The following is a 68,241-nucleotide window of genomic DNA, read 5'->3' as shown; positions in this document are numbered from 1 at the left end:
GAAGAGGGTCTGATTTCTGCTAATCAGTGCCATGCCTTCCTGATGGACAGAAATCAGCAGTGGCTCTGCTGACAGTACTGGGCAGCCAGCTCACATGTGCTGCCCTAAGCTGTGATATGGCTCTCTTGGGCTGTCAGTCACATCAAAGAATACAGAGGGTGCAGGAGGGGTACATGAGGATCTAAAGGCTTTGCCTTAAGGAGTTATCAAAAAACTGAGAAAGGCGGTGCTGATATTACACAAAAGTTTAAGGAAATACAACAGAAGAGCCGGTAGCTGTACAGTGGGGTGGCATAGGGCATATGTGAATCCTGAATTCCCAATTCTGTGTTGCCAGATTTGGTATAACTTCCTGGGAAAGCCCAAGGCATGCAGATCAGCAGCTCTGCCTTTGTACAAACCCAGCCAAACCCTTGTCCTCCCTGTGTGTAGCTCCTACAACAAGGCATGCACAGCCCAGCATTTACTCCTGCTTTTCTGTTACCTTTTTAACCCATCATATTACAAGCTTTCACAGGGTTTCAGGTAGTGATTTGTGTTCTCTGTGTTTGTTATTTGTCATGAGATGTGTGGGATTTGTAGTTGTTCTTCCTATCAGTCAGGCCCAAGGGAAGGTAATGGGTTTGAGCTCATGCATCTCCAAGCAAAAATGCACATTTGTTCTGGCATCTCATGAAATGCCATCATCAAAGAGGATGTCACTTTGTTTCCCGTTCTAAAAATCCCTTTTCTTCTTGCAGATTGCCTAGAATTTGCAAGAAAGATATTTGGGAAAAGTTGTAGCCTTATGATTTTTGTTTGTGGTTTCTAAAGAAATACTATTTCCAGTTGATGGCATGTTGTTTCCCACCACTATTACAGTCAGTTGCTGACTGCTATGGTTTTAAGTATGGTAATGGTAAAAACTGATAGATTATGTTATTCTGCTATTCTGTTTTAAGAATATTCTTTTTAGCAATACCAGAAGAAAGCACTACAATAATCATATTGATAAGGGGTTCTGAGATATAATAATAAAAGCAAGCAGGATGAGCAGTGACATTTTATATTTAGGGTTGGTGGCTTTTTCAGCTTCAAAGGCCAAGTTTCTATTTACCAAACAAACCTTTATCCAGAACCTTCTAATCCAGTGCCTTCCACATTGTAATCTCTGGTGTTAGTAGTTTGGAAAGTGGGTAGAAAAATATCCTGTAATAATCTATTGATTTCTGTATAACAACCTAGAATATTTAATAAAAAAATTTTAAAAGGCCTAATTCTTTGCTTGTTCTGTTATCAACAGCTCACTACTGAGGTCTTACAGAGAGAACATTCCTCTCCCCAGACTTATAAGCTGAAGAATAACTGCAAAATGGGCATGTATCTCTGGCATTGAAAATGTTTGAGTTTTTACAGGGAACTGAACTAATCCACCAAGATTATATTCCTTCCAATAACAGCAGTGTTATCTTGCAAGAACTTCTTTGTGACAGTATATTTACCTTGTAAGATACCAGCAATTTAATTGTGGGATTTTGTTTTCTTTTCTACTACAAAACCAAACTGCTTGTGCTGGGAAGCCGTAAGTTACAGATTCAGAAAAAACTGCTGTCAACAATCGTTGGTGTCTTCCAGTGGCCAGGCCACTCTCACCACAGGAGCCAAAGACTTGGAGCTGCTCTGACAGTGAACAGGGAGATTTCAAAACTCTGGGGTCTTCATCCACGTGGGTATCCATAGGGCCTGGTACAGCCCTCCTGTATGGAAATCTTACAAGCTGGTTACTCGTGTCTGGGGAAAGGACCCGAGTTTGTATATTGTATAACTCGGAGTATAACCCGAGCAAGTGGCTGTGGCAGGATCAATGTTTCAGAGGGAATATATAAAAAATCTGACCAACAGAAGAGCCAGTGAGGTACAAAGTGTCCATGGTGCAGGTAGAAGTTACCAGCGCAGATGTTCTGGGGAGTCCCACCACACCCAGTCCCAGCAGACCCAAGGACACCTTCTGAAGAAGCTTCTGCAGTTCAGGGTCCCTGACAGCCTCTCCCAGACATTGCCTTGTCCAGCACAACCAAGAGCTTTCTGACAGCAGTGTATTCTCTTGCAAGTTCCAAATAAAGTTCACTTAACAAAACCTCCCTGCAGCTGTTCATTTAACAAAATTCAGTGCTAGGATTTCCCTTTATAAATAAAGTACAGTGCGATTGTGGGAGTTTTTGACTCTTGCTCTTCTACTCAATTAAATTGATCAAATATTCTATTACATCAATAAAGCTATTCAAAAAAAAAAAAACAAAACAAAACAAACAACAACCTTCAAGACATAGTACCTCTTAGAAAAGTAATTATGTTTGCAGAATGATAGCCAATAGTAAAGATGGGTCAGCATCTATCTGGAGAACACACAGTTTAGGCACTGCACATTAAAAAATTCCTCCAAATGTGATTCAAGCTAAAGAGCCAGCTGATAATTGGTGTTATATCAATCACAGTAGCTCATAGTTTGGCAATGAAAAGGAGTGGCTTATTGTAAGTGCTCTTTTATTAATCCATTGTCACAGATCTCATTTTAATAGCAACATTATGTGATCACATATTTTATTTATGGATCATTTGAAGAATCTGTTATGCAGATATTCAGGTTAGTGGGCTATCAAACCATTAGCCAAATAAATCTAAAGGTAATAAAACTCACAGGAAGATAGATGGCTTTCTTTTTCTTGTTCTTTTCAGCTAATTCAGGCTAATTTAAGCCTTTCACAGAATGGTGATAATGAAGGATTTGTTCTCAGCAGCGTTATGGCAGGTGATTTGCATTTGAAAGTTTGACACATTTATAGGCCTTTGATCTTTTCTCCTCAGTGCTTGTGCCCCTGGCCAGACACCTACATGCACATTTTACCAGGTGGAAGATCTAGGAGGAAAAGCAGCTCTGAGAGTCACCCTGAAGATGTATAAAAAAATAATTAAACTAATTGTGTCCAGTTTATTAGAGTTTATTTTAAATTAGAGAAAGTCCTCATGAAAAATTTTGAAACATACAGTCTAATGGCCCACTAGCTATAAAGATTGACTGCTTCGATAGGTTTGAATTTATTATTGAAAGGAACTTCTTGCTGCAGGACAGTTGAAGAATTTTGACACCAAGTGAGAAAAGCAGCCATGGAGCCACTATTAAATATTATTTAAATTTTTGCTTTGCTAAAAAAAGAAAACAAAAAATTAACTCTCTGAGCAAGAGAGCTATCTTTGGGCTGCAAGAGGAAGCCTTGAAAAAAGAAATATTAGAACGTTCTTGGCACCATGAGCATGTGTGAGCATAATCAAACACACAACCCTAGGATATATAAAATATGTTCTTAGTGCTTCCTATCTGACCCCAATTTGAAGTAGGAAGTCTAAGGATTCAGTAACAACATAGCTGAGTATTTGAAACAGGAGTCTTGTATCTCATGATTTTTTAAAACTTCACATAACTAGCTGATTCCTCTGCTGGATCTTAATGATGAATTCCAGGTGTTTGAACCAGTGCCTGATTTCATTCTCATCTCAGATTTGATTCCTAAAGTAGTCTGAGTGCACTAATTAAAAATTCCCTGGATGAAATTGCTTCTTGTTCTGTTAGCAAATGTTATTTCTAAAACTGAGCTTTTCCTCTGAAAGAATATAAAGTTTGGTAGGTTTTGGAGGAGGACAGCCAGTCTGATCTCAGGAAAGCGCCAAGGATGGAGGTGTCTGGCCAAATAGCCTCAGGCTCTAAGTTTTATTTGGGAAGATGCGGTCACCACCCCAGAATACTCACTCGGCCTTTTTAAAGCTGTGTAATGAGTACTGATTAGCCATTGTCTGGAGTACACTGAAAGTAGCAGGGACTATGTAAATGTTAGCTTACTTCGGATGCACATCAACAGGGACACCCCAGTCGCCCTTCTGAGTCCCTGGGGCTTTTTTTCCTGCCATTCCTTTAAAAGATGTTCCTTCAATCTCAGAGTTAACTTCACGTTGAATGTACTTGAAAATTCAGTTCCCGGTACATTTTGTTCTTCAAAAGAGAACTCCATCCATCTGTGTTACTGTGCTTTCAACTCATCACGAAATGTCAGATACCAGATAAGAGCGAGACACTGATGAATGCGCATCCCAGCCTGACAGGGCAGGTCAATGTCAGGGAAATCAGCGTTTCCTTTTTTTTTTTTTTCCTTTCTTCTTTGTTTTTATTTTTACTACAACCCATTTGCCAGTATTTACTGTGGAAAATCACTTCTCTGAAAGCTCAACTGGCTTAAAGCGGTGTTAACCGGAGAATTTAGAATTAATGGCTGTTTTCCTGTCCATTTTATACAGTGTTCTAAGCTGACCGCTGTGGTGGGCACTATAGAGATCTCTGCAGGGAGGTGATCCCTCCCCTGGCACAGGCTGTATCCAAGGAAGGGAGAGATTTGGGGGAGCAAGAGCAGGAGACAGGGCCTCTTTGTGATGCTGCCGGTCAGTGGCAGGGCTGAGAACGGGGCACTGGTGCCCTGATTTCCCGTCCTGGTTGTGACCTGGCTGTGCTGCCTCTGCAGACAGTGCTTTGCTCTTTTCCCTGCATTGCAGCAAACTGCATCCTAGGGAGCAGAGCTGCAGCCAGGACCAGCTGCCTCCTGGATTTGCATACCTGCTGTTGTGAGATCTACCTGCTTATTCATGCATGCACGGCTTTTACACATCCCAATTACCATTAACTAAGCAGGAACTCAGGCAGGGTGCAAGCCAGATGTCTGTGTCTCTTCAGAGTGATGGGGACAGCAGCACACAGCTCAATGGGCTCTCAGAATAAAGGCAAGCTAAGGGTTTCATTGGTAATCCTTTTTTTCCCTCCACTTCTACATTTTACCTTCTCTTTGCTTGACCTGATAGATTCATAAGTTTGACTTACTGGCCCATATTTAAATATTCGTGGTAGAAGTTCAGGGTTTGTACTCTTTTTTGTGTTTAAAATAGAAATTTAAAAAATAGTTTCCTAAGCAGCAGTGACCTAAAGTATCGTTCTTTCAACTTTACAACCTTAACTGAGTCCCTATCTGTAAATATATACTATAACAATATAACTATTTGATAGGCTTGCTTAGGACTGCCTAAAAAGCTTGTTTGAAGTGGATAATTAAATGTTTCCTGCTTCTAAGTTAACTTTATCCATGCAACTGGGTAGATAAAGAGATATGTATGATTTATATGAGCAGGAAATTACAAGAAAAGCATAATTTTCTACTGTTAGTACTAAAAAGCAGCAAAAAGAGTGAGACACAAAAAAACAAGTAGATGAAACCTTAAAGAAAGAGAGAGAGATATTAATTAAATGATAAAGAAAAGAGGAAAAGAAATAATATTTAGTGACAAATGGAACAAACTAGAAGTAGAAAAATTGAGAAGGGGTGGAAAATAAAAGTTGATCATGAGGTAATGAAAAGGAGCAGGGTCTTCAGTGGTAGAGAACACAGATCTCTGCACTATGGCCTTGTAACCCAAACACAGCTGTCCAAAAGTATAATCAGGCAGGAAAAATATCTGTGTCTTCTATCACCAGCAGGAAACCTGTAATGCATCACTGGAAGGTCAAGGGGTTTAGGACTCAGAAATTGTGTTAGTTGCCTCTCTCCTGCGGTGTGCCAAGAGCTGGGTTGCTCTTGTTCTCACCTCCCACCAGGAGCTGCAGTGGCAGGCAGTGAGTCCTGTCCTGAGCCCCGGGCAGACCCAGCTCCTGCTCTGTGCTCACACCAGTTCTCTGCTCCCCCGGCCAGCCTGCCGACCTTTCTCTGGACTTGCTCCAGTGCTTCAACCCTCCAGGCTTCCCAGGGTTTTTGAGAAGCTGCCTCCTGCCTTGTCTCCCTGGGCCTGTGCTGCTGCACGGGCTTATCCCAGCCAGCACAGGGATTTGCCTTTGCTTTCTTTGCACATCCCAAGGCTGCTCCCAGATAATTTTCTCCACTGTCTCTGATGGAAGCTCTGCTCTCCAAGATGTTAACCACTACCCACTTCAATACCATTTGAAAACCTCTGCATATGCAGCATTATCTATAACAAATGTGAACAATTTTACTCAAATATATTCATGGGACTCTTGTAGGACTGAGTTTAATTCAGTAGGCGAAATTCATGGAAACACTCTGAGCAAATGCAAATGCAAAAAAACCCTCCCTGAATTAACATCTCATTCAGATTCATCAATAGCCCGAAGGATAGACTAGGGTTTTTTTGGTAGGATTGAATGATTAAAATTAAGATTTAACAACTTGCCAAGAAATTTAAGATTGCTGTTTGAAATCAATGGTCCTCATCCGTGGGCTAACCACATGCCCTGAAAGGTGCTCAAACAGACACAGAGCATTTTGTTTCAGAATGTGAAATATGTAAATGCTAAATAAAATCTGTAATCTAACACTTGTTATGTTGTCTCTCATCCAGACTATTGATCCATTTTATAATTATTAAACTGAGCTGAGACTGTGCTCAGAGCATAACTTCATTTAGCACAGACATGAAATGTGGTTTCTGTTAGCAGCACACAGCAATTCTGCACATCAGTGCTAGGATGTGGGGGAGGAAGAAATGAGCAGATACCGATGAGGAGGTTCAGTGCACAAAAAGGAACAGCCTGAGCTGAAATGTAATCAAAGAAATTGAAAAATAGCTCCCTTCACAAACACCCAGCTTCAGCTCTGCAGCTCGACTATGAACAGTCACAACTGAGCTTTTAATGCAATTTTCCTGGCTATTGGAATTTCTTGTAAGACTTACCTAGTTTTGGAAAATTCATCACGTTGCTAAATGAATGCATGAAAGCCCATTTTAATAGCTGGAAAGCAAGAGTACAGACCCTTAGGTGCTATCCCAGTTTTTTAATAAGGCCTGTGAAACCACTGTTACACATGGCAAAGGCAATCATCCTGCTGTTCATGGGACAGTAGAAGAAACACTTGGGATAAAATATATTGTACTTCACAATTTTTTAAATTTGAATGTATGCTTTTGGGTAGGGAAGGAGGTATTGCTGATCTTGAAATACTTGCAACAGGTAACCCTCCACCTTTCCCACGAAAAACTGAAATATATTCACTCCATTTCAGCAGACAGTTTTTAAAACTAAATGTAAAAGCTGATATAATTAGCTGCACTAAGTGATAATAGAGTTTTCCCACAAAAACAGCTTCTATTATTTTGATAATATCTGTTACTTCTCATTTCTAAGCAAAATGAATCTTATTAGGCTCTCCTTCCCCCAGCTTTGCCCTTTCCTCCTGGCTGAAGTAGCCAGTGGACATTAAAGACCAACCACATAGTCAAACCTCCTTTCAACTTCTGTTAACAGGGGTATTAAAAAGACATTCCTAAATATCAGCTGAAAATCACTAGGTAATAAACTCTCTACTTAAAAGGTGGGTAGGTGTAAATTCCACACGTAGGGCTTTTCATCTGGGAAGCCAGTTGCTTGGAGATCAGATGTTTTAAATGAATTGCGGAGCTGATGTCACTTGTCAGTCGATGGAGACTGACACTATTTGGAGGATCAAATACTTACATTTGAGGATGTAAAGCAGATAGATAAGTCCTGATCCTGCCAGCCCAACACCAGAGAGATGCTTGTTCACTATGCAAAGTCATGGAGAAATCAGTGATACTCACTTGACTGTTTCTTCTCCATGAGCAGGGTCCAGTCTGGATATTTAGGAGCTGCACCCTTGAAAACATGAAAAGTTTTAAATGTTTATGGCAGGATTTTTTAACAGCATTAGAACTAGACTATTTCTGGTCTTACTGCAAATTAATAACATTTTCTCTTGGGCTAGCTACAGGTTTGCTTGACCGAAGATGGTCTAATTGCCTAATAACAATAAGACAACCAATTTACACACTATTTTCATTGATTATGATAAGGGTTGGGCTCCCTGTTATAGGGCTGGACTAAGAATTGGTCCTTGTTCTCTTACTGCATTCTTTATGTCTAGGAATTGTAAGTGGTATGCATCTGTATTCTTTGGCATACTGACCTCAAAAAAAACCCAATATATGGATTTGTTGACCAGCTTGCTTATTTAGAAGTCTTACTTGTTTCAGTTGAGGTTGGACTCAGATTAAACCTTCTTCCACAAGTAGGAAGAAAGCTTCAAGGTCTAAAAATTCTTAAAAAAAAATTCTATCCAAATTAAGGCAAAGCCTTAAAAAGGAGAGAAGCATTGTCTGGTGGCTAATGTGAGTCTGGATAACAAATGTGGTGGATCCTTTCCTTCCTTTATTGCAGGCTCGGGTGTAAACAGAGGTGTTCAGACTGTTTTTCAGAAGTGTTGAACACCTGCTGTGTCTGCTGAAGTCAGTGGGACCTGCAGCTGCTTGCCCCACATTTTATATGTGGTGCTTGGCTCCCCGTGCAGGATGGCCACAGACACCTCCGCAGTGAGAGGGTGGCACTGCAGCCAATACCTGGGGAACCATTTGTAAAAGAGGAGGTAAAGGGACTTTAAAAGCTTTTGGGAGATGTATTTTTTTTTTTTTTTCACTTCAGAAACTGCAAGATGAGACTGTATCATCTAAGTGCTCTACAAGGATCTGCTTCATGTGAAAAGTAACTCTAGACTTCTGTCCTGATGGTAAAGGGGGTTGACTATGTTGATTAGTGTTATTTAAACACATTTATCCTTTTTACTTAGTTTCAGCCTGCATTCTTCCCAGCCACTATAATTTTTTACTCATTCACTCTTTCTCCTACCAAAATAAGAGCATGGTAGAAATACATTCTAATATAGAAAAAAAAAATTACATCAGTTGTAAATTACTGTACACAAAAATGCAATTTTTTTACCATACATAATCATGCCATATGAGCTGGACTTCTCATTTTAAATTTAAAATCTGAAGCTCTAGAAATTTTCTATGCCATGGGTAGTTTGGAAAAATTTTTGCACCTTCCATGCATCTATGTTCCTGTGATGAATTAAAAAATATGAGCAGGGACCATTTCATTTTAAAGGAGATGAAGATTGAGATGTTAACCTTTGTACTGCAGAATAAATTATTAAAATGAAAATCCAAACTACCAGTCAAGAAGAAAATGCCTTATAATTTTTTGTCAGTTCATATTTCATTGGTGTTAGCCTAGTATCTCACTTTCCTTCAATGTTTTGACATTATTAATGGACAAGAAGGAAATTCCTAAAATTTGCAGGAGGCAGAATAAAATAAAGATTGCCAAACTTCTTTCTTTTTTCCTCCTTTTTTTGTGAATTTACTGTCTAGGAAGAGGCCACCTGAAATACTAGACTTTCTTAGCACTTTAATGAGAGCATCCAATTGTCATAGGGTTTAGAAAAAAACCCCAGTATCCAGCCTATAGCCTTGCCTTCCTCTGTATGATACTTTTTAAAGTGTTAACACAGGGAATTGTTCTACCATTCCCATTGATTTTTGTGTGTTTTAATTTTCTGTTCTTTGCAAGATAATTTCCTAAGTAAAACTGCTCATTCTGGTGGGTGCAAATAAATCCAAGAGCAGCTACATGCCCCAAGACTCTGCTGACTTATGCAGGCTGTGGATCACACCAGGATCATGGAGAGGTGTTACACAGCTTCCCAGTTCAGCCAAAACTGAGACAAGCTTTATTGAGTCTGTTTAGGGAACCTGGGGGCTGTGCCCAGAGATGGGTGGCTAATTTTCCAAACAGAACCTCTGTCTGCATCTCCACCAGCAGAGCAAACAAGGCACAGCCCCTTGTTTGCTCTGAAGATGTGTTGTGGCAATGCTTGCTTTAGTCTGGGGAAAACCTCTGCTCACCCCTGTGCCCTTGGTGGCCTCTCCTGGGCCACGATCAGGTGGCATTTGGGACATAAATAGGTGTGTCCAAGCTAAAGCTGTGTCAGGGAGCACAATGGCCATAAAAAGGATGAACAACAACAGCAAGGTATTAGCTCCATATTATCTATTCATACAGAAAAGCCTTAATTTTTCTTACTTGTGTAACAGTTCAAAAGAGCACAAGCTTACAAGATCCAGTGATTTTTCCTGCAATCAGAATAGTTGTCTACATACTCTTATATCCTGCCTTATGCTCTAAACATTTACTCATAAGATGTAAGAAAAGATACAACTATTGCTATAATTTGCATTCCTCTTCCCTGCCTAATCTCATCTGAATCCCAATATATAAGAACACAGACATGAAATCAGAATGTATTACTCTCTCATTCACTGCAAAAATCTGTACAAAATCTTGGACATGCATAAATTCTTTTCCCCCCTTGATGTCTGAGCAACACTTTCTATGATTTACCCATAAATTAACTGGTGAGCTACATTATTTATAGTCAGCAAACAAGTGACTTGTTGAAGTTTTTGCTTCTAAATTTGATTGCATTAAATTACTATTTGGTTCCAGAATGAAAACTGCTGTACAGTATAGTCTATATATGTTCTCACAGTTTATTTTTAATATATTTACATATTCCATGTACATATATTATATATATGTAGACATGTATGCATAAATATATACATACATATGATGGGAAGGTTCCTTTCCTTTTCACACCCAGACAAAAGTGCCTCCTCTTCCACCTCCCTCTCCTTACATTTTTGTGTTTGCAGTCTTTTAATTGCTGTGTTAACAGGAAAAAAAAAAAAAGAAAGACATGAAATAAGAGCAGGGGTCCTATCAAATGGAAAAGACACTATAAACACAAATACAGGGAGGAAAAAGAGTGGGACAGAACAAATTCCCTATTTGTGCACGATTAGCTCTTATGTCCTACTTGTGCCATTGTGACCATTGTCTTGGTACTCAATGAAATCATTCAGATCACTGAACTCACAGAAAATACCTGTTATCTTGTCTTAATTTTAGTTTTTAGCAGTTTTAGCATCTCTGTGCATCTTAGGACTGTTTCATCTCATTTTCCTTAAAGAGGAAGAGCTCAGAATGTGCTGAGGTAACCATGAAACACAAAGCAATCCTGTCTGCAGGAGCTGTGCCCTGAGTTCTTGCGTGGGACAGATGTCATGATAGTCAAACTTTCTCAGCCCTGACTGAAATGCAAAAATCCTTCACTTTTTGGTACTTATTCATCTCAGCATAAAACCAGTAAGTGCCTCCTAACCATAAGATGCCTCCTAACGTTTTGATATTTAACTCATAAAAATTCACAAAAGCCTTCCCAGTGACTATGGATTTTTTTTTCTGTGTGATTGTAGTGAGGATTTCACAGAAAGGAGTGGCATATTCCAGAAAACCTCAGCATGCTTTGGCTGTGTGCCATTCTGAGGCATTCCCTGCCTTTGGGGTAGATTATGGAGCACACAGAGATCATTTCACAGAAGGAAACTCTAAAATAAATCCTACTATTATTTTTCTTCCAGGTTAATACTCTTTCTCCCCTTCTTTTCATTACATATTACATTTTGCTTCCATTATGTGCCAACACAAAGTCATGGCTGGCAGCCAAGCTGCTCAGCAGCTGCAGAACTCAGGAGTTTTGGACAGTTTTCCTGGCCCTCCTCCTGCTTTGCTGTGTGATTTGGGGAAAGTTTCTCCTTGCCTCCACTTATCCATTTCCCCAGAGTAATAGAGAACATTAATCATCACTGTAAGCTGTACTGAAGCCTAGAGATGAAAAGTGCTTGTTATTAATGATATTAATTTATAAGTTATACATTTTCACTTGAACTGTGTAACATATAACCACTGTTGCATTGAGCTGGGGCTGGAAAAGGGCTTTTTTGCCAGCACAACAAATTCCTAGAGGTAGGAAATTTTACAGAAGTAGCTTCTAGTCTTCTCTAACACATATATAACCTGTTTATTACTTTGAATTAAATTTCCATGGAAAACTTTTGTCAGGACCCAAAGTTTATACACTGTATGTTTTGCTTCCTAGAACTTTCTTTTAAATTAAATTTTCCTATTTTTTTAATGGGACTTTGAACTTGTTTACAATTACAGATTGCCTTTTTGATTTCCCAGTCATGTATTAAAATAGCACATAAAGCTACAAACTGCGGGGGAGTGCATTGCAGTTCCTTCCTCCTTTCTCATATTGAAAACCAAAGTGATAGGTTTCTCATGAGCTGGAATCTCATGAGAGGAAAATCCGCAGAGAGCCATAACACACACAAATCCAAACAAACCATCTTTGACTTTCACAATTAACATGTAGATAAGAGACTACCCCAGCAGCAATCAGCACAGATCACATATGCACTGCTGTAGTGCCTCCACCTTTGGTTACTCAGCAGTCAGGGCTCAATGGATTAAATTTAGGGTTTGTGTTAGTCCCCAATAAATTCTAGGTGTGTAAATTGTTTTGTGAAATGGTTAATTTTCTTTTTCCTCTCTAACCACTTTTTCCCCCAGCGCAACGCTCAATGTTAGATGCGCAGCGTTAATCGGTTTAGTTGCAAGAAGATAATCTTTTTTTCTCCCTTTCTGGCTGTTGCCTGTTAGCTTAAAGGCTTTTTAGCTGAAGGTTGATAATTATCACTGAGAAGAAACTAGCACATCAGGAGTTCATTTTCTATCTTAGCACTTCTGGCGCTCCTTTGAACTCCTCGCACCAAACCCGTGTTCCCACTCTGTCACTTTCCTCCCTCCATCATAAAAAGCTCTCGGCGGCCGGCGGCTCCAGCCTTTGCTGGTGGGCAGAGGGCATTGCTTCTCCCGAGCGCTCCTCCAGCATGGACAAACTGCACGAGACACTGATAAACATGGAAGATGCTTTGGCTTCGGAGCACTCCGCCTGCTTGTCCTCCTGGGACTGGAAGAGCTCCGCTGGGTCCTTTGAGCTGCACCCCATCTCGCCCCCTCACAGCCTGTCCCCGACGCCCTCCTTCGAATCCTACTCGTCGTCCCCGTGCCCGGCGGCGGCCGAGACCCCCTACGGCAGCGGGAGCAGCCTGGTGGGCTACGGCCTGGTGGACTTCCCCCCCGCCTACCTGCCCAGCCCGGGGCAGGCCCGGCTGCCCAAGGGCACCAAGGTGCGGATGTCTGCCCAGCGCAGGAGGAAGGCCAGCGAGAGGGAGAAGCTGCGCATGAGGACTTTGGCCGACGCGCTCCACACGCTGCGCACCTACCTGCCCCCCGTCTACAGCCAGCGGGGCCAGCCCCTCACCAAGATACAGACCCTGAAGTACACCATCAAGTACATCAGCGAACTCACCGAGCTCCTCAACAGCGTCAAGCGGGCGTAGGGCCCGCCGGGAGCGCCTGCCCTGGCACGCTCAGGGTCTTTACAAACCAAAAACCATCAAAACTTCTTCCTTCGGTGGGGCCTGCAGTGAGAGGAGCACGGCGTGAGGGGAAGGAACCACTGCTGTGCCTGGGACACAATGCTGGAAGGTGATGTAGGATTACCTGAAAACCTGAGCTGCACGTTGCCGAGACAGAAGTCTTGCTATTTGCCTTTGTTAATTTTATTTTTTGTTTTAATAAGCTTTTGAGAAATATTAAACCTAGTCTGATACAAAACTAAAAAAAAAAAAGCCAGCTGATACTCCTAGGATTTACGTATCACTGTTCTGACTGAGCTTGTTTTATAAGGACAATAGTAAATCCATAGGTGTTAAAATGAATTTTAAAACATGACAACAGCTTCATAAGAATATTAAGTGTATTGATTTATAGGCACTTTAATCATAGGTTGAGGAAGAACATGTATTTAGTTCAAGTGTTGTCTATTTATCCATGTTTCCACTGTACCTAAAAATCAAGAAACTAAGTAATAGTGAGAACATCTTTGCATGTACACAAATAGATATGTCATAGTCTGTATGTTGTATTATAAACCTGACTGATAGATAAGTAAAATCTAGTGAAGACTGCTAAATATTGAAAATGAAATATAAGATAACTGACATTTTATATTGATAAAATGCTGTTAAGTCTTTTCTTCTTTATTAATATATACAGAAGTATATAATTTTTCTATATTTAATGTGTAAAAAACCCTTCTTCAATGCTGATACATGATGGAAGACATTTTTACATCAAATTTCTTAAAAAAATAAGATTAGATTGAGATATCCTACTTTGTGACATGAAATAAATTGATTCAGGATTCACAAAGATGTGAAGTTGTATTCTCAAGATGTACTGAAAGCTCGGAGGGCTCTGGTAATCATGTAATTTTATTAAAAGCCAGCAGATGAGCCATTTCCTACAGCCAGTCACAGTTCTGTAACACACACACACAAAAGATTTAAAAAACAAAACAACACAACAAAACAACTGGGGATGTAGCTTTAATCTTTAATTTGACTTTCAGCCAATGAGCACCACACCACCAAAAGTATGTGCTACTTTGTAAATCTCATTGCCAGACTGATTCATAAGACTTGGTATATGAAACAAGCCAGAGAGGAGCAAACCTCAGTTGTGGGAAGCTAATGAACTAATACTAGCTTTTTCTCCTGGGAGAGATGTGAGACATGGAGAGCACAGCAGCTGGGAGGTAACAGGTTTGTCTCCCCACAGATCAGCTAGTCTGTGTGGCCTGATGGCTTAGATTCGTGGATAAATCCTGTAGCAGAGAATCCCAAAGATAAAACAATTTTTTTTCTTTCCCTCTTTCTATTTGTTTGGAAGTAATTACAAATTATCTGCGTACATTTTTTCTTCCAAGGATCAGCCTAAGATGATCCAGTGCTCTTCTCACATGCTATATGCATATTGGGTCAATCAGAATGAAATCCAGCACTATCACAAAAAAGCAACTACCCTCAAATTTATGCAGGTACTACTATCACTCAAGTGTAACTACATTTAAGCATATTCCATTTGCTTCTGTTTGTAACTAACCCATGCTAGATTTGTTACAGGCTTTAGCGCTTCAGAAAGAATATAAGTAAAATAATTTTTTTAAGCCCTGTAAAATTGTCAAATTAGAGATATGAGGTGGCAACACTGATGTCAGGAGAGCATCCCTCAGTATAAATCTGTGCAGCTGATCCAGATATGAGCAGATTTGCCACATAGGGAAGGTCATTCTGGATCTATTTTGCAAAGGATTGAAACTGTATGATACCCATGGGATTTTGTACAGAACCATATGTTAAAGCCTGATCCCACATTCTTTCTCAAAGACCCAAAAGTCTATGTGTGGGAAGACTTGTAACTTTGTGGTTTAGCTGTTCCACACCTGAAACTACAGGTAGCGCATATGCTCTCCAGCTATGGAAGTCAATAGGGTCACAGTTAAAGCAGAGAAACAAGGAGTTTAAAGGATCTGCTTTATTGTTATTTTATTTATGACCTTAGCTAGTCATCCAACATTGCTGCCTCAGTTTACCCATCTGCAAGCAAAGAGTGATAACTCAGAAGGGCTGCTGCTCACAAAGCGGAGTGATGCTGTATGGAGAAGGCGTCCCAGGAGGAGGTACCCTGCACCTTGGAGAAGTGGCTCAGTCAGCATTCCCCACCACCCCTGTGAAACAGGGAGCTCAACGCCCTGAACGAGCTGAGCTGTAACTTTTTACATGCCAGGGAGTTCCTCTGTCTCCTCGTGAGGCCAAGGTGGAGCAAAAGCTCAGAGGTAAGCCATGAGGCAAGGCTGTGAGGCTCAGAACAACATGGTGCTGCCTTTGTGTCAGTGAACCAGACCTTGGCTTGTCTACCCCAGCCTTTGCTGGGCCACTGCCCCAGGCTCCAGCAGGACAGGGTTGCATCGAAGCTGACCTTGGGGAAAGAGCTGCACTAAATCACTCCCTGTGCCACAGTGGGGCCAAAGCCCACATCCACAAGGCAGACAGCTTATTGGAATAGGTTGTACTCATGCTCCAGCTAATTTGTTTGATCCCCTTTCAGGGGATCTCTCCTTTTACTTGGGGTGGGGGGAGGAATGGGAGCAACCTAGGTGTGGGAATAGGAGGAAGAAGTAAGTTTAGTACCTGCCTGTGACTGAGGTGTCCCAGGATGTGTCAGGTTTGTTCCTCCACTCCAGGAAGAAATGAGTTCTTGCTCTGCCTAAAACAACACATTGCTATAAGCCCCACCTTTTGTAATTCATCCCCTTGACACACGTGTTTCACTGATCCACAGAAAACAATCTGAATTATTGTATTTACAGTACAAGATGGTACAAGGCCTGCTGCTACTAAATGTTGGATTTTATTGCTCACAATAAAATTGAATACGGATAAGGTTCCTCTTCTTTTTCCTTTAGGCCCAGGAGTTTAGGATATCCAAGTGATGTGAAAGAGATCAAGTTCCCCACTTACAGTTATGAGATCTAACTTTCAGGACTGTAAATACATAAAGCTGTATTTAATTCTAACAACAACACCACAATCTGTAGAAAAGAGGCAAAAATTTGAACCTCAGTCTGAAAAGGTTGCACAAGTCAGAAGAAGAGAACGTTTCTCACATATGAGCACCTTCTCTCAACACAATATGTTAAAAGTGTACATGGAAACAAATCTAAAAGAGCTGAAAGGCCATGGATGAAAAATTAAATTATACTGTCTGATAGAGTTGTTCACCATGCTGAAAAGATACAGGAGAGGGAACTGGGGTTAGTCCTACAAAATTGAATTAACTCTTCAGACCCCAAGGGCTCACCCTTTTGCAGATAAGCATGTCACTGAAATTCCTTAACTTGGAGAGCAGAACGTGGATCCTAAAGAAGAAACCATCACCACTAAAATATAGTTTTTGACTGTATTCAATCTTCTCAGGTACATGAAATCATACTTCTTAAGTGACACTAGCCATAAAAATGAAAGTACAGCAGAACAGACATCACATGCTACAGAGAAAAAGGTTAAAGTATATTACAGGATCTTCTACAGAAGTTAATTAATTTAAATGGATTTTAGAACCTCAGGAGAAGCCTTGAGATACAGAAGGCCTGGCAATTTGGCTGAACTACCAGTCTTTCACTCTTGGTTTACTAATGAGGTGATTACCATCAGTTGCTGCACATAAGTACATTTTTTTGCCTTTTAAACAAGTATTTCTGGGCTTTAAAACACACATTTTCACTGAGCCAGGGATAAACAGCCCAGAAGCAGGCTGAGGTCAAGAGGAATGAGCAAGTGGCATCAAATCAGGTGAGACAACTGGACCCCAGCAGCTATTTCCTGAGCTGTTCTTCATGCTGAGAATTGTGCCCCTGCCTCCACTCCGGGTGAATTGCTGAGGGGGGACTAGGTGTAACCATGGACTGCTAAAAGTTTCAGAATACAGGGAAAAGAGGGATTGCAGCCCCACATCCATCCTAACCCCGTTATTAGGGAAGAAGAAGGCAGGGCAGAGCAGGCAGTCACATATAATGGATTTTATACCAGTTAACTCTTTTGGTGCCAGGCAGTTGGTGCTGCTGGAGGGAGCAGTTGCTGGTACCAATGATATGAGAAGAGACTCTGGGTTCTATTTTCTACCTCGGGGACCAGAGGCTGTTCTGGGGCAGCTGGAGGTATATGATACTGCTCTGTTTAGCAGGAGCACAGCAATGCACAGGAGGAGGCCTTGCAGGGAGGACATTAGCCCAGGATTGAGGAGGCTTGCACAGCCTCACTCAGCAGGGCAGGCTTTCCTCCTGAATCCAGGAGCATGGCAACTTCTCTGCCTCATCTACAGAAAGGATGCAGCAGTGTTGTCTGACAGCAGCAGCAGTGCCTAGACATAGACCCTGAAGAGGGCAAGGAGGTGAAATCACCTCTTGAGGGTAAGAATGAGTACCTTGGAGTCAATATTCCCCAGTGGTTAAAGGCTCTCGAGTGGAAGAAGCTCTGGAGGCAAGCCCCAGCTCTGTAATCCACAGAACTCACCCCCCACCCCCCAAAGCAGAGGGGAGCCTGGGGCCGCCCGCACACACACAGTGCTTTGAAATTCTATGCTGAGGAGCACCATGTAGGTGCCAAGAGGTTTTATGGTGACACATTTGGGCTGCACATAGGTGTGCTTGGGACAAAGAAAACCTCCTGCAAATGGGCTTCAGCCAGTTCCTTGGGAGAGCTGCTTATCTGGGAGCTGCCACATCCCCTCAGACCAGGGAAATCAGGAGCTATCCTTCCAGCTCTGCCTAGCAGTAGCTAAAAAATACTCCACAAAAATATAAATACACCCTCAGCTTCTTAAGGGGCCAGTATCTGGCTTTTGCTCCTCAACTTGTCTGCCATACAACCACAAATTCTCTTATTGCCTTTAACAGGCAGGAAACTGGAAAGAGGATTCACAGATCCCAATAAAGCTGTCCGTTTCTAATGAGCTATAGAAGCTGGGTCCTTCTGAACCCCCTTTCCTCATCAAGCCACTGACTTTTTGCTTCTTTACACACCAACATCAGCCCAGGCTTGCACTCTTTCAATACTTGATGTCATGATAAGGAGAAATACTCACCTATTTATGCTTTAAAGCATTTCTTTCCAAGCACATGCCCTTCCAGCATTCTAGCTAACACTGTGTTTAGGTGTTTCTGGACTCACAGGCACAAATAAAAGTAGAAATGATATGGAAGTGGCTAAAGACTCAAACAGACTCATGGCAGAAGCCAAGACTTGAGCTCCCTTAAGCTTTCCAAATCATTAGAACATTGTCAGAACATGTTTTCCTCTGGATAGCATAGCATTTACTGAAGACTTCAGCATTTAAAAGAAAATGCAAAGGAATATGCCAGTGAAAGAAAATTAACAGCGACAAAAAAAATAGATGCCAGTTTTCTTAGTTTTTTCAGTGTTAATAAGTTGTTTACTTATTAATTTACTTACTTTAAGTCACAAAACCAGAAAAGTTTTAAAATACTAGCTGCCATTGAATATAGACTATAGAAAAGAGAGATTTCTGCCTATCAGTAACCAGATATGAGGTTACTTATTAGCAGTGACTTACCAACATTTATTTGATATGGAAATAACTTTCTGCAGTACGTTTCTGTTATTGCTCCCATTTTCCTATAAAAACAAAATTCCAGACTTCTCTTTGCCCTTACACTTTTGTCGTTCACCTGTTGAAATTGCAGAAGACATTAAGCATAAACAAAGAAGATTGATCTACTTTCAACTTGTGTTAACAGGGATATAAAAATAACATCCCAAATACCAGGGGAAAAGCATGTGGTCATAAAATATCCACTTAAAAGGCAAAGAGGTGTTGATAAAACACTTAAAGATTTTTTTTTTCTTTTTTTATATATGTATAACCAGGAAGGCAGTTCCTGAATTTTAGTATAAACAGACACCTCTGAGGTAGAGAGACTACTACTGTCATGTCTTTAAAAGATTTTACTGATATTCAAATGGATTTTGTGTATCTCACAGGCTGTTGGAACATCTGACAAGAAGCTTTATATAAATTCTTGTCCAACCATGGAGGGAAATGTCCTTGAATTTTCCCACATATCAGAAAGGTTAATAGAGAGGATGATTCTTTACATAACTCATCCTTCAAAATGGCACTAAACAAAGCTTTTAGAAGTGCTGAAGAATAGAGGCACCACGTACCTGAGCATCACCTTTCTTTTCTACAACTCTTAAAAGCCCATCAACAGACAAAGCATCTCAAGGCGTTGACTAAGCTTATGAAAAGAAATGAAGGTGTCTTAAACAAGATTGTAAATACCGGATTTCTATGCCTCATGATGTCCTTGAGTCTTGGTTTGAAGAAAAAAACTGAAGACCCAGGAAGCCACAACCAAGACAGAGTTAACAGTACTGAAATAGGCTGCCCAATGGTAGACTTGGTTCTCACAGCAGTCTCGAAATGTTACCCTTTTCCCCCACACAAATGTAAAAAAGAAGGTGCTTCAGGCTCCTCAAGGCAGCCTGTGCTGTGCTGACAGAGCACTGTGAAGGCAGATGAAGATTGTCACTCACTCAGCTGGAGAAAGCTTTGCTTGTCTCATTTCTTGGGGAAACAGCACAATGTAAGACACAGGGAAGTCACCACAGCATTTAGAGCACCCATAGCTGTGTTCTCTTAGGTGCAAAACCCTGGCAGCACATTAGAGGCATCTCCCTTGATTTCCTAATGGGTTTTGCCTGCAGACTGAGCATTACCCAGTCCTCAGACCAGTGGGTCTGACAAGTCACTGACTTGTCAAATCTGCTGTCTGGCTTATGTGTTCTGCATTTTCCTGATATTCCCATGTTGGTATTCCTCAATATCACAACTCCTTGGCTTTAGTCTTCACCTACAACAGCAGCAGCCAAATGAATCCTCCATCACAATAGCCTTCTCTACTGGAAAACAGCCTTGATGTGTTCCTCACAATGAAGCCCACACAGATTTTTCCAGAAATGACAGTAAGAGATCTACTACAGATATGCTTAGCAGGCAACTGAAAGACAAACAAGACTTACATGAGCTTCAATACAGCACAAACTCTTTAGTGGGATGTCTACATAGGCAGCAACAGAGATACAATTTTTTCTACTCCATGTTGTCTCACAAAGTGCTAATAGATTCACAAAATATGTTCTTGCTCAAGTTAGCTTTCACAAAATTTTTGTGTTCTATAATCCTCTTTAATCAAAAGTTAAAAAGCAGACATTCATTTTTGTGTATTTACTCCTAAGGGATCAAGATTCATGCAATGCAGTAGCTTTAAATAGAACAGGAAAATACAATATTTAATCCAAACTCTTTTCACAACACTGTTCAGATGCAAAGAAGAAACCAAGAAATCCAAGAAATTTTTTTACCCATTAGAAACAAAACAAAACACACAGAGGAAAATGTGACAGGAACCCCCTAAGCATCATGTTCTCTAGTAAGGAAAAATCCCAAACACTTTGCAGATAGAGTCCATGTACTGTCATTATTACTACTACAAGTATCACTGAAAATTTTTTCCGTTTAGGCTGACAGGACATTCAGCTAAGCAGTCACTGATGTTACCTGTGAGTGATTTGACCCACCTAGGGAAGGTAACTTGACATTGCAGAGCCATAACGCTCCTGCAAGAATCACAGGATTCCTGTCAACAGCCACTACAGGATCAAGGATGTTCATCCCATTTAACTCCAAAAAACCCCACATTCTTTTACTGACATTAAGCTCCCTGCAGTCCTTTTTTCAGACAGAAGCTTAAAAAAAAACCTTGAAGTGATTTACAAAGACATTCACACCTGTTACCATCTTCCTCCCTTACTCCAACTGCAAAGCAACACAAGTCTCAGACATGTTAGCTGAGCAGACTAGGTCAGATGAACACACAAAAGACCAAGAGTTTAATGCTGTAGAGGAGCAGAGAATAACAATACAATAATTTAACTTAGAGTTACATCCAATATTGGTTAGCTGACCCTTTTCTCTGTGGACACTGACAATCTGTTTTCCCATTAGATACCACACAAACAATTTTACTTGTGAATTTTGGCAGCAGACTGTGCTTGCTTAGGCCACCTAACTGTGACTTCATAAAACAAAGTAGTTCTTGTTTTGTTGTCAGAAGTTGGTGAATTCACCTGCAGGGAGAACAGAGGTACACACAAGTCTGTTATGTTATAGCAGCAGTATACTTGGTGTTCCAGTAGTGTAACTTAAGATTGACACCAACCTCTCCTTATTGTTTTTCTTCCTAATAAGCACTGGTCCAGATGACACTTGCCCATGAGGATGTGCACTGTGGGCTGTAAGACATTTCAGCTTTTAATTCCCTGTACAGCATAATCTAGGCCTAGAAGTCTTTGACCTGACCCTACTCGTGAGAGCACATGCCAAATTGCTGAGAAAAAACAGACGACTTGAGACATGCCTGTTTTCTTACCAAATCTGTGCTTCCCAGGATGGCATCTCCTTGGACAAAAAGTGTCTGAAGGCTGTTGCTTAGTGTTGCAGATCACCACACTGCAGTGGAAATACAGCTACAAGACAAGAAAATTAGATTATCTTTAGGGAAGTCTTACTTAGAATCCAGTGTATACTGATCCCAAAGGATATGAAGGTTGTGTCAAGGTGGGGGTAGCCTCTTCTCCCTGGCAACCAGTGACAGGATAGCACAAAATGGCCTCAAATTGCACTTGGAGCAGTTTAGGTTGGGTATTAGGTAAAAGTTTTTCACCAAAAAAATGACAAAACATTGGAACAGCCTCCCAAGAAAAGTGGTGGAGCATCCCTGAAAATGTTAAAAAAATGAGTAGATGTGGCACTTCACAAAATTATTTAGTGGGTATGATGGTCATCAAAGGCTGGTCTCGAGAATCCTGGGGGTCTGATCCAACCTTTATGAGTCTGTAATTTTGTTCTGTGGACTGAACACAAGTGGCTGTGTTCAGTTCACACCTTCCAGAGTGTTGTGTCTTCAAGGAGGTGTCCAATAGCCCCAGGCAGCACTGGCCAGCTCAGCCCTTACACAGCACAGACTGCATGCACCCCCCTGGGACTGCCAACAGCTCATGACAGGACAGAGACATCTCACCTGCTCTTCTAACAGGGATGTGTCCTGGACAAAGGTGAACACCCTCACTTCAAATCTCTTGAGGTGCTGAGGAAATTTTACTCTGAGGCTGTGATTAACTTTGTGGAAGACAGTTCTATAGGAGCCTTTATTATTTTCACACCTTTTTGGGAAAGTGAGAGAAAATGTATTTAATTTAAACCTAGATCTTCAAACACAGAAAAGAGGTGAAGCACAGTGGAGCTTCCCTCTCCATTTTCCTTGTGCTATAGGGAAATGAATAGCATCTCCCCTGTTCATGATCCCTGCCTTTGGCCACAGTCAGGGTTGCTTCTTGCTCTTTCTTTCCAGCCAGAACTGTTAGCTAAAAGCTCTTCTGGCCACTCACAGGACCTGCTGCCCCCAGAAGGCACAGCCACTGTGCTGACACCAACACATGTAGCACAGATTAGCAGCAATTGCCTGCAGGGTGACCTCTTCCACTGCCACCTCTGCCTCTTGCCCTTCCCTCCCACCTGAGGTACAGCACCTTGTGCTGAGCAGTTGCCAAACAGAGAAGGGAAGCCTTCCTCACCCGTGTATAAGGATGTGCCACTGGGGGAGGCTGTCCTGGCTTTGGGAGCTGGTAGCCCAACAGTCATACAGGTTTAGGTCCAGCCTTGCATCTTTAGGCTGGAGCAGTTCAACTTCAAAATACAGAGCCTCCCTCAGGTATTTTACCACAGGATATTCTGATTCCTGGTAGGGCTCTGAATAAGACTTCTCTGCAAGAGAGTATTGATATTAGGAACTTTCTATTTATGGAGAAAGTATTCACAAACTTTCTGCTTCACTCTTTTTTCCACTACCATTTACCCTGGCACAGTAACACTAAAACCTGGGACAGCATACAAATGCCAAGAAAAGGGGATAGAATGGCAAGAAAGCAAGATCAGCAATGAAAGCAAAAATCTCAACCACATTCCCTGGTTCTGCAGATCCAGAAATGAAGCACTTCTTCTGCAAAAAGCCATTAGAGTAAGATTTTTATTCAAAATTGTCTCAAAGGGGTAAGAAGAGAAAATCAATTAAAAAAAATCATAATAGCCATTCCAGTCATTGTGAGTGTTTGGTTCAGGCTTCAGTCAGCCCTTTCTGCTGGCATCAATACCATTTTAAAGCAGTGTTTCATCTTCGACACGGGGTTACAACTATTGCAGTGAGTTGCTGAATCTGCTCAGCAATGCTTCAGGAGCTGATAGGAGAGAGAAGCTGGCATCACATTCACTACTCAAAACTTACATAAGCCCAGATGAAGCAGGAAAACCATACATGTGCCAGCAATGCTAAGTGTGTTCCACTACAGATATTTGACCATTTTTGTTGCATTTTGGAATACAAATTCCTTAAAAAAATTCTACTTCATTCTCTGATACATTTAAAAGTCATCTAAACATGAAATGCTGGCAACACATTCTACACTGCCCTGCTTGAGCAGAGTGGATGAGTAAGATCAGTCTCAGGTCCCATCCAGCCTCAGCCATTCAGAGATTATTTTATAGAGTCTAATCATGGATGTTACCTTTGAAAAGTTTCAGTGAAAGAGCAAGACAGCCAAACCCTGGCTCAACACTGGGTTGTGGGTTCTTCTTAGATTCATATCGAACATCAGCAGTCTGCTTGACTGCATATGAGCAGAGAAATTTCAGTCTGAGAGAAGAGGTTTAGCATTAGATTTTTTTACAGCCAAAATAACATGCACAACCTTTCATTAGGGAATGACACTTACTGGTATATGGGTGTATCATTGCCAGGTCTGAAATAGAGTACCTCATTTTCATATGTCACAGTTGTGCTGTTGAACTGAAAGATGCACATCATTACAAACAGGACAGTCACTTCAGAGTCTGATTTTGTTTGTCACAATGTCTACATTCCCTCCACTTGACTGCCAGATTGCACTGAGCAGAGTATGCTTAGAAATAGCCAGAAATTACCAGCCAACAGCCCAACACCCACTGGACTAAAGCTGACCATAGCTGACAGCTATGCCATAGCCAAGGAGAAAGTTTATTAGCTCCAGTATGGTAGAACACCCTAGAAAGGGAGTGCATGGGTCCTGAGAAAAACAACAGCTGGGTCTTACTGAATCAGTGACGAGAAGGAAATGCAACAATGCAGAAACAAGCTGCATTTATGATGAGCTGAATTTAGGCATGTTCTGATTATTTGCTATTTTTTATGTTTTCTGTTTGTACCGTATTTGGTCGTAGGAACAGCACCCACACTAGTCTTTGGACATGGAGTCATCAGCAATACCCAAAGAGCTTCTGCAAGGTGTATAAGTATATACCAGCATAAACTCACAGTCAAGCCCACCACAAAACAACTCAGAGGTGTCAAACTGAAGGCTAGTTTCAGAAAGCACTTCTGACCTTGAAAAAAATTTTTACTCAATAAGAAATTCTGCTCAACTGAATTTAGTAAGCTCAGAAAAAGAGTATAGATGTACTACTGTGCTGTTTTCTGCTTTGACTTCCATGCAGCTTCTGCTCACCTGTGAACCTCTGCCAGGTCTAGCAATAACCTTAGCCCAAAGCAAAGTAAACTTCATGTGACTAAGTCCTTACCTTTCTGCTTGTTCCACAAGTGTTCACATTGAACTTGAAGGTTGCAGTCTTCTCTGTCACCAGACTGGGTTTGCACTGTCTGTCCCTCAAGACAAGCAGAGCAGTATCCAGGTCTTCACCACCTTCCAGTTTGATAGCAGTAATAATCACAGTGTCATTGGGCAGGCACTCTGAAAGAGAAACATACATTTTCACACAAATCAAGATTCAAACTCCTTTTGTAGCCTAACAACAAAGATGTTCTGAATGGATTTTCTGGCAAGTTCTTTTTGCAGCTCACAAGGAGCTCCACTCTTTTCAAAAGAATTTTTCTAGCCAAGATGTTCAATACATCTAATACTGATGAGTAGCTTTAGAATGACTAATTTATATGCTGATTCTGCCCACATTCCACCAAAACCCCCACCTCATTCAACTCTCAAAACAACCAGAAAAACCCTTTAAAAAGCTTCACGATTTTGGAGGTGTGCAGGGAAGTAGACTTTTCCACTTCCTTCCCCCATTCCTGCACTAGACAGGATAGTCACTCCAGTATTTAATTTGATTTGCCTTGTGGCAGATTAATTGGTAGAAAATCTGACAAGCACACAGAGTGCCACACACCTCTAAAACCTAGAAACATTTCAGACTGCATGGCTTAGTTTTGCAACTCAAATAGCATTAATAGATAATCCCCAACATGCTATTACGTATTAGCTCTGAAGGTGAAAATATGCAGGAAACTGAGAAATCTCTCCTCTGAGCCAAGGTGATGCCATCCTTCAAGGTTAAGTAGAATGAAGCCTTTATTGCAGAGGTATGAAAGCCCTGGAGATGACAATCACAGGTTAAACAAGAGAATAAAGACACACTGTTCAACTAAAGCATTCAAAATCTGAAAGGGCAGGTTATCACAAGCCAAAGATAACGATGCTTGAGCAAAGTCAAATCCACAGGATGTATTTAAACAAAGTGTTTTTAATCTAGAAGCTCACACAGTGAGTTTTTCCAGTTGCTTTGAAAAAAATGCAATACAAACTCCACTGCATGCATAGTTGTCCTTAAAGACACTCAGCCATGAAGTAAATGCAGAATATGTTTATTTCCCTTGCCTATTTCTGCGAACATTGGCCAAAGGAAATTAAAGTTTTCTTAACAAGGGCAGAAAATAAACTTCCATTATACTTTTAAATACTGTCTCAAAGAGAAGCTTTATTTTGCTTTCAAGGATATGCTGTGTCCCATTGACATCTCACAGCTAGAACATGAGTTTCGATTGCTAGTGTTGGCAGCCTTACCTCATAGCTCACATGGGGAGAAAGGAAAGGGACAGAGACTGCCAGGTGAGTGCCATTGTCCCTCAGAATGTAGTTGTACTTCTGTGCAGCCTCTTGGCTCAGGTGCCAGTCTGAGATGAAAGGTAGCCAGTTTTGGTCCACATTCCCATGAGTGATAATGAGATGAAGGTTCCTCCTATCACAAAACCCTCTTGCACTGGGCAGCACTGCAAAACAGCCAAGAGCCAGCCAGTTGCCATCAGGTTAGCAGAGCTCCCTGGGACTGGCAGCAGCCCGGCTGAAATCAGCCCAGTTCACAGCCAGGGTTTGCAGCCAGGTTGGTGCAGTTTTGCCCAAGTTCCACAAAGTTTACCTGCATCTTTCACAGCTGACAGCGCAATTACTGGGACGACAAAGGTCTCTCTTGATGGATAGGTGATGAATGTGAGTGTGACATTCAGGGTGTATGCTCTCATGTCCTCTCCCATGTACTAGGAAAATCATATTGAGACATGAAAAATCAAGTGATATCATCATTTCTATAGCATGGGATGCTGCAGTGTCTTAGCACTTACCTCTTTTTTAACACTTGGTGCATCAAGTGGGACTTCTATTACATATGCTTTGCTTCCATTAGCATATCTGGTCCTGTGTATTAAGTAGCCATGCTGAAGAGCTTCAGGTACAGCCACAGCAACCCCTTCAATGGTTAAGTTCACAAGCTCAACATCTGGGAGGAATGTTCCCACTGTAACATTCATTAGCCTCGCACTCAGATTTAAATCTGAAAAGGAACCAAATAGCATTAAGCTCTTAACAGTACCAAAACCTTTGATAAATTCAATGTTCAGCTACTTACTATGGGTTATAGCAACTCCTGCTTGTTCAAATGGTGTTTCTATTTTCTTGATGATAGTATGTTTGGTTAGTCTCCATTTGTTGTCTTCCCACTGGTGTTCCAAGAACAGGTTGATGGTGTATTTTACCCCAAGCTGTCCATTGCTCACAGAAGTCTAGAATTTCAAATCAGCACCCTTTAGTATGGCTTGAGTTTACATTAAAGTTACAAAGATTTAGCTGAGCTTGGAGCATCTCAAGGTCAGCTAAATCTACAGCCCCAGCCAGTTGCCCTTTTTGCTCAGGAATCCTGAACTCTTGTATCTCTGTTTAGAATATCTCAGAATGCTCAGATGACTTCCTTTGGAAAAGGATCTCCCACTCCCCAAGTTTCAAAGCAGCAGAGGACTATTTCACATTGAAAAGGGATGCTCCTGCAACTTCACCTGAAGTTTAGTTGCTACATTTGCCCAAGACTCAGTCCACCTCAAGCTGCTAGATCTAGATGTGTAGTCCCAACACATCCAAAGAGCACAAGGTCTGCTGGACTAATGGGTTATTCCCATTCTCTTAAGTGGTCTGTGTAAAATAAAACAGAACCCATGCATGCTTTACAATCCACTTAGGACCATCTCCAAGGAGTATGACATCAGGACTAAGAGGTGAAGGCTCTGTGTGAAGCAGAGGAAATCTGAATCAATGAATCAATAGCTCAGTGTAGGATTTTGTCTACCTGTGCTTGCAAGAAAAGAAATTCTTCATGAAGTGGTGATTCCAAATGTTATCTTTGGTCAGGGCTTCTGGAGGCTTTAAGAAACCCTCTCTTCTCCCTCACTCCCACCTTTCATTTTGGCATGAAAAGCACAAGATGAAGAATAATTCCTCATCAGAAAACAAACAAACATCCCAGAATATTGCTTGTGTGACACCTAATATAAGTCACCTACCTTGTAATAACCACCTTCTGCACCTATTGGAATCCTCAGTGTAATTGCTTTTAACTCATTCAATAACACATATTTCCTGGAAGCCATTTCCTTGGCAGAGAGTTTGCGTAGGTCCACACCAGCTTCCACAAGCACATCTTTAAAGCCAGTCACTCCAGCAGAGAGTGGTGGAATATACTTTGGAACAGTCCAGGTGATTGTTCTGTTTGTGTAGTCCACACCATCTTAGGGACAAGACATGAAAGCTGTCAGTCCTCTAGCTGTGAGTCTGTCCCTGTACATTTTGGCATTGGTACCACACTCCTTACCTACAGGACATGCCACAGCAGTATCCAGCATCAGGATCACCCACTGGTATTTGTAAAATGTACTTGACCTCAGCACAGAAAAGGCAATTCCCTGATCCTGTAAGGAAGGCACCTGGTTAGACTACATGGCCTGGCAGCTTATTGGGCCAGAAGGTGCACACCAACCTTGACCAGCTGAACTTGGGCAGCAGTGTATGGCACCCGCAGCACAACCCTGGACTCCGTGGCATTCAGTCCATAGCCTGCACTCCCAGCATTGCTCACAAGCAGAGCCCTTTTTTCTTCTGGCTGATGAAATACTATTTGCCATATTGAGGCTTCTTCTGCCTTTGCCTACCCAGAGAAATTCATCAATAGTTTAGACATGATGGTCAAAGTAACAGGTTTACTGCATTGAATGCTTTACTGTGTTGAATTGCTCAGCAGTTTTGTTGCCTTTGAATTTTACTAGTGGGATATCCCTCCAGCTTTCCCCATCTCACACATATAGAAAACTTTCCATGTTAAGGGCATCAAAGAATAACTAATGTCACTGACTGCACTGCTGCAGACTGCACATACAGAGTCCAAGAAAAAAAAAAGCCTTTCCCCAGCTTTTTTCTGGGCCATGGCATCTTAGTTTGTGTGTGTTGGGGTGGGGTTGTGGTTTTGTGGTGTTTTTGGTTTTTTTTTTTTTTGTTGTTGTTGTTGTGGTTTTTTTTTTTTTTTTCTTTTTTTTTTTTCTTGGCCACAATCTCTTGCCTGGGGAAGACTTGATTTCTTCCTTGGAGACACAACCTACAGCTGTTTGTACTTCTAATCTATAAAAATATACTAAAACCACTCGATACAGAAGTTCTGTTATTGCTACTTAAGTACTTTTTGCATGTACTATGTGGTTAAAGAAAAGAAGGATGGTTGTGCCAGAGGAAGCACTAGCTTTTACTAGAAAGAAAACCTGTAGTTTTACTTCTGGAAATACAAGAGTCCAGTCCTCAGGTTCATCTTGAACAAAGTCTTTTATAGTCTGTGGAACCTCCCTCCTGACAGAAACCTGAGGGGAAAAAGACATCTGTAAGGGGCTTGCTGATAGCCCTTTTCCTTGTCTTCAACACCCTACAAGCATTTTTCAAGGGAAACCAGCATCTCCTAGATGAAGATGCCACCATTCCTGGTGATTTACCCATAGTCTGCTTGATATCAGTTTCTTTTTATTTTCCACCTATCTTCTACTTTCTATTTTCACTTCAGACCAGAGTTTGTTCTTGACTCCCACATCCTCTTCCAAGAGGAGTCCATTTCCCCTTCTGCACTGCTCCCCAGCAAATTCAGCAAGGAAAGTTCCTTCAGGAGGTATACATCTCTGTTGTTTCAAATAAGATTTGTTGGGGCAACATTCAGTGAGTTCAATCCATGAACTTAACCCTTTGAATACTATTTTATAGCTTTATTAGCTGTTAGTACAACTATAGGTTATACAATCGTAATATAAATGTATCACTTAATTTAACATGCATACTGTGCACTCACTAACAAGATGCTCATGGTGGGGCAGTCTGAAGCTGATTAGATTCTAGGAATATGCATTGGAAACAATCTAACAGAGCATCTTGCAGTACTTACCCCTTTGCTTTTAGCACTTTCCATAAGTACTCACCTCCATATAGTTACTTTCACATAGTAACTCCCTGGGACTCCATGGACCATAATGGCAACTTGCACTTTTCAGACGAGTTGTAGCATTGCTCATATCAGGAGTATGAGATGCTTGGATTTGTACAGTTACTGTGAACACATCTTTCTGCATGGCCAAAGGGAACGTTTGCTCATTAGACTGATTTTCTCTAGCTGTGCAACGCCTATCCCTGTGACCCTAAAGCAAGTTACAAAACTCACCCACCAGCCTCTGCACAGATGAGCAACTCCATACTGAAGCATTATCACTTTCAACTTCATTAACTACACAAGATGAATGCACATAGGTGTATAGCTACACAGCAACATAAATACTTTTGGCAGCAGGTTTGTTCCTTTTGCATAGCCCCAGAATTGGACAATAAGAAAACAAACAAACCTAAGAGATAGCTGATTTTGTGTTTTATGACATAGTAACAGTGAGCCAGCAACCAAAGTTTGAGTTTTTACTGTGATGTGTCTCAAGACACTAAATATTGTTAGGACAGAGTGCAACACAGCTGCCAGATGCAATTTTCTATTGTAATCCACAAGAAAACAGTTGCCCTTTAAGGGAACATGTGGTATACTTCATGTGTTTGTCTGTAGGCCCTCCAAATTGCAGGACCATGAAATATTCTCAGACCTCTGGATACATTTGAAGAAAATTAAATTATTCTCTGCTAACAGATACTCAAAAAAATACAGCACCTCAGTTAATGTCCATTAATAATTCAGTAATTTCCCACAAAGTTAGTGCACAAGAGCACTGTAGTCCCAATGTCTAACAGACTTACCTCTAAGTGAGAATGGCAGCTCAGTGCAGAAGCACGGAACTCAATGCTCCTCCGGGTGGTGTGAGTTACTGTATAGCCACACTGTGCTGCCATGGCCTCATCAAGCTCCCAGGCTGTGCCAGACTGATCTACAGGCAGATAAATAGCAAAGAGCTGCATTGGCAAATACAACTCCTGCTCTGCCAGCTCCTTGAGAAACCTGCTCTGACATAAGAGTTCAGCTCAACCTGCTCTGCTGCAGCCCAGCTGCATCCCCTGGCTCAGAGACAGGAAACACTTGCAGCTGAAGGACTGAAGGTGGAAAAAAAACCCCAAACTACCATCATGGTGACAGGTGACAACAGCAACATCAGGACACTCACCTGTGGCTGGCACAGGTTCATGTTCCTCTGATGCCTGCCCAGCAGTCTCTTCAGAAGACAATCCATCAGGATGGTGAACACACTAAAGATTAGCTTGGATGCTTTAAGTATACAAACAATTTTAATGTTTTTGAGTTTTGTGTTTTAGTTGTTTTGGTTTTTTTTCTTCCAAAAAGAATCACTTTATGGTTTAAGATATATGTATCCCAGCTGCAGAGTGTGTTTGTGTATGAGTGAAGATGTCTGAACAAAGAACACATTTTAAGTGGGTTCTGACTCAGGTTTAACCTTCTAGAAAAATGGATGGCATAGAGAGCTTTTTCAAGGCCAAATTTACATTTTATACATATAATCTTACAGCAGGTGTTTATAGCCCAAAAGTATTATCACTGTGCCCTTCCAGGGCATTCTTTGATGCTTTTCACAGAAATGTACCATTTGCTGACTATTAAGTCCATAGCTAGAGGGCCCAGCTAACTTTCCTTAGACTTCATGAAGTATATGCCTCCACCAAGCTGAAGCCAAGAAAAGCCACTAGTGCAAAAATAAATAGTGTGTCTGGTTCAGCTAGTGAATTTTCAGAACAGTATGTGCTGTTACTAGAAAACCTACCAGCTTTAACATGCCCAGAAACCACCACGTGCATTTCAATTTGAGCCCAAAGATAGCAAAATCAGTCTAATCATGGCTAAGTTATCAAAAAACAAGTCAACATATGTTACACAAAATCAAGGTAGCAGTTGGGTTTATTTATAATGAGATCCAATTTACTAAGCTCTGTAACAGTAGAATAATCTAGAGAATTCTATTATAGAAACACCTCAGAGAATTTTAAACATTTCACCATGTGTAATTCTCTCTCCAAGTTCTTCTACATCAACTTACCAATAACAAAAAGAGATAAGTATTTGTCTTTAAAGTCTTCTGCACTCAGTATTATCCTCAGAAGGTTCCCCAAGCACTCCAAACTCATGGGTCCTGTGTTGGATGTATTAAAAGCTGGTAAAATGGGGATTCAAAATAAAATACAAACAAATCTGCTACTTCCCAGATTGCTTTATAAAGTCAGTGTTGTGACTGTCATACATCTCTGGTCAGGAGGGGTGAGAGGTTGCTTTTATACTGGCAGTAATTCCAGGAGAAAAGCTAGCTCCAAAATGAGTATCCTATTAGTAATGGTGTTTGGTGATTTGGCAACGCTACTGGCAACAGCCTGTCATGGAAATAGGATTTTGGAACAGGGTCAAAGGATATTACACTGGCTGGCCCAATCTGAACACCTTAAAAGAAATAAAACAAAATGTGAAAGTCCCACACACTCCTGAAAAGAGAAAAAAACCCCAACCTCAAAACCAAAAAAATTCCAACCAACGAAACCTTACAACCAAACCACAAAATCACCAGAAACCTCCATCCCTCTGTTCACAAGAAGAGCCCAAAGCCCATTTGGGTGGAGAGCAGCCACAGGAGCTGTCCCTCAGCCTACCCTGGTCACCAGCCCAAGTGCCAGTACCAGAAGCCAGCTGGCTCATACTGGGAAAGGACACAGGAGCAAAGGCAATGGCTTGAGAGGCTCCAGTCCCAAAGCATAAACCAGACCATGGCTCCCAAACCTCCTACAGGCAGGGAGCAGGTACCCACTGTGGTAAGTGTAGGACTAGAGACATGAGAAGGCTCCCGATTTGACATGCACATGTAATAAATGGGGATTTGTTGCTTCCAACAGGAGTTTCTATGGTACCATGAGCTAACACCAACTAGACCTTTTACAATAATGGTGCATTTTAAGATCTGGGAGGATTCTTTTTCCTAGAGGGTTCAGCATTGCAGGCTGAAGTTTACTAGTGATGCAATTCCCACGTCAGAGATGGTCACACTAAGGAGCAGCAAACAGATGCTGGTGAACATGACCCTATTCCACCCACACTCCGAGTTACCAACTGGATTCAGTGCAAAAGCTGCATAATTGCCCCAAGGTGGATAAAACCTTCGCCAGTATCTGTTTACTTTGATCTTTGGGGATTGCCCATACATTTTATGCAGGACCCACAGTAAGTAGGGCAGACAGTCACAGAAACAGCTCCCTGCATCTGCTGCTTCAGAAACCAGCTCTGTTTTGTAAGGAAAGACTTTTGGCTAAGAAAACTGTTTCCTCTGAGGTGAATCAGTGCTATCTTTATAATATTTTGTTCTGGTTTTGGCTGGGATAGAGTTAATTTTCTTCCTAGTAGCTGGTACAGAGCTGTATTTTGGATTCAGGGCAAGAATTATGCTGATAACACACTGAAGTTTTGGATGTTGCTGAGCAGTGCTTAGCACCAAGGCAAAGACTTTTTAAATGGCTCATGCTGTGTCAGGGAGGAGGTGCACAAGAAGGTAGCAGTATCAAGACAACTGATCTGAACTGGCCAAATGTATATTCTATAAAATAGTGTGTCATGACCCATATATAAACTGGGCAGAATTGGCTGGAGACACCAATGACTGCTCAGGGACAGACTGGGCATCAGTTGTAATACAGAGCAACTGTATCGCACATCACAATTTTTTCTTAGGTTTCATAACTTTAAAAATTAAAATTATGACTATAATTAGTATTGTCATATCTTAATTGGTTCTAATTATTAAAATACTGTTCTCAATCCATGAGGTTTTCCTGACTCTCCTCCCCATCCCACGGGGGTGTGAGGAGATGAGGAATGAGCAAACAGGTGCCTGGCAATTAGCTACCAGCTGGGTTAAATTATGAGAAAGGAGCTTAAATATTGTATGGTGAGTAACAACAACTACACTCAAGAAAGTAAGAATAAAGTACTTATTAATTAATCAGTACTTGTTACCAGAGCAAGAAAAGGTATAAACATTTGCTTAATATAATGAACATAAAATTAAAGAGTGTAGTTTCCACCAAATCCCTGTATGTTTAAAGTTTCTCAGAAAAAACATACAAGTAAGGCTGCCACAAGAGCTTCAGACTCTACTGAAACACACACATAAGCCTAGAAATCACCCATGGAAAAGCCTAGAACTGATGTAAACTGTTCAGTTTACATCAGCATTACCTGATGTCTCTTGAGTCCATACCCCAGAGAAAAATATCCCTACTAGTAGCAACCTGTAAGAGAAGACAGAGATTAGCAGCAGGTTCAGCTGTGACAAGCTAATAAATTTCTTGCTCAGAAAGTTCTCCTCAGAATATTAGGCTAGCCTTAAGTTTAGAGCAACAGTTCTTGACTATGCAATTTGAAAAAGAAATTTTCCTTAGTTATCACTAGACAATTAAGGAAGGCAAATCAGAACAGTTAATGCATTTAATGCCTTAACTAAGATCATTTATGTTTAGTAGCCATAGAGTTCTCACCTCTGCACCAAGCTCAGCTTCATGATTCATTTGCTCAGTCTCTATATGTGGTGCTTTTTCCTTTATAGCACACAACACACACACAAAAAAAAACCCCAAACCCTTTCTCAGTTTTGTGCAGAAATCAAAGCCTTTCCAGCTTTTCAGTCATGAGTTAAATAGAAAGGCAGCCACATTTATATTGATGAGACCCCTTTTCAGCTGTTTATCCTCCTAATGATGAACCTGTAATTCACATCACCTGATTATTTGCTTTACCGATTAAATCTGCTCCTTCTTGGTTCCTAGGTCTCTCTATTTCCATGTCTGTCTGCTCTTAACTATCAGGTTCTCAAGACTCATTTGGCTAATAATGCCAAAGTTGGGGGTTTGATCCTTCTGTGGGCCATTCATCTAAGAAATGGACTTGACGATCCTTGTGGGCCCCTTCCGACTCTGAGTATTCTGTGAAATTGGTGCTGTTCTGATAAAGCATGAGGTAATCCATCATTTTTCAGCTACTGTGCTCTTGTGTGGTGGGTTGACCCTGGCTGGATGCGAGTGCCCTCCTCAGCTAGACAGGGGAGAGAAAATAGAAGGAAAGGCTCATGGGCTGAGAGAGGGACAGGGAGACATCACTCACCAGTGACCACTATGGGGAAAAAATTGATTTGGGGAAATTAGTCTAATTTACTACCAATCAAATCAATATAGGATAAAGAAAAATAAAAACTAGACCTTAAAATACTTTCCTCCTAGCCATTCCTTCCTCCTGCACTCCTCTTCCAATTTTTCTCCCTCATCCCCACCAGCAGCACAGGACACCAGAGAATGCTGGCTGTGGTCACTCCTTCCTCCTCTGTGGGGGACTCCTTACAATCTTCCCCTGTTCCAGTGTGAAGTCCCTCCCATAGGAAACTGTCCTACACAAACTTTTCCAACATGAGTCCTTCCCACAGGCCACAGTGCTTCACAAACAGCTCCAGTGTGATCCCTCCCATGGGATGCAGTCCCTCAGGAACAGCCTGCTCCAGCGTGGGTCCCCATGGGGTCACAAGTGCTCCAGCAAACCTGTCCCTCTCCATAGGCCACAGGTCCTGCCAGGAGCCTGTTCCAGCAGGGGCTTCCCACAGGGTCACAGCCTCCTTCAGGCACCCAGCAGCTCCTCTGTGGGGTCCTCCATGGCTGCAGGTGGATCTCTGCTCCCCCGTGTCCTTCATGGGCTCTGGGGGCACAGCTGCCTCCCCATGGGCTGCACCAGGGCTGCAGGGGAATCTCTGCTCCAGCACCTCCTGCCCCTCCTTCTGCTCTGACCCTGGGCCTGCAGGGCTGTTGCTCTCACATATTCTCACTCCTGTCTCCTGGCTGCAGTAGCCTTTTTCCCCCCCTTCTTAACTCTGTTATCCTAGAGATGCTGTCATAAACCCTGAGGAGCTCAGCCTTGGCCAGCAGCATGTCTGTCCTGGGGCTGGCTGGCACTGGATGTTGGACATGAGGGAATCTTCTAGCAGCTTCTCACAGAAGCCACCCCTGTAGTCCACTGCAATGAAAATCTTGCTACCCAAAGCCAGTTCACCCTGCCTCCTCTGTGGAGGACTTTGCATAGCCTTCCCTGGACAGATGAAGTCTGCCAGAAGCAAATGTATAAAATGCAGTTTTAAGACAATTAGGTTTTAACAAAATAGAAAGGAATCGTTGACCTTTAAAATAAGAGGTCAAAACCAACAGCGAAAGTGAACATAGCTAGAGACTGATGGGTGTCACAAACTAAATGAAGAACTGTGTTACTGGGGGATTGTAGAACACCTAGAGCAGAAATTATCCTCAAACTTGGAGAAAATTAACCCAATGGAGAACAGAATCTGACCACAAACAGATCTGAGAAAAGGACCCTGCCTTTGCTGTGTGCTGAAGGCAGAGATGTTACACCTCGGGCCCTGGGTCCGGGTCAGGGGCAGTTTCCCACCATGTGAGCAGGAGTGCACTCTGCTGACCTGCCGGGACCAGGTGAGTGATGGGGGTCAGTGGGATGCTCCTGGGGCTGCTCAGAGCGTGGCCAGGTCACACAGTGAGCAAAGGGGTTGTTGAGGTGTCTGTTCACGATGTCTGTAAGTGCTGAGCACTGTTGGTGCCTGGCAGCGTTTCCTAAGGAGTGCTCAGAATTGCCTGCATCCCTCTCTCACCGCGCTTCATACCGAAATGAGCCTTACACTGGGGTACTTCTGTCCTAGGCTTACGCCTGTGACATTCGGGTTTGAGAAGGCCGCGGGAGCCGCGGGGATGGAGGGTTTGTTTGTAATTAAGCCCGCTGTCCTGGAGAGGGAGCCGGAGCATCGCCCAGCCGCTCCCTCCGCTGCCGGCACCTTCCCGGGAGCGCAGCCGGGCGGCGGGCGCTGCTCGGGCTGCGCTCTCCAACCCAGCGAAGACTGCACAGGATCGTTTCAGACTGGCGTGTATTTGTGCTGCTGTCACGGGTAACCTCACTGAACCCCTCCCACGGCATCAAGAGTATAAAAAAAATTAATTGAAAGCGAAACCCAAAGTGTGCCGTGCTCCAAAATGTTAGATTTTACTCCAGAAACAAGTGTTATTCCCAAACGGTTTGTGTAGCAGTTGTTTCCTTCTGAAATTCCCCATGTGATAGATTTTTAGAACTTTAGAAGTTTCCCTGAGAAGCACTGTCCACCAAGGATATTACACAAATAATGGGTTCTAATAATAAATAAGCCCATGATTAGGCAGTCAGGGTTTACATATTGGATAGCATGACCCTGTTTATTATTGTTAGAGCTGAGACCATTCGAGTTATGGATTTATTTCACTGTGCAGTGTGCTTTTACAATATTGCAAAAGGGTTATTCCATTTTTCCCAAGCTTGATTTTAGGTACAACCAAGGAACCGCCTGAGATTTCATCTGAGATTTCATGAACTCCACTGGACATTTGAAGATCTGCACTGTTGACAAGCACTTCACAAGTAATTGGCTCAGGGTAGTGTCAAGGTTGCTTATGCTTCTCCATCCCAAACAGATTCCAGCCATTTCCCTTAACTCTTCAATCTGCCAATACTCACATGTAGGCTGAGGTTATAGGGCAAAATAGCATTCTGGAGGTGTTTTATTCAATCCTTGCAGTTTAATTTGTATCACAATAATTAACAACCATTTACTGGAATGGGAGAAGAATGGATTTTAGTAGGTTGTCTACAGCTCAGCCTTATCACAGTGTTATTGAAAACATCACCCAGCTAGTTTACCCATAGAGTCACTCTCAGTCACTCTTTGTTTCCTTATTTTTCCTTTTTGTTGCCCATCAACGTAGATTAATTTCTGTACACTTTTATCTTCTGAGTTGTGAAAGAAAGCAGGAAGCCTTGTCTGTAATAGTTTTAATTGCTAAAGATTAAGTGAAATCTAAAAGACTTTACTAAAACTGTATGGTCAAAGTGTCCAGTATGACAGAAAAATAATTCCTTTCGGCTTTTCAATCTGTATCAACACAAGAAGAGGAAGAAAGGATGTGGTGTTATGCACACTCTCAGTGCTAACAACTATGTAGAGGGTATTTTAATATTATCAGCCTTTCAGCTGGTAGCTGACAGCTCTCCCACAGCAAGCAGGTGAGCAAGAAGGAAAAAAGGCATAAACCTTGAAAACTATTCTGACTGCATGCAAAAATTCATACTAAATTAACATGGAAGATAATTCTGTGCTAATAGGAATAGTAAAAGTGAGAGAGATTTTTCAGTCTCACCCTTATGAAGTGACCCTTGTAAAATGTCCACCAGGAAATGCATCACTCATTTTCTTCATCGGGTTGCAATGCAAAATAATATATTCAAACTACTACTCCATCTGTCTCTCTCTGTCAACTCCTCCTCCCACGAATCTGTTCCTAGAGAGCGTGTTTACGTGCTAGTCTAATTCAAATATTTTCCATGTAAAAAAAATGGAGAGACAGAAAACACACAGTTCATCTGTAAGTGATATCTGCAAGAGCAGACACATTAGATAGAACGAGGCCATTAACTAAAACTCAGCAACTTATGCTGGGCTGTCTCTGCTGCAAGATATGCCTCCTCTGGGGATACAAATTATTTCCTAAATCATCACTGACTTGATTTGCAGAGAAGCACAGTCCTGCTGTGGGAGTGCAGTCGTTCTAAGACCTCAGAGAGTCAGGAAAGTGCTTGTCTCAGAATAATGAGTGGCTTTCTTAGCACTCTCCTGTAGCCCATGGCAGTAGGTATGATGATTGACAGCATTTAAAAGGACAGAGGTCCTGAGTTAAAGCTTTAGAAGGCAGGCTATGGCAGTCCTTTCTTCTCTGAGCAGGGAACAGCAGGACATTTGAAGCAAGCTTCCCCTCGAGAGTGTTGGTCATGACCATAGAGTTCACACAGAGCACACGTGAAGCCACGGCATCACCCCTCCTCCTTCCTGCTCGTGCTTTCCTCTCCTTCAGCCTGGAGCAGTGGGTGCCCTCCCCAGAACCAGCACCATGACCTAAGGGGTTATGTACAGGATCTCCCGTGACGGAGAACACCGGTCCCAACTGCATCAATAAAAGTAACCAAAAACTAAACCCTTTGGCAAATTACGCCAAAGAGTTACACCAGGAAATAATTTGGCCCTTGAAGCCTAGATGGGATTTGAGAACATGAATTTATGTGTGGTGGAGAGCAGTGTGTAGAAATGCCTGGAACCAAATGCAAAGCAATTTAGATTACTGTGATAGCACAAAAGCGCTTTGTGTAGACGATTTAAGACATCTGCCCATGGTCCAGACATCTGTGTGCAGTGAATACCAGTTCTGAGCTAGCTCTTTATTTATCATTCAGTAATGTCCATTAATAATTGCTGCCCCCACACAACCCTCTCTTTGTCTATATGTAGTTATATATGGTTACTTGATGACTGTAATAAATGAGGAAAGAATGACTCGTTCTTAAATTGAAAATACAATCTATGATCTAGTTCTATTTAAAATACAGACAAACACATTTTATTCTTCCCTCCTTTTTGTCTATATTTAAAGATGCTACTGCACATTTATATCCCTCAAAGTAATGGACACATAAAGTAGCTCCATCATACAGATGGGTCACACAGAGAACCTTTTTGTACTTTTAGCTCATCTTCAATCCTCCTGCTCTTCAGACAGATTTCTTTTCCTTGGTGACTATCAATACTTCTCTGGATTTATACTCATATTTCACTGATTTGAGAACTTGTCTTTATTTATGTAGTCTTGGAGCCCTTGAAGTATCTTCAACTTCTCTAGTAAGTCTTTGGTGCTGTTAGAAGGTCAGAAATTTTCTCTGGTACACCAGTACTAATTAGACTTTGTAGCAGCAGAGATAGCAAGAGAAAATAGTGTGTAATCACCTGTAAATAAACAGATTTGTTCCATCTGTTCCAGTAATTCCATTTCTTCTTAGCAGTTCAAATGAAGCAATACACAAGCAAGTGAAAAGTAATCCTCCCAGAGTGTCTTCATAAAATTTAACTTGTAACTCTAACTGTAATTTATTTAAACACACTTTTATGCTTATTTATTGAAGTCTTATGTTTAATTCTACAGTCTTGAATGAAAATCAATCTGATCCTCTTTGATTTTGGTGAATTTTGGATAAGGTTCCCAAAGTTTGGAGGATGTGCTCCTAGCACACTAATCAGTAAAAAACTTGGGTTTAATGGTTGATTTCTTTTGAATAATTTGAATACCTATCTTCAACAACATCAGTGTTTATCTGTATTGCAGTCCTTATAGAGCTCCATATTGCTTGTGGGGAGAACAGAAGTGTAAATGCAGATGATGCATTTTCTGTCCCTGGAACTGGCAGCTGTTCAGGGTTAAGTTAAAGTATTTTCTGCATTTCACTGCATTTTCTCATGATGGTTAGGAAGCAATTCTGTCTTTTTGCCAGATTTCCTTCTTCTGTGGAAAGAGATGCCAGTAGCAAAAGCCAAATGATGAATGACCTTTATGCAAGACTATGAAATGTGTATATAGTCTGGGAATATCCCTGTCTTGTCCAATGGAAAATGTAAGGAGCCAGTCTCATATACAGAGATTACCCTACAAATAAGACCAGAATGGCAAAATGGTCTTAACCTCCAACTGAACTCCACAGAATGTGGGAAAGACTGTGCTAATCAAAAGCTTCTTGGGTCTTTCAAACTCTTCTTTCATTTTTCCCCCTCTTCATCTTGAGCAGTAAGACAAACCAGGAATCATTATGCTGAACTAGAGCATTATACTGAGATTTGGGCATCCTGTTTCAGATTTTCTAAGTGATCTTGCAAGTCTCATTAGACACTGGTATCTACATTCCCCGTTTATAGGACAGGGGTAATAATGGTTCACAGTACTGTTAAGCAAGATACAAAAAGAGTTTGTGAACTGCTCTAACAACAGAATACATGCACAAAAGTGGCCAGGTAAGAATGAAAGATCATTTGTGATCTCCAGCAATATCATTATTTTAAATTACATCAATCCAGATTTACACTGTATTTGGGTGAATACAGGGGAAATTTCCTCTAGATTATGTATTTTACGGGAAAAAGCCTAATGAGATGCTGGCCACATCTGTTCTGTTTTTCATATACTCTATTGATTCTACAATAAATGTAACTGAATGTTCATTAGTTTCAGTTAAAAAATGGCATTATGTCCTGGCAATAAGTTTGATATAGTTTTTACTCTAAAATAGAGACAGCATAAATATGAAATAATATGAAATACATAGCAGAAGAAAAAGTTCAAAAGAACTGAACTTCAGTCTGGACAGAAAAAGAATTCAGCAGAAATTCAATCTAGAAGAGTCTAGGGAATTTCTTCAGGTTGCTTTGATGTTGGGCCAAAATCTCTTGAGTTTCTGGATATCATTTGGAGATTATAGACTAAATGTCTTTAGGATTGGACTAGCTGATTGGAAAGGTCTTTTCAATCTCAATGATTTTATGATTATGTGATCTCACATCTCTCCACAATAGGCCAAATTCCCTTCCCAGACTTCCCCAGCTGCAGTCACTCTGGTGTCTTGATAGGTAACAGTCTGTCCTGCATGACAAGAGACTCCTCTCCATGGAGAGAAACTGAAGATATTCAGCAACTGAACCCTGGCTCCCATAGGGTACCATGCTAGCTGATGACAGAATGCCAGTACTAATCATTTCAGAATTCCATGGATTCCATGGATTTCAGAATTCCAGAATACTGAGTAGTTTGGCAGTGTCCTGGTTCTGGCCAGGACAGAGCTGTTTTTTGCAGTATCCAGGAGGGAGCATCCAGGACTCAGAAGTTATTCTACACCATCTCAGGTCATTGCTGGGAGCAGGGAAAGGGAGTCTCTTCCTGGGAGAAGGGGTTCCTTCTGGTTGAGCAAATGTGGCAGGGGAAGCTGCAGAGTGACCCCAGTTTTGTGGTGGAGGGGGCAGCTGAGTCAGACTGCAGGGAACAGGGCAGCTCCAGAACACTTGCAGTGAATTGACAGCACCATCACATGGGGCAACACTATAAAAGACGTTTTTGAGAAAGGGAAGAGGATAATCCAGAGTCTCTTGAAGGCTGGTATTGCCATAAAGCAAAGTTAGGCCAAGGGACCTCCCCAGGAGATTCAGGTTTTAGGAGTAAAATGGCAAGATGGGTGTCTCCAGATTCCAAAGGACATGGTCAATGAAATAGCAGCTATGTCCTCACCAATCAGCAAACAGGAAACACAAGCTTCCCTAGGCACTGAGGGCTTTTGGAAGATGCATATTCCAGAGTCAGATTGAAAACCTGCCCTATCATGTGGAATGGGAGAAAAATTTTAAGGGGGGTCTGTTGCCATGAATTTTCCTGGTTTGCTGAGCGTTCATATTAAAGGAGAAATGTGCAGTTTCTCACACTGGTGAATTGTAAACACAAGGCCATGTTTTGTAAATATTGGCAATGTTATGAATTCTTTCTCCAAGAGAAGGGGAGGTTGAATGACAGCCTCCTAGGCCGATGTGATGGAGAGGTGGCGATACCCTTCTCCAATCCATGGTCACCTTGCCACAGATATATAATGGCAAATAAACTGAGGGGCAGGTCTTCTGCCCTGCTGCTGTTGTTGCACCCAGATCTGTGTCTCCAGCCTGTTTTTCCTGGTTAGGCCTCCACGGTGATAGGGGTCCTGAACAACAACAAGCTTTTGAACAAATTAAACAGGAGGTTGCTCATACAGTAGCCCTGCTGTGGTTTCATCCTAGCCAGCAGCCAAGCTTCTTGCAGCTGCTTGCTCACTCTCCTATCAGTGAGACTGGGGAGGGAATCAGAAGGGTAAAAACTGGAAAACCTGTGGATTGAGATAAAACCAGTTTAATAGGGAGAGCAAAAGACATGTCCACAAGGAATTAATTTGCTGCTTCCCATGGTTGGGCTAGTGTTTGGCCACCTCCAGGAAAGCAAGGCCCCATCAAGGTAACAGTGACTTGGGAAGACAAACTCCATCACTCCAAACAGCCCCCTGTCTCCTCCTTCTTCCCCCACTTTATATATTGAACATGATGTCATATGGTGTGGAACATCCCCTTGGTCATTTTGGGTCACCTGTCTGGGCTGTGTCTCCTCCCACCCTCCCTTGTACCCTTCATCCCCTTACAGCATGGCAGCATGAAAAGCAGGAAAGGCCTTGGCTCTGTGTAAGCCCTGCTCAGCAATGACAAAAACATCTTTATATTATCAACCCTGTGTTGAGCATGAATCCAAAACATAGCCCCATACCAGACACGGAGAAGAAGACTAACTCTACCCCAGCCCAAACCAGCACATTCCACCCCTTATTCCATACCATTTGTACCATGCCCAACTTGATAAAACTTCATTATGCACCCTCATTTCATCCTTTGAGTGTCAGTCTCCTTCAGGCATCCACCTGCTCTGGTGGGGGACTCTCCACGGACTGCAGGTGGATCTGTGCTCCATGGTGGACTCGTTCATGTCACAGTCCCTTCAGATCAAGTTCCCACTGGAGTTCCAGCCTGCCCAGCACAGCAGGGCTGGAAGAGCAGCACTGCCCCGGCCACCCGTGAGCCCAGGGAGGGCTCCCGCTGGGGAGGACTGCCTTGATGTTTTTATGGTACCTTTGCCATGCCCTAAACTGCACACAAATATGCTGTTCTAGATTTTATACCAATTAGAGGAAAGACTACTGCAATAAAACAAAATCATGTTACAATTAGTGACTTAATTTTATATAAGATGAAGAGATCCCCATTCAGCACTGTGGTTAAAGAGCAGCACTGTGACATCAGTATCAGAGTAAGGATGGACCTTTCAAAACTGTCCGTCAGCCTGATAATATTGCATGTTAATCTAGATGATGTCTCGATTTTAGAGCTTCTGTGTGTAGCAACTGAATCCTGTGTTTGCAAAGCAGTTTGCCTTAAACTCCTTTGCCACCTCTTTACAGCTTAGCACTGGGAAGCAATGATGTTTACCTTCTTTCAATGTGCTTTGAATATCTTCATCCCCTTAAGGTGATAAGTGGTTTGGTGGGGTTTTTTTTTTTATCTCATGCAGTCAATGAGCAGTGGCTGGTGTTCAACTAAGTATTAATAAAATAACAGATTCTGCTGCAACTACTTTAACTCAGACACCTGGAAAAATCCAAGTATTACAGGAGTCATCAAAATATTTTTCCACACACTTCTAATGTATGAAAGCTCATGTTTTGATACCATGTTAGAACCTTCATAATTCATCCAGATGAATATTTTACTGAGTTCTGTACTATTTATTGCATTTGTACAGAAGAGTGCTACAGTGCCATTAAACCTAAGCTCACTGTGGGATTCATCTATCTTTCCATTAAGGAATCAGGTTGCTCCATAGTTGATTTATTGTTGGCCTGCCTGTTTTGACTTTGGTAAGACCAGTGTTATCAGATGCATTGCTTGCATCTGTGTTTATCCAGTGCTTTCACACTCAAACTGGGCATATAAATAGATGTTTGTTGCTGAAGGAAGCAGTTCTTAAAGTACCTGCTTTTCACCAGGATAAGAAATTGGATATAGCATTAAAAGTGTTTTTGATCATGGTGACAAATCACAGCTTTCTTTGTGCAAATGTTAAATGATGCTATTTTAAATTGGACATTTTCCACATTTGCTTGCAGTGGTATCCTTAAAATTCTCAGAAGTTTATGAGTCCATAAATCCCTGTACTTAGGACACTGATATTGTAGGAAATCCTCTAGATGATCATTTTCACCAGTTTCAAAAAACCCACTCAAAAAAACCCGCCCCATTTTTTCCTCCTTAAACTCTCTAATGAAAGAATGTTCCAGACCTTTATTTCACTGGCATTTGGAAATGCTGTAATTTTTATATAGATTGGGTTCTTGAGCAGTTTATATTGATTTTTTTTTCTTGTACCAATACGGCTCGTGTGTCCAATTTACTCTTATTCACTTCCTGATTTTTGCCTCAGTTTCTAAAGGAGAACTCATACTGCTACTCTTCATTTTGTGGGCTGAAGCACCCTAATTTTTTCATCCTATTTTACACTTGATTCTCCATTCATCTGAACATCCTAGTAGCATGTTTCTCTGTAATACAGATGACTAGAACACAGATGAGTGTGCATAGTGCATAATGACAGGAAAATTTATCTCTCCTGAAGATGCCTTGGGGTTTTTATGGTCATGTTCCATTCATGGCCCATAGCCATGTGGTGACCAGCTATCTTAATGACACCTTTCTCTACTCTTTCAAGGCTAAATTCTGAGCAGATGGGTTCCTTAAAAGGCCTCTCCCCTCACTGCATTTGAGCTGCTGCACATTAAATAATTTCTTCCTTGAAGCAAGCACAAAACTGTAAGAAACCTGTTATATGCCCTGCTAAAGATGAAGCTATATGAAATGTAGCTTGTTTACACAAAAAGGGACAGAGAGACTCCACAAAAAATCACGTGCACTATGAAAAGTGGGCCAATCATAAGCACTTTTGACCACCAGCCTGTGTCCTGCTTAGTCATTCTTTGCTGGGAATTTGACATGACATGAGTTTAAAGCTGGGGTTTCAGAGATGTTAATGCCCTGGGTTCAGGGCAATTTCTGGGAAGACTATAAAGCATAATGCAACAGATTATATTGCTGTTAGATGGAAAAGAAGACTTTGGCAAAGCAGAGTAAGACATTCCATTTAATCCACTTTCTCCACTCAACATCTACACTTCTACCCTGTTTGTAGATACGGTGATGAAGATTCTCATCAATTCTTTTCAGGACAGAACAAGTATTTCTTCTTGAATGCCAGTGTTTCCTCTTTTGTCATCAAGAGCATGTAATGTCTCATCTGCAACGAACAGTGCAGTCATTTTGTTGATGCTGCCTTTTTTGGAGAGTGCTGCTTGTGCAACTGCTTCATCACAAAAAAAAAGTCATGTAAACATTCTTTGTCTTAACCAGAAATAGATTTCCCCGTTCTTAGAATGTGATTCCCTTTACATCACTTTTAATCCTTTGATTTATGTTGCCAGCCCAAACCATTAGGCTTAAGCTTGTCCTGTACTCAATCACATGAAGATGAGCATTCCCCCAAGAAAACAATTCCTCTTATCAGGTGCATGTTTAAGACACATAGAATACATCAAACCACTTGTATAAATAAGGTCCTGTTTATCTTAGGCTGAAGACCTAGCCTTTGAAGGGATGCAAATAGGCAAACCTCTTTCCATTTTACTAAAATGCAGTGTCTCTAGAACTGAAAGACTTCTGTATCAAACCTCTTTGGAGCTCCTACAATAGCTATGTCAATGGTCTGCTTCCATAGATTCTTCAGAATACAAACTTTCCAAAATGGAACAAAATTCTTCTCTTTTAATGCTCTATTTTTTTTCCCAGAACACAATAAGTGAACAGAGGATGGAAATAAAAATGTAGAAGTCCCTTCATGTTCTCCAAAGATTTTTTTTGGCTAGCCCAGCCCCACAAGAATGCCATGATTGCTTTCATTATTCATGAGAAGAGCAAGGTAGAATGCTTTCAGATGTAAATACCCTTACTATGCCAGGATAGCAATATTGATTCCTGGCCCATTTTTCTCTGAAGTACTGAGGAAAATCTTTGCAATGCTATTTTTCACCCACACAGGTGATGACAGAAAGTCAGAGAAATGGACATGTCAAGGACTTCAGAGCTGAACATAAATGCAAAACAATGAAAAACCCCCAAAAGGAGTGAAAAGAAACTAGACCTAGAAGAAAAATTGTTATAGACTGGAAGAGAAATAGAAGACAATAATTAAGGAAAAGTGAAACACTGCTGTAACTTTAATATTGCTCTATTCATTTTATTATTATCTTGCCTTCCAAACCCTGATCTTCAGTTTCTTCTATAGCCCTGTCTTATTCAATCTTCAGAATTTCTTCCTTTGTACTTGACTCTATCCCAACTATCCAAGTGAAATTATGTGCTTGGACTGAGGTTCCCAAGGGACTACCTTTGTAATACTGAATACTAATGGAGTTGAAAATGGAGAAGAAAGACAGTAAAGGAGAAAAGAAAAAATAAAGAGAAAAAAAGTTGACAAAAGAAGGTCCCACCTTCTGCTGCAGCTTCCTAAGCACACACCCCCACTCCTTCCCCTGCTATAAACTTGCAGCAAAAATTAAAAGATTACATACAGGCCATTTTCACCATTCTTTATAGACATCCTTTTCCCATTGAAAGACCTTGTCTTCTTTTACCTTAGGAACTGTGTTTTCCCATTTTATTTTTAAAGGCACAGCTCTGTAAACCCCAGTGTATTTATTGTAAACAAGAATTCAGCTGTGACAGGCAAGCCAGGTTACACATCCAAAGTGTAATTACTGTATTGGTAGCCTGTGCAATGACAGCTGCTGCATTCAACATTTCCACAGGAGCTGTCATTTATATATTGTGCTCAAAAAACCCTGCTTTAGACATATCCTGCTACAGGTCACATTCTAATTTCAGATTGGTTTGAGTTAGAAAATGTACCAAGAATTTCCTACCTACTTCGCTAAGTAGTGATTCAGTAATTTACTGTCCATCTTCTGTTAAACAAGGTTCTGTGTTAATATGTTTTCTTAATTAATGGAAAACATAATTTTCAGAAATGCAATATGTTTAATGCACATGCACATTAGGCTTATCTTTCTAAGAACTGTGTCAATAGCCTGGTAACTAGGGAGCTGACACTGATAAATTTCTTACCTTCTGCTTAATTGAAGATCTGTTATGGTTCACATATTCCTAGCAACATTTGCAGATGCTTTTAAATCCAAATGCAGTGTTCTCTGACTACTCATACTTCACTACCAAATTCAGCATCAAAAAATAGTAAAAAACCTCCAGATCTCTAAGTTCTGTTCCTGGCTCTGCAGCAGATACAGTGCTTTCTCAAGTTACTGGATCATGCTGCCTCACAAACCATCTAAAACCCTTTGACTTTCTTCTGGTAATACTTTTTTATTATCAGAAATAATAATATTTACTGAACTGAAGGCACTAGGTTGCATTATACGAAGTTATTTTCTCAGGATAATTAAGGAGGGGCCCTGCCATTCACAGATAAACTTTATCTTCTTGAACTGAATAAAAATGAATTGAAAATTTCCACTGACTTTCTCAAATCAAAAGAGTATAGAACAGTCCCCAGGTACTGTACAAAAGCAAGTACAAGAGGGCTCAGTTTACCTCCCACCTGTGACATTGCAAAAACATAATACTGCAACAGTAGTTCCTCTGATTTGTATGAGAGGCATGACTGAGCTTTTGGAGGTAGTGCAAACCCCACGTAAAACTCAATTGAACGAGACAGTTTTCATCCAGCCAGGGCGCAAATGAAACTCAGAGTCCTGCCCTGAGGAACATGTAAGTCAGGGGGAGTGTGAAAGGCTGTGATTTGTATCTGTTTTGTGCAGCAAGTGGAAAGCCCTGCGCTGGCCAAGGATGATCACCAGCAAGCACTGCAGGGCTGCAAGTGGTGCTGCAGTCCCTGTCCCATGTGTCCTCTTGCAGGCTGGAATGGGTGGGCTGGCAGCAGGCAGAGCAGAGCAGATTCAGCTCTCACTGACAGGAGAGTTGCCATTCCAATCACCTTTTCTTTCCTTTTTCCTCAAAAAAGTACCTAAGGCAGACTTACTCTAAATTTGTCCCACAGCTGTGCAGTTTAAATTATGAGCATTTCTTCAGGAAGAACATTGAGTCCATTTGTCTTTAATAGGGTGCCCCTGGTGTAACTGCTGACAGAATTTGGTTGGATGAAGGCAATTCAGGGAAGAAAACAAATAGGGGGGGATAATGGCCAGTCCCTAGAGATGGAAATGTTACACAAACACAACAAACACATGCACAACAGTGCTCAGGCAGGGCATTGTTGTTTCCAGTTTAGATTAGCCAGTGGCAGCTTGACTTTGGATAGGCCCACTGCGTGCTTTAAAGAGCCATAAAAAGGATGTAAGCTATTTCATGGGGGGGTCACAATCCCTTCCGATGTAGCCATATGTTCACTTTTCACTCCATCCGCTCCTCTGGTGAAAACCTTCTTATCTTAAGAGGAACGTAAAACAACAGTTCTGTCTTGAGGTAACTTATTACCAGCAACTTTGAAGGAGTTAATATTTTTAAAGACAAATCTGGACACTTTGTAATTATTTGTTCCCGAATAATATTTCTGGTTGACCCTTGGCTTGAGCACAAGACACTACAAGCCAGCCTTATATATGCCACTTTCACTGACAGTCTTTGTCTCACAATCCTTTTAAGCTGGTGAGCAACAGTTAACACCATTTTGCAATATTATAAACCACTGCAAGGCAATGAAGATGATGGTGTTATAGTTTAGATTTCCTTTCAACTCTTTTTCTCCCTGCCAGGAACTAGGTTCATGCCCACCATAAACAGCTGCCAGTAAGTTTTTCTGCATTAGGAAGATAGAAATTACCTCTCTGCTTTTCCAGATGATTGAGTCAAGAAAATTCCAGGGCATATTTAAAAATGAAGTTGCTAAAACCTGCCAAAAAACCACAAGTCAGCCAGTCCTCCTTGTAAAAGCATGAACACAGCTCAGGGGAGTTGCTGTGTTTTAGAGGAAGCACGTGAAAAACTGCTTTGAAAGGGAAGATGTTTCTTCAGACATCTCAGTGCTCAGACACTGCTTATGTGAAAAGAAACCACGATGCATCAAATACAAAAATAAATGCAATTCCTATGTCTTGAGGTATTTCTTGATGCAGATAAAATAGAGAAGATGCCCAGGTCTGCAGAACACTGGGAAGAAAGAACTGGCTTTTCTAAATGTGCTGCCCCAAGGGACTGGGTCTGTTGTTTAGAAAAGAGCAGTGCAGGATCATGCTGATGTAAGGAGCTCTAAGTTATGATAATGCAGATTGCAGCTCGACAGGCTTGATGAGCAGCCAAGGCAGCATGTTCCTGCCCTCCCTACCAGGAGGAGCAGCACCATGGGACACATCCAGCGCCCACAACAGGCACTGAGGACAGTCACCAGTGTCAGCAGGCGTGTTGACACAGGCTATGAGCCTACCATTTCCCCCTCTGCCACTACAGATGTCACAGTGTGTTACAAACGTGTGTGTCCTTGCTGCCCAGGCAGCTGCAGCTCACCTTCCTGGGCAATTTTCAGCATCTCACATTCTTCACTGTGATGACTTGAGGTTGTGTAACCATCTGATGGGCTGCTGTGCTGCAGTATCATTTTCGAAGGTCAGTAACAATATTTCTGCAGGATCTTTCACATTTTATGCTGAAATCTCCAAATGACCCACTAAGATGACCTCATTCGTCTCCAGGAAGTATTCTGTTCACATTCTTGTATTTGAACAGTTCTGTGGAACTCACTTTGCACTCAGGGCATGGCTTTCTCACAAACTCTCTGCAACTAAATGTCATTCTGTACTCCTGGTTAACTATGGCTTTTGAAAAAGATGTGTAGCATAAATGCATATTGCTGTGCACAACATTGAAGGGTTGATGTAATATCTGGACAAGACACATTCTGCAGTGATTAAAATTTCTGTGATTAATGAAAGAGAAATGTGATAAAAATTTAATTTATTAATGCTATTATACACCATGACACGTAATAAAATCAATCCTCTGTGCACAGCAATAGTATCTTAAGGGAATAACAGTAAACACAATCAGAGAGAAATGTATTCTCTTATGATTCCCCCTCTCCTCAGTCCTCACAACTGAAGACTCATATAAGACTAAAAAATTATTACCACAAGAACACAACAGCATAGTAAGTGTGTTGCCTCTAAAAAAAAGTTGTTGAATCCTTCTTCTTAAAATATATAATGAATTCTAAAAACATCCACCACAAATAAATCTCCACCCCCCCAAAAAAAGGAGAATTTAATGAAATAGAAGTGTAAGATTTTTTTCAAGGTAAAATTGATTGGCAGAAATAGTTACAAAACAGGTTTTTTCCCCTAATCCTGCAGTTAGTTATGATGATGAGGATGATGATGATGTTTTAGAGTACTTTTTCTTAGAGAAAAGTTTTGAAATGTTTGGCAAAAATGCAGAAAATGCTTTACATTGTGTCCAAAATTGTAATGAAGGAATAAACATCCCCGTTCATTCTCGGCAATTTTCAAAACGACACCACTGAAACAGACAAAGTTTAATCGTGGAACGCTGTCGCAGCTGTGCTTTAGAGTTACACTGCGAGCTGGCCTCTGACTTCGACTGGGGCAGAACTGAGCCCTGACACAAGCAGACAACTACTCTGGGGCATAACACGGAAAAAAAAATGAGTTCCCCCTGCAGCGTGCGGGGCACACTCCGCACCTCAGGCTGTACCGCCGGCTCACCCAGCCGCGTATGTGCCACTTCAGCAGGCCGGGCCGGGATCGATGGCACATCAATCCCCGGCGCTGGCAGCGCGCAGTGCCGGCCCCGCCGCACAAAAGCGGCACGGGGCGAGCCCGCAGCGCAGAGCGCGGCACGGGCGGCACCGGCTCCCGGCGCTGCCGCAGCCCCGGGCGGGACGGGGCGAGCCCGCAGCGCAGAGCGCGGCACGGGCGGCACCGGCTCCCGGCGCTGCCGCAGCCCCGGGCGGGACGGGGCGAGTCCGCAGCGCAGAGCGCGGCACGGGCGGCACCGGCTCCCGGCCCGGGCGGGACGCGGCCGGCCCAGCCCGCTCCGCCCCGGCAGCCGCGCTGCTCTGGACGGGCCGCCCCCTCCCCGAGCCGCGGGAGAGCGGGGAAACACCCGGGGCTGCCTGGTAGGTGGCTAGGCGAGGCAGGACACAGCCGGGTCCCCACGCGTGCTCCGGGCACGGGGTCCGGGTGGGTGCGGGACTGCCCGAGGGAACCGAGCGGGACCTCCCCGGGCGCGGGGCGAGGCGAGGGGGTGCTGTGCAAAGGACAGGCAAAGTGCGGGAACGTCCCGGAGAGAAGAGGGAACCTAAGGACAGGGACCCCCTGCAGCCACGGAGCGGGATCCGCGGGGAGTGAGCGGGACTTCTGGGGAACACCGACCGCCCGGGCGTGAGCGCACCGGGACCCCGGAGGCAAGGGGACACCGCTCTGGCACGGGGCGGAACCGCGGGCAGCGGAGCGGGGCCCGCAGCGCCGGGACGGGAGCGGGGCGCGGGGCCGGGGGATGCCCGGGGCCAGGGAGGGGACTCGCCTGAGCCCGCCTGCCGCCGCCTGCGTTCCCCTCCCACCTCGGGCGGCCCCGCGGAGCCGGGCGGAGCGCGGCGGGGCGGCCGGCGGCGCCCGCGGCTCCAGGTAGGCAGCGCCGTCCCGGCCCGCGGGCGGAGGGGACAGCGCGGAGTCCGGCGGGGGCCGGAGGTGCGGGGTCTTCTCCCTGCGTTTTGCGGGGCAGACAGTCGGGGGAGGAGGTGGAGGAGGAAGAGGGGTGCGCGGGATGCCGCCTGGGGCAGGGGGAGCCCCGTGGGCGAAGTGTTGCCCCGAGCCGCCCGGGTCGGTCGTGCCGGCGCTCGGCGCGCCCCGCGGGAGGCGGCCCCGGAGCGGGGCGCGGGCAGCGCTGTGGCCCCCGGAGCGGCCGCGTCCTGCGAGCTCCCCGCGGCTGCTTCGTAATGGCCTGTGCGGGAGCGCATCAGTAGCGGTGCCTCTGAGACCTTTCGCATTGCAGAGCTCTGCCTTGTCTTTTAGAAACTCGTTTAGAGTAAAAAGTAAACTGGACTTAAGCAGCCGTGAATGGCGACAGTAGCCTCTGTGGCTAAGGAAATGTGGAAGAAGTTTCTTCACCGTGCACGTCCGATTTGAAGTAGACTTTACTAAGTTGGGGATAGTTAACGAGATTTTAGAACTATGTGGCTTTTGAAGGAGCTTTCTGTTTTTATAAATTACTTTTTAAAATGTTCATCTGTAGGACTGAAAATTCTCTGTTTATTTTCTGGATTTTCTTGCCTGCGGGATCGCTCTGTATCAGTGCTATTTTTCATTTGCCTAATGCAAAGCACAGCTGCCGCTTATTCTGGAAGCTGAACTCAGTGTGTCTGCTGGGCAAGGTAGACCTCAAGATCTGAGCAGCGGCAGTGTATTGATTCCATTAGCGGAATTTACAGATCTACCGACAGATTCCTTTTAACACAATCGCTTTCCCAGAATTAAAGTTCTCCGGCGAGCGCCTGTCGCTGGTCCAGGCCAATAGATGGCATAAGGCACTCAGGCTGACGTCCTGAGGGGACAGAGGGAGCAAGAATACCTTTTGTACGGGAGCCAGGAGTTTCAGAGGGGGTGTGTGAGTCAAGTTCTGGGTGTCGGACTTGGAATACCTAGGGCAGATCTCATTTTCAGAGACATGTCCTGGACCACTCATTCGTACTTTCCTCAGTCACAATTGCAACATTTCCCAAAATCTTTCTCTCCTCTAATCAGTTAGGGTTAAATAACCTACAGATTTGGTAGGATTTGACCTGAGTTTATATCCTAAGCCATGAAGTGGAGGTGGCTTTTCAACTTTGCAAGATGTATTTAATATCCACTGCTGGGGGAAGCTGCCCATTGAAGCAGTGTTGAAGCCTGTAGTCATTTGGGGGAATGAAAGACACTTGGCTTATAAGAGAGAAACTTTTTAGTGTCTGTATCTAAATTTATGCTGAGATAGCACTGTGGGTAGACAAAAATGATTTTTTGTTCTGAAATTGTGTAAATTATTTAAGTACAGGTATGTAGCTAAATGATGATAAAAAAACGTTGACAGTAGTCATACGTAGGTTTTACAAGGGTGCTTCCTAGCTGTAGATTTCAAAACAGTTCTCTTTAAAAAGAGGTGCAGTATCATTAGATTTCTTTTCAAATTCAGAAATAAAGTATGGGGAAGATCCAGAAATAATGTCAGACTTCCTAAATCACAGTTCTTTACTTGTCTGTTAGATCTGCTTTATCCAGTCTGGACAGATTTAAGTGAGTCTTGCAGTGAAATAAAAGAATAAGTCTATATGTATTCATAGCAGAGGACATTAAAGCTCTTTTTTAAAGAGACCTTCTTCCTTGTCTGTAAATGTCTTCTATGTCTTGTTACCTGTGTCAGCACTAAGACAACCCACAGAAGTTGTAGCAGCCCTTCAACTTCCTATTTGTGAGTGTGGGCAGAAGAAAATCAATGATCAGCTTTCAGCTGAGCTGATGCAAACTGCAGTGTGTGACCTCTAGCGTTGTTCCTGGGACACGTGAGGTCAGATGTTTTACTAAAATGTCCTTTGTAGGAACAGAGAGGTCCTAAAGCAGAGGCAGTTCTTTGCTCACCCTCTCTAGGACTGAGCAACTTTCCCAGGGCAAGAAGAATAAAACCACCTTAAGCCTGAAAAGATGGTGAATTGGTGTTTAGCCACCAGTATCACCTTAGTTGTGCAACTGCAGCCACAGGCAGGATAAAATCACCTACTAACACTCAGTGCCAAGGCTGTTCAGCCTCAGTGCAAAAGAAAGTTCAGCAGCGACTGAGCTGAGCTGCAGAAGCACCTTAAACCTGCCTGGAGACTGGAGGCAGCCGAGCTCAGCAGTGGTGCATGTGCCAGAGGGGTGCTTTTGGTCCTGGCTGAGCCCCTGGCCAGGCTGGTGTTGGACAGGGGTCCTGCCTTGGGGCTGGGTCACTCCAGGGGCCGTGGCCACCGCTCCCCTGGCTGCCTGCTCTTGGCATCCCTGTCCTGCCAGCTGGGCAGCTCAGCCCTCGTGCTCTCAGGTGAAATCAGTGTTTCTGGACAAGGAGGGGTGTGACAGGCAGGGTCTGGTGTGAGTTGGTCAGAGGCAGACCCTGTCCTCTTGGCCAGTATCCGTATTAGCAGCCTGACCTTCAGCTTGGATACTTGAAAACAGGTGGAGACCATGCTCTTGGTCTTATCTCCTGGAATCCCTGTCTTAGCTCATTTGTTAGCAGCAGGTCTCCTGTCCAAAGACTCTTGATTTAAGGAACTTGTTTACTTCCTATTGGGGCACATATATTCAAAAGATCTGCCCAAGGCTAATGACTAGAAACAAGGCTCAAGTCTCTATACTTGCATCATTATCTGCCTTGCAAATTTTCACTTGTGGGACATCTGCCAAGGACACATAATAAAACAGAGATCATGAATAAATAAAATGTATTCCACTAATCTGTGGATATTTTCTTTTTATCTTGCCTTTGCCCGACCCCTTTGTTTTTATTTCTTGCTCTTCATCTATTTTTTTATTTCTGTTATGCCTTGCCTTTTAATTTATGGCATTGTCTTATTTTCTTCCTGTATGCCTCTTTACTTTCTGAGGGGGAAGGCATCCCAAGAAAACCAGGCAGGATGCTGTCATTGGCATTGGCTGGTTTTGTGTGGAGGACCAAATCCTCAGCTGATAGAAACTGTCCTGGACCTGTTCCAGACAATGGTTCTGCACCAGTTAATGCCAGGGGATCATCTGCTTCAAGGTACTGCCTTGAAGGTTGCTGAATGGTATGTTGCTCCATTCTTTACTGTTTTTTTCTTTTTTGTTCCTCATTTCCTTCTGGTCCTTTTCATTTTCCTATATTTTACTGATGCTTCTTTCCTTAATACTGTACTTTCCATTTTTATGTGAATGTGTTCTGCTCACCTTGTCTCATTCATAATGTACCTGACGTCCTAGCAGCAGTGTGTTAAACTGCTGTCATCTGTCATTTCTGGATAACTGGCTCGTTTTTCTTGCAAGGGCATTCTGTATGTGATAGTTGCTTGTAATGGTTTTCTTTTGTTTTTCATTTCATTTTAGAGGAGATGACTTCTAGAATATTTATCTGTCTTCCAGAGGGAGATGGTGTTGACTGTGTTGGTCCTTAGTTTCTGAGGGAGCTCATTCCACCATAAGTTTCAAGAGACGCCTGTCTTCTGGGAAGATGAGCTTTATGATTTGTGTTAGAAAGTTCCCATTGTGGTCACTGGTCTTGTTCTTAGTTTGCTGCACATTTGGGGCAATTTGCTGTGTTACAGGTAAAGCCTGAGATCTTGATTTTTGTGCACTGTTCAGCAAGGAGTTCAGATAAGTCTGGAGTAAACATGGTGGTCTCTGTATGTTGGTAATGTTCATATAAAGGTGTGGAAGGGTTCACTCATTTTGCCCTCTCTAAATTGTTTCTGTCACTGATGTCTGTTGGCTGGGTGTTCCCAATGTCCCTAGTCATAGCATGAATTTCTGTTCTCCTTTCTTTTATCCACAAACTCTCCAGCTCATCTTCTTGCCCTTCACACTAAGAACTTACCCATTCTGCCTTCCCATCCCTGACAGGTGAGTGGGGCCTGAGGTGAGGGGTCTGGGTGTACCAGCTCTCGTAGCTGCTGAGGAATTTCTGGGAGGGGGCTCCAGGAGAGGCCCCTGTGGCTCAGCCCTTCGAGTCCCTTTTGTTGAGAGCAGCCACGTGCCCTGGCTGCAGACATCAGCCTGGCTTTGGCTGGCTCTGTGTCTGTTGCCATCTCCTCCAGATAGGTTTATGTCTTAAGGGTTCATCTTGGGCAGGGAGAGCTGCTGGACTGTGAATCCAGAATGGATCCTGGGACAGACGGTGGCGGATGGGCAGCCTGGCACCATCCTCACCTCTGCAGCAGGAGATGCAGTTGTCCCTTCTTGCCCTGCCAGGTGTTGTGCTGTGTGAGTGCTCTGGAGGTGCTCCTGTGCAGCTGGAGCTGTGGATGCTCTCAGCAGGCCTATATTAGGGTAAAGACTAAGAAACTAACTTGTCTTTTTTCCCCTTTTTTGAATTTTTTGGTCTTACTAACCTGCCAATAGATATCAGCAAAGGTCACATGGACAAAATAGAGTGTGGCTGGTTTAAGGAGGATAGGTTATTTATGATCTGAGGCAGAATTTTGCGTCCTCCTTTTTATTCCTTTTCTGCTTTTTGTCCTTTGTTCATCAGCTTGCACAAGCAGTTTAGATGCAAACTGCTATCTTAAAAACTGGTTAATTCTTCCACGTGTTCAATCATTCAAGCTCAGTGCTACTCTAATAACAGGCTCAGAGCTCAAGTTGTGCAGAGGATTGCTGGTTTTCTCCTCAGAGCAATGGCAGAGACTTCATGAACTTGGGAATGTTGAAGTAGAACATGTTGACCTGCTACAGGACATTGAAAAGGTCACCTCTCAAGTCAGGTTCAGGTTCCAAAGCGTGAAGCTCAAGGCATCTGCCTCACAGCACCTAATAAAGTGCTATGAGATTTATGGACAAAAACTGTCTTGTAAATCAATCTTGTAAAACTTAGTATTGGTAATTTTGTGCCCCATATAGAGTTTCATATTTCTCTGTTTTTTGTTTCTTGAGCCTAACACATTGATTGTTGATGTTCATGTAAGTACAGGCAGGTTACCTGTGGGAGGTAGATAACTAACTCAGGAAAAATCTATGACAGCTTTGGTTTGCATGGAGGAGTTACAACACAGCCTGGGTAGTTTCATAAAAATTGGATCATAAACTTCTGATTGCTCTGCCATGCTGCTTGCTTCTCCCCTTCAGCAGACAAGAGCTGTTGCTGTTTCCAGGGGTGGTACCTGCTGTGGAGGCTTCAGCTCTAAAACCTGTTTGGTACCAGGGTGGTGTGTGTGGAGCAAGGGGGTTCTCACTCCTGACTTCAGTGAGAGAAGAATTAACCTCACAGTTTGTGAGATGCAGTTATAAATCTACAATATTAGTTTTGTAGACATTTGTTGTCAATCAGTATGCTTAAAACAGGGGTGGTGGAAGACTGGGTATATCCCAAAGAAGACTACTTTTTCTTGAAGGCTTTATCATATATATGTATAAAATTCTTTAGTTATTTCAGTCAGTTACTGCTGATTTAATTAGATTATGATTCCAAGCTGCTTTGTAATTTTATGAACTGCATTTATTGTCTGTTGAGAGAAGAGCAAATAGAGCCATAAGTTAGGTTTTCATTTTGAGAACAGCTCACTCATTACTGCAGCACAAATGTAAATCAGTCCTATATGGTTTAGCTGTAGCTAGTGACAAGCATTGAATGATGGTTTCAGCATGACATTTTAGGGGCAGACACCCTTTCCCTTGAATAAGCTGCTGAAAATGATGCTGCCTTGTATATTCTTCTTAAGCTAAGAAGATCTGTGTATCTTCCTGTCCAGTGCAATGTTTGCTCTGAAAAGGGCAGCCAGCATAGATCAATACTGCTCTTTTAATTCACCCATGAAATTGGTAAAAGCTTGAGCTGGACAAGGGGGATAGAATGAGTTCTTGGTGATATTTTAGCTCAGTGCCATTAGTCTGGAAACAGTAATGGTGTTTATGTTCTCATTGTAAACTGTTCTTTTCAGGGAGCCGTGATTTTGTTTCAGTTTGCTGCATATTAGTCCAAGCAGAGAGAAGTTTTTCCCTCTTACTTTGATTATTTTTTATGATGACAGAAAAGAACAAAACAAAGGAAAAATTAGCTCATATATGTTTGGTGCTCAAACAAGAGTTATTGTGGGTTTATGTTGAAATGTGTGAATCTTAAAAGTGAGAATAGCTTAATCTGCAAGCACTTGCTGCTAGGCAAAGTGCTTGTTCCTGGGTCTCTGGGATGCTCCATCCATTTCCTGACCATGAAGCCAGTCTTTTCTGAGGTCTTTTGTAATTGCTAGAGACAGGGGATATGTGTCAGGCTTCTTAAACTATCACTTAGCCTTGGAGTTGAGCAAAATCCCTGGTTTAAGGCAGTATTCAAGCACAGTTTTATTCATTAGCTTGTAAGAAGTCCATCATGACTTGAAAAGACTCCTTTTGCTGGTGTGTATTCAACTCTACCTGAAACTAGGTTGCTGAAAAATTTGGACCAAGTCTCATCTGGCACCTCTAAAAGCTCCTGGCCTTGAGACTTTGTCTGAGGCAATCAGACATGTTTCTCTTGGTGATAAATATTACTGATTTCAGATGTTATCAAGGGTTTATGTATTCAGATATGAAGTCTGGGGACTGTGGGAAAACTGCCTCATAAATTAAGTGAGAGGCAGAAGTTGGCATTTTTCTCTCCAGAATTTTACTGAGCACAAACTGAAGTACTTCATTCAAAAGTATACAGAAAGAAAAAAATATAATTTCATATATCTTCTTTTTCTTCTAGAGATTTGTAGATTAGCACTGCCCTGAAGGCCAAGAAAAAGTTTTTGCTTACAGTGATGTTCAGTGGTACTTTGCTTCAAGCAGCAGCTTGTAAAGGGAAACTAGCAACAACACCCAAATACGTATTGCTCTTGATTTCTTTCAATGCACTGAATATGCTTAATTAACTCTAATTCTTTCTTGGAAGACATGTAGTTAGGATCTCAGATCTTCCTCTGGACCTCTTGGTGTGTGGTGCCTTCAAAATCCTTGGGGCTTGTTGTGGGAGTTTATGAATCTATCTAGCCGAAGTTTAGCCCAGGCAAAATCCTAAGACATCCCTTGTCCTGTAATGTCTTCCACAAAACATCTGCTAATTTTGTGAGATTAGGATTTATGCAGCCACACACCTTCATTTTTCCTTCTACAGACATTTGTGTGGGTCATCTTCAACATTAGAAAATATATTTGTAAAAAAATAAAGCTGGGAGAAGTAAAGGGCTGGATTCTGACTTCTGAAATTTCTTCTAATCTGGTTGGGCTTTATATCTGTTTCAGACTTTCTGTCATTGGAAGACAATAGCGAAAATGGCACCAGAGTAATTTTGTAAGGTCTGACATGGAGTTGATTAAATGACTGTATTATTATGGGCTGTGCAAACACACATACTAGCCAGAATCCAGCCCACACACATAGCACCTCTAGTACCTTACAAATTGTGCCAATGTGTGATGTTGCTTTGCATATGTAAATCCAAGTCTACTCAGCACTTTGTGAAAAAACAATGGGTAATAATACTGACAGGTGTTGAAATTAATTGCACTGGTTAGGACTGACTTACTTTGTGGAAAAAATTACTTGCTGGCTGTTCCTTTTTGCGTGCAATGACAATGCCTCAGCTTCTATGGATATGCAGTTGAACAGTGGTGCAGTGATGCAATTCTGTATCTTAGCCTGTCACGTACTCGCTTCACACATTTTCTGGCAAATGTCCTTTCTGCTGAATGCTTTGTGGGGACAGCCAAGTTGGAATAAACAGGGAAAACACCTTTGTTTTCTGAGGACTGAGATGACGAATAATACACTGGTTGACTGATAGGATGCTGCTGAAAGGGCTGTCAGCACTCTGGAGAAATTCCATCTAGGCTGAGGTAGCCCCATGCAGCAGTTTGGGGGCTGACTGACTGGAAGGCAGCTCTGCAGAGAGGGACATGGGCACTGTGGTAGCAGGATGGAGCACAAGTGAGCACTGTGCCCTCACAGTGAAGGCCAGCTGGGCTTTGTCAGCAAGGCTGTAGCCAGCAGGCCCACAGAGGAGTCACTGAACCCAGATTGGAACAAAAGAGCATCTAACTAGGCTTTAGGAGAAATATTTTCCTCATAAGAGGCGTCTGACTGGACCAGGTTACCAGAGAGTTTGGGAAATTTTGGAGGTGTTAAAAAAATCAGTTGGCTCTGAACAGCCTTCTTTAACTGAACCAGCGTTGCCACTGAGTGGCACAAGATGACCTCCAAAGGATCTTTTTGCCACAGATTTGTGATGCTACCTGGAAAGTCAGGAGGAGTGGTGTAACTAAGTGATGTCCCACGTAGGAGCAGTGAGCATGTACCAAAATCTGAGTGCTCCAAGGAGTGGAGGCCTCAGTGTGGGTCAGGTTTGCACCGTGGCTCTGAACTGTGCCTCTCCTGCAGGTATTTTCTCCAGCTGCCTCCACACATCCTTCCTTAGCCTGTTGCCTCAAGTCATGCATACTAGCACATTGTAAAAGTGACTTGGATGCTTTGAAAGTGAATGTTGGACTGCAGAACTCATATTTAAGTGAGATTTGGAGCTCTGCTTCAGAGTTGTCTGGGGTCAAGAGAATTTATATTGAACAGTACTGACTCCTTTAGTGAGATTAACATGCTGCAAACACAAGTGTTTTTACAGATTTTAGTTGAAGGTTTCACTCAGAATATTCGCAATAACAATTGCGTGTGTTCTTGTTGCCTAAGAGACTGAATATCTTGGAGAACTTCACCATGGTAAAGAAAACCTTTGTTTATCTCTGAAATTAATAGAATTTTTTCAAAACATAAATAAATATGATGTAACTTTATCTACTCAGACTGACAAGGAAAATTAAATATATAGCAAAGGAAGGAACTGACTTGTTGTGAAGAATTTGTAGATAGTCTGTTTCTGCTGTCCATCCTCAGTGACTCCGTCCCATTCCAAATCTGCTGTACACGTACACATCCATGGGTCTGGACTGCAGCACAGTGTGCTTAAGTAGATGTTAGGAAAACAATTTTGAGAGAACAAGAGCATTCAGGCACTGGATCACATTCCACAACCTCTCTGGAGAGGCTTTATCACGGGACATTAAATAAACATCTGCCAAAGTTTGTCTCGAAGTAGCTGATCCTGCCTTGAGGAGGGGGAGAAGCTGAATTGTATTACTCCTCAAGGTCCATTCTAAGCCTGTTTTCTGTATTCAATGGTATATTACTAATGTAAGCATCTTATTTCTGAATAAATTTAAAAAGCTCCAAAGAATGAGCTGAAGTACACCCAGAGCAGTATTGCTGGGGGAGATTTTTTTTTTATTCAAGCAGTTTATCCCAAAGCCAGGACTTTGCAGAATAAAGCTGTAATGGATTCAAAAGTTACATGTATCCAGGTGAGTGGTTTTAGGCCTGTGCTCTGCAGCTGAATTGCCCTTTTATCTCTGCTGCTCCTGAGGTTGCTGCTAGTGCAGATGTTGCAGGTAGCATAGGCAAGACTGTTTTCAGGTCTCCTTACAGATTTTTCTGCTGTAATGTGTTACAACATAATCCTGGTGTTTATGTTCATGTCTCTTCCCAGTTTAAGGAGGGAAAGTCCTACTTTAGGTGGTGCATAGATCTTAGATTGTTCAGAACAGCTTTTTCACCCAGTGAAACTGACTTGTGATTGGATTTTGTGTCCTTTAAAAACATTACCTTGCTTCCAAAAATGAAAAAAACACTAACTAAAAAAAAAGTAAAGAAATTAGAAGTGAGAAGAGATAATCTGGGAGCAGAAATGATCATCAGCTCTGCAGTCTGTACTAGGTATAGGAGAGCAGTTCCTCAGACTCCAAAGTGAGAAATGAGGATAACTACTTTTACTTTGCAGTCAGAAAATGTAGGATGGGCAAACAAATAGATTTTGAGTATCAGATCAGTCTTCTTTGCAGTGAGCTAAATCTTAATTTTAATACTCTGTACCCCTTCCACAAGAGATAAGAATATTCTGAATTGCACCAAGGTCAGCATTCCTTTCCTAAACATGGAAGAGTTATGGCTCTATGTGGGTATAACCTGCCACTGTGCAGAGACTTGTGAACCATTAACACTCCTCTTAAAACTCAGGAAGGTCTTCAATGGTTCTTGGACCTGTGTATTAGAGAAAATACATCATGCCTAAATGTTCATCCCTTTATGTTAGGCCTGAAGGAGTTGTGGTGGGATGGATGGGGCAGTTTCTCACCTCTGCCATTATAGCCCCTCAGTACAGCCATGGACATTGAAACTGCACTGCAAATACAGGAATGCTATTCAGATTTTCTATGCCAGATAAATATTGTGGGGTGGTTTTTTAGTTTATTGGGGTTTTTTGTTTGTTTATGTTTTGTTTTTCTTTACTTAGCTGCTATAGGGCTGAACTGTCAGAATGCATTTGACTGCTGGCTCTGAGCCCACATGTCTGAGAGTACCAGTACCTGAAATGGTGTGTGATAGCTTTTGAGGAGACTGTGAAGGAGGTAATGGTGTGAGAGGGATGTGGGCTTGTCTGTGGGCAGCTGATCTGCTGTGTGACTTCAGGGACACTGCTCTCTGTTTCTGTGTATCTGCATTATTTTCTTTGCTTAGGTAGGTAAACTTTTAAAACCACACGACATCTATAAGTGAATTAGTTCCACCAAGGATCTTCATGGATTCTAGACTAATCAATGATGAAGGGAGAAAGCAGATCTATTTTTAAGAAGTATATTGATATGTTTTTATTCTGCATAATTTTTTTTCTATATGGAAGTGTCTGATGTTGGGATCATGTATCAGATATTTTTGATAACCAGTGGTACCACAAATTACCACAGTAAGTGTAACAATAGGATTTTATGTTGATTGTGATCACTGGAGAAGTACTTGAATGGAAACAATGGAGACCTCAGTGGAAAATGGGGTACAAGAAATAATTTGGGGAAGGGATCCATAGAAATTGCCCTCATTACCAGGGTAGGGTACCTAGACTACAAGTTACAATGTCCACTTCAGATAGAACTTTGTGTTTTGAAGCTGTGCTATTGATGGGTGCCATTAATGTGACCCAGACCTAATTAAAACAAGATTATTGCCAAAATAACCTGGAGAGAAACAACTTCTTTAATCATCCAACCTCAGGAACTCTGACCTGCTTGTAGCAATGCCTTTGATATCTTCTCGAATTTCAATTGCTGTGAACTTGTGCATTGGGATAATAGAACACAAGGAAGTGCTTGGTATGGTCAGCTGTCTGTCTGAGCTGTCTGTGGAGCAGGTACTATAACTGCAGCATTCTAACTGTGCTTAAGTGGCGGGGATTTACAGGTTGGTTTTCAAGCAAGCACGTTTTAATTTGGCACTTCCACTTAGTTGTGGATAATCATCTTTTAATTTATATGAACGGAATATAAATTGCAGAGCCTTTGGGAACGTTGCAAGGTGCAAGCTTTGTTAACTCTCATAATGTGTGTTATCTCCAGGGGCTTTTCAAGTCAGAAAAAGTAACTTTTTTTTCTTCTTTTTTTCTTTCTTTTTTTTTTCTTTTCACTTTAATCATTTTACAAGGTGACATTCTGATAACTGGGTGATATTAGGTGTTGCTACTTGCCTCTTTCTCATACCCAACCCTTGGCATGTCCTCTGTCCTCGCCAGCATCCTCACAGTGGAAATACCAAAATTTCACTTTGGGAGGATTCATTTTACGTTGTATTAGTCCCATGGAAGTTACACACCTTATGACACTACTCATACAGGCTGCTTATCTAGTCATGGCAGAGGGGGACCCCACCCCGGTGATTCATCCCCAAAAACCTGTGCCTCAGCTGAGTGGTGTGAGCATGGGCTGGAGGTGCTTGTTCTTCTATTTTCGCTTATATTCTTTTACTCTCAGTTACAACAGCTTCATTTGTTCCTTGTCAGTCTTTTGGAGGAAGTGATTCTTTTTTTAACCCCCTATATTTGAAGGTAGTTTTTTGACAAGTACAAATATTTAAATAATTTTACATTTGAATGTAAGCAGTGCTTCTAGCAGCTATTGTTATTTCCAAATGATGATCATCTCTTTCTGATCTTCATTGTATTGCAAAGTTACACAAACATTTGGCACAACCTCAGTTTCTAAAACGTCCTGGTAACAGTAGAATTGTGCTGGGGTGAACATAGCTAAGTAGGCTTACCATGGGAGGAACATCAGAACAAAATTTGGCCTGGATAATTCAACTCAAACTTTATTTACCTGAGGTCTTCTGGGAGATTGTACTGAATCCGTTTAAAAAGAAATGTAGTTGCATAATTCTATTACTTTCATGGCCTTTTAATGCAATATTTTGGATAAAGGATGACATTGCCGGTAGAATATAAAAATAAATTACAGCTGAGAAGATAATTTAGCTGATTAATTTATCCTCATTGCCTCACAGAATGTCCAGAACCACAGAGTAGTTTCTTCAGATGGTCTTGCTATTTGTGCTAGATGACTTTTTAAAGTTAACCTCTCCCTCCATGAATGTGAGGCATGTGAATGACTTTACAATTAACTTAATTATGTCAAGTATTGCAAAGGAGAGTTGAATGTTGCAGGTTAAATCACAGTGAAAGAGGCTGTGCCAAGTAATATTACCTTACATTTTTCCAGGCTTAATTAAGTGTGCTAAAGCAGTTAGCAGTTGCCCAGCTGACAGACAACAACTTAAGTCATGCTAACTGGATTTCAGTCCAAATCCCTAATTGTGATTGATCAAGTAAATTATATATGCATTTAAATGTTTTTCTCTGCCCAGTGAGTCAGAAAATGTAGACAGTACTTCTGGGTGGCACATTAGACAAGTATTTGCTCTATAGTGAGTGGAGAAATTCAAACACTTAAAAAATCAGTGAAATGTTGATCCTGAGCTGAAGGTTGTTATGGTTTGTTATCCACAGCATTTTAGAAGTACTTAGGTGTCAAAATCTGCACGTGTGTAGCTTGGATGATTTGTAGAAGCTCTTAACTGTCGGGAAATTAGCAAAGTAACAGCCCAGGTGTTTGTCTGCATCATTAGGAGACAAAATCTGATTTTTGGGCATGGATGAATGCCGAAGTAAGGTTCTTTACAGGGAATTTGCTCACAGTTGAATTTCCTGAGTTTGGAACCCTAAAATGGAAATCTACCAAGATCACCAGATTCCTTGACAAAAAATGACCTGGAGCTCTGGAATACTTTGTTGGGTTACTGGGATTTGTGTGCCCTTTCAGGCTCACATCGGTGTCACATCCCTTGTGACTTCACTGTGAGCAGGACTAGGCCCTTTCATTTATGTTCCTTCAACTTAGAGCAAACCATGCTGAAATGTGAACTTAATCTTGAGAGGTTTTTATGGAGTGTAACTGTGTGGGAAGCAGGAGCTGAGGCTAAGACAACACAGCCATGAAGGAAACTGGTAGAAAATCTGTAGGCATGTGCTCTCTTTGAGTATTTTAAGTAGCAGAGCACAACAACTGTAAACTAGTTCAGCTTTCTATTGTGTCTGGATAATCACAGATTAATGCTAACAAAGGATGAAACTGCCCCAATTTGGAGTTACCAGTAGCCAGGGTGGTACCACACTCAAAGATTCAACATGTCAAAAAAGATGTTCTGAAGCTTGTGGTGTAGGACCTCACAGAGAATGGGGACTTTGTGTAGATACTATGCAAAACATAACTGAGAAGGAGGAACTTTGCTAACTGTGTAATATGGGGATCCACATGGTCACTAAAAATCTTAGTGGTTTGTTCCAGAAGAGGCTGGAAAACGCAGCACTTTGGGACGTGTTACACATCTGTGGCAAAGCTTTCTCAAAGGGACTGTATCTGCAAACTGTCTCTGTGACTCCCCTTTTGAGAGCTTTAGGGGTTTCACAGCGTGCTTAAAGCCCAGAAATTTGCAACTCCCCTTCCAAGCCAGACAATGGGCCTGTGTCCTCACCAACAATGTGTGACTGCAGAAGCACTGGCTAGAGCCCATATCCAGATTGGACTGGGAAGAGTTAGATCCTGTCATTTTGAAAAGAACAGGGCATATGCCTTTATTAATATTCAGCTCTTTATTAAAGTGATCAGCTCATTATTAAAATCATCAGCAGGATTGCAAAGTCCGATCGGAGTTTTCCACACTACTGCAGCCATCTGAAGGAGCAGGTGCTGTCCCAGTGGATGCTGAGTCCTTGTTCCCATAGAAACAGCTGGCAGTTCTCTCTGGTCAACCATCAGAAGGTAGAGCACTGGCAGTCAGCTCTTTGCCCTCAGGGAAAAGTTTCAAGAGTTTCCCATTCTCTACATCAGTCAGCTCAGCTGGCCGGTTCCCATTCCATTCAGGCTCCTCACAGGTCATGGCCAATCTTCAAACCAGGCCAGGAGGTGCACCCACTCCCCGCTCAGCCAGGGCACTATCCAATTCTCTTCTGACGAATCCAGCTTCCTGTCCTGGGGTGCAGTATCCCCCAAAAAACCTCCCAGGATCCACGGGGGCGGCCCTGCCCTATCTGCATATCCAAATGCATATGCATTTATCCTGGTCATAGCCGAAGTTACTCTTGCTAAATGAGGTAGTTACAAAGGACAATAGGGCTATCTAGGTGTGGGCAGCTTCTTTTCACATTTCAATTAGGTAGGGAAAAGTTGCCAGGCAACTTTCCTTCAGGGCAGCTCTCCCTATTCAGATTGTCTGGGGTGTGGGGGGTGTTACTCTAGCCAGGAGAGGGTCAGTTGTGGGGTGGTTGTTTTGTTGTTGGTGTGGTTTTTTTTTTTTTGTTTTTTTTTTTTTTTTTTTCTTTCGTTCCTAACAATTTTATTTTTTATTCTAAAGTTTGTATCCTTTTCATGCAGCTTTCCTTATGACTGGCTTTTATTTAGCCCTGAAGCTTAACATTTGGAACTTCTATTTGTTGTTTTTTGTTTGTTTCTTTTTTTTTTTTTCATTATCTTGGAAAATAATGTTCATTCTTCCAGCAAGCATCTTCCTTCTGTGTCTTGTTTCATTTTCTATTCTATTCTATATGAATTCTTACCCAGCAGCTCCTTGAAACAGCTGAAGCAATTAAAGCAAAGAAGTAACTAACATCTGGTATTTGTTTAGTTGCTCTCTTACACTCTGTCCAGGGCAAGAATTGTATGGTTTGGAATGGTTACCAGTTTATAATGTTATCTGTATTTGAAGAAGATCAAAGAGGTTAATGTTGCACTTCAAGTTGAGGTTTGGAATGTTTCTGGTAGTTCTGTGTTTTTAGGATGTTCATGACACAGGCCTTGGCACTCCAGGAAAATATAATTTCCAGCTAAGCAGAGTTTTACACTTGAGGAAAAAAGTTTCCTGAGTGAGTAAAGGGTTTCCTTGAGTAGAGAGCACATTGTGCTGAGACAGAAGTTGCCATCTGTGATCATTGCCCTGTGGCTTGAGCCACTTGTTAAAGTAACACAAAATATTCTGATGGTAACTGGCACAACAATGTCCTAGTCCATGGCTCAGGAATCAAGGTCTCTGCAGTCAAACAAGACATTCTTCAGATGATGAAGCTCCTCTTGACATAGTTATTGTGAGTCTTTTCTGTACATTCTTTCTGTAGTCTAAAAATCATTTAATAGTAGTAATACATTAAGCAGGTTCTGGATCGTGGTCTTTCTAAGCAAGATCCACTTTGTCTCTGTATCTTGCACAAATGATGACTGCAGTACCCTCAAAATAAAGCAGTAAATTATGGCTCACTGAATTTATTATACAGAACAATTTGATGGAGGCACCATTATGAATATCATCTGCATAATCAATATGGTTTTACATTGCTGTCTCAACAGTAAGTCAGTCTAGTGTACTAAGAAATTGCTGAGCACTAAGTTCTTGCTTTAGTTATCTCTGAGTAAAACTTGCTTTATATTTGTCATTATTTGTCATGGTCAGAAGTGGCCCCAGACAGGAAGGTAATGGCTTTAAGCTGAAGGAGGGCAGATTTAGATTGGATATAGGGAAGGACTTCTTGGTG

At 42.1% G+C, this 68,241-nt stretch overlaps 3 protein-coding genes across 4 annotated transcripts in view; 2 read left to right on the top strand and 1 right to left on the bottom strand.

Annotated features, from left to right (window-relative positions):
• The first annotated feature begins 12,678 nt into the window (after positions 1-12,678).
• MSGN1 (mesogenin 1) lies at positions 12,679-13,191 on the top strand. Its single transcript, XM_063391831.1, has one exon. The coding sequence runs from the start codon at positions 12,679-12,681 to the stop codon at positions 13,189-13,191; it is 513 nt and encodes a 170-aa protein (XP_063247901.1).
• Positions 13,192-21,382: 8,191 nt separating this feature from the next.
• LOC134547826 (uncharacterized) lies at positions 21,383-34,487 on the bottom strand. Its single transcript, XM_063391939.1, has 21 exons — positions 34,465-34,487; positions 34,166-34,218; positions 31,989-32,102; positions 30,742-30,869; positions 29,928-30,071; positions 29,241-29,324; positions 28,457-28,624; positions 28,292-28,388; positions 27,984-28,207; positions 27,059-27,212; positions 26,775-26,983; positions 26,573-26,690; positions 26,221-26,426; positions 25,633-25,750; positions 24,944-25,113; positions 24,103-24,176; positions 23,896-24,023; positions 22,909-23,098; positions 22,356-22,497; positions 21,705-21,801; positions 21,383-21,402 (listed from the first exon to the last, which is right to left on the bottom strand). The coding sequence occupies exons 1-21, from the start codon at positions 34,485-34,487 to the stop codon at positions 21,383-21,385; spliced, it is 2,661 nt and encodes an 886-aa protein (XP_063248009.1).
• Positions 34,488-51,548: 17,061 nt separating this feature from the next.
• The window catches only part of KCNS3 (potassium voltage-gated channel modifier subfamily S member 3), a 22,584-nt gene continuing 5,891 nt past the window's right edge, over positions 51,549-68,241 (top strand). The window contains exon 1 of one of the 2 annotated variants that reach the window (XM_063391830.1): positions 51,549-51,696. Coding sequence is in view for 1 of the 2 variants with exons in the window: in XM_063391829.1 (XP_063247899.1) it covers positions 55,025-55,368 (344 nt within the window). In the remaining variant the exon portion in view is untranslated. Of the gene's footprint in view, positions 51,697-54,669; positions 55,369-68,241 lie in introns of those variants that run through there. The other variant, XM_063391829.1, reaches the window with a different exon arrangement.

This window comes from Prinia subflava, chromosome 2 (genome assembly GCF_021018805.1).
Source record: "Prinia subflava isolate CZ2003 ecotype Zambia chromosome 2, Cam_Psub_1.2, whole genome shotgun sequence".
NCBI classification, from domain to species: domain Eukaryota; kingdom Metazoa; phylum Chordata; class Aves; order Passeriformes; family Cisticolidae; genus Prinia; species Prinia subflava.
Note: the sequence above shows the minus strand (reverse complement) of the source record. Positions and strands in the feature narration are given on the sequence as shown.

What these genes read in the sequence shown, in the direction of transcription:
- MSGN1 (XM_063391831.1), top strand. Translation starts at nt 12,679, where the DNA reads ATGGACAAACTGCACGAGACACTGATAAACATGGAAGATGCTTTGGCT.
- LOC134547826 (XM_063391939.1), bottom strand. Translation starts at nt 34,487, where the DNA reads ATGAAGCTGAGCTTGGTGCAGAG. An exon ending in CTCCCCATGTGAGCTATGAG is followed by an intron (nt 25,751 to 26,220) that starts GTAAGGCTGCCA and finishes TGTCATCTCCAG; the next exon opens with GGCTTTCATACCTCTGCAAT. An exon ending in CATCCCTGTTAGAAGAGCAG is followed by an intron (nt 21,802 to 22,355) that starts GTGAGATGTCTC and finishes CTTGTCTTGTAG; the next exon opens with CTGTATTTCCACTGCAGTGT.